We start from the raw sequence: 72089 nt of genomic DNA on the forward strand, positions 1-72089 counted from the left end.
CTACTAAAGCAGTATGATGAGTCGGGCGACCCAGATGTGGCTGACCATCTCATTGCCTCCCTGGATGCAGCACTCCAAGCCCACTGGCAACAACTCACAGAAAGTCTGAACTTCGCCCACTCAAGTAGGAAGGCCTGGAAGCTTCTTCATAGTCTGGGAGCCAGTAGCCAACCCTCTCCCGTCTCCCATCCTCCCGTATCTCCAAACTCAGTGGCCAGTCACCTAACTCAAGTTGGACATGCTAAGATCGACCCAGTCTGGAAAAGAGAAATTTCCCATGAGTGATCATCCCACTTCCGTTTATCTTGTCCATCTCCAAAACTCTCTCCCTTTACACTGTCGATACTGGAAGACGCTTTGAAGAGGGTTAAACTGGGAATGGCTGCTGGCTATGATAACATCACCCCAGAACTCATTCTTAACCTGGGCCCCGCGGCAAAGAAGTGGCTCACTACATTCCTGTCCCACATCTTGGAATTCGAATCTATGCCCAAAATTTGGCGTCCTGCAAAGATAATAGCAGTTTTGAAACCAAAGAAGGACTCAACACTGGCCGCCAGCTATAGACCAATTTCTCTCCTCTCCGTGTGTTACAAACTCCTTGAGAGGCTGCTTCTGTCACTTATTTCTCCTCTTACAGAGAAATTCCAATCACCCGCCCAAGCTGGTTTCCGCCCAGGAAGATCTACCTGCGAACAAGTCCTGGCCCTATCAACTTACATTGAAAATGGATTCCAGAAGAATTTAAAGACGGGTGCTGTCTTTGTTGATATCACAGCAGCCTATGACACGGTCTGGCACCGTGGTCTCCTAGTCAAGATCTCAAGATGCCTGCCTCCATGGGTGGCCAACACTATATTGTTTCTTCTCCAAAACAGAAGATTCTGGGTGCATCTGGGTGACAAGTCTAGCAGATGGAGACTTGTCTCAAGTGGCCTCCCCCAGTGCTCTGTTCTGGCTGCTACGCTATTTAATATTTACATCAATGACCTCCCAGAAACTTCTTCAAGGAAGTTCATCTACACTGATGACATCTGCTGTGCAACTCAGGCATCCAAGTTTGACATCCTCGAGGAAACACTCACGAAAGACATGTCTCTGATATCTGATTACTGTAAAAAATGGTGACTAATCCCTAGCATTGCAAAAACAGTATCATCTGTTTTCCATCTACACCATGCCTTGGCCTCACGTGAGCTTAATATGCAGCTTGACGATACGAGAATCCGGCATGAAGCCCAGCCAGTCTCTCTTGGTGTTACTCTTGATCACACCCTGTCATTTCACGAACATCTCATAAAAACTGCAGCAAAGGTGGGCGCAAGGAATAACATCATTGCAAGACTGGCCAGCTCCTCATGGGGCGCGAGCGCTTCCACACTACGATCATCATCTCTGGCATTATGCTATTCCACTGCAGAATACTGTGCCCCACTATGGTTCTGTAGCCCCCATGTCCACTTGGTCGATTCCAAATTATATTCCTCCATGAGGATAATTTCTGGAACCATCCATTCTACCCCGGTTCCATGGCTGACAGTCCTTAGCAACATCGCCCCGCCAGATATTTGTCGGGATGCGGCATCATCTAAGTTCATTTCCCACGTCTACACTCGACTGGGCCTGCCAATATACGCAGATATCTTTGCCCACCCTGCCCAACGCTTGACATCTCGTCATCCAATAAGGTCCCCTACGCCTACACTGAACTTCTCTGTTCCAGATTCATGGAAACAGAGTTGGCAGTCAACTGAGGTAAAGAACAAACACCTCATCACAGACCCCTGCAAGCATCAACCCGGTTTTGATTGGGCCCTCCTCAATCGCTATCGAACAGGCCATGGCCGGTGCGCCGCTATGTTCCATCTCTGGGGAGCCAGAGACGACCTGAACTGCCCCTGCAGCTACAGACAGACTATGACCCACATAGTCAATGGCTGCCACCTCTCCAGATTCAAAGGAGGTCTCGACACTTTACATCAGGCTCAACCTGACACTGTTGACTGGCTACGGAAGAAGGGCAAACGCTAGAAGAAGAAGAAGAAGTGTTTTCTTTTGGAGTCTCATTTGCTGTTTCCCCATTTCTGATGATCTTACTTTCAAACTCCTTCCTCACTCCTATGGCTAATCGCTCAATTAGTGTTTGGATTTTTTCCTCAAAGCCCATTGGGGGTTTAATCCAGGCCTTTGTCCTGGTTCATTTCTCCAGTGTTTCTCCTTGGTTTGACCACTGTATATGGTGTGTTATGAGGTCCCTCTATCAGTACTATTCAGTCCCCTGATCACAATTGCCTGGACTGACTGTGTCTGACTGGGGAGAGGAGAGAGACCCAGCCACTGCTACTCAGTGCTGGCTATAGATAGCCGGCAGATGGTGCTCTCATGATCTCTAGGCTTCTCCTGCTTGTAAGATCCATGGTGGATGGGATGGGATGGGGGGGTGGTGGTTGCTTGGGACTGTCTTGTCAGAAATGCTCTGTTTTATGTGGTGTCCTTGCCTGAAATTCAGAAGGCTAAATAACCCCTGAGTCTAAGACTGAAAGACTTTAAGCCCCTTTCTCTCTTCTTCCAGCATTTGGAACAACCCTCATTGCTTGCTGCGCTTAAAGTGAAATCACCAGAATGAAAACTCTCAGCTTCTTCCTGCCTGGAACTCTGACCTGACTTCTTTGCTTTTCCTCAACCCGCACCATTTTTTGCCCCAGCTGCACATGAGCACTCACGTGAGACTTCAGGTATTTCAGCTGCAGATTCTGACTTCAGTTGGGTCTCTTGACATAATTGTTGTTTGGGAAGGAGAGATGATTCCTTTCCTATTACTCCATGGCCATGCCTCTCGGAAGCAACATCATTTTTTCTGACTTAATGAGTATTGAGTTTATCTCACCATGTTATGACTCTTTGTGCAGTTAGAACAAGGCAGCATATATTCTTTGGTATTGGTCTCGCTCAGTCTGGCTTCTGTATATTTCATCTAAGTGGTTTCACTCAATGACAGTTTGTTCTTACAGCTCCACAGTTTTTAATTGTGTGAATTTGCTACATTTCACTCAGTCTCTTATGGGTAAAAATGGGAAATGATACAAAAGGAGAAGCAGTTACAGAAGCCAGAATTCCCACCTTCTGCTCCCCATAAAGAATTTGGGTCCATGCTCCCAGAGGGATAAACAACAGGGAAGCTTCCAATGAAAGGGATGGGACATGGAACTCAGGTGGTGGCAATGGTGTGGAATTGCACCAGTCTTATGCTTCTTCTTCTTCTAGCGTTTGCCCTTCTTCCGTAGCCAGTCAAGAGCGTCAGGTTGAGCCTGTTGTAAAGTTTCAAGACCTCCTTTGAATCTGGAGAGGTGGCAGCCATTGACTATGTGGGTCATAGTCTGTCTGTAGCCGCAGGGGCAGTTCGGGTCATCTCTGGTGGTGGCAACAGTGTGGAATTGCACTAGTCTTATGCTGTAATCTTGTTAATAATTATTAAATCACTAATGAACTAAAGAAGCTGAAAAATAAGAAAAAATATACAAAGCTATTGTGTAAGGATTATGAATTCAAATTATCATTGAAATATGGTTATATAGGCAATAATCTAGTACTAATTATTCTATATTCTGTCATAGCATTAAAACATTCCAGTAAAACTGAAGGAACCCTGTGAAAGAATATGTGAGAAAAGTTACCCTTAGGGAAAAACCAATTTTGTTCTCAATGAAACTGCATCTGGTGTGCTTTTATCTCTCTCATTTATTATTTTATAATAATTATTCCAGGGGGCTGGGAGGTGGCACATCTGGTTGAGTGCATGTGTTACAGTGCACCAGGACCCAGGTATGAGCCCCCAGTCCCCATCTGCTGGGGGAAAAGCTTTGTGGGTGGTGAAGCAGGGCTGCAGGTGTCTCCCTATCCCTCTCCCTTGCTATCACACCCACTTCACTATCACCCCCACCCCTCTCAATTTCTGTCTCTCTTCAGTAAAATGGGGTGTTGGGAAGTAGCACACGTGGCATAAAGTGCAAGGACCAGCATAAGGATCCCAGTGGGAGCCCCATGATCCCCACCTGCAGGGGAGTCACTTCACAGGAGGTGAAGCAGGTCTGCAGGTGTCTGTCTTTCTCTCCCCCTCTCTGTCTTCACCTCCTCTCTCCATTTCTCTCTGTCCTATCCTGTTGGGCAGTAGCCAGTTCACCCTGCTTAATTACTGTGGTCTATTTACATAATCACTGTGTTACCTGGGAACCGCCCTGCCTGCAGGGCATTGGCTTAATCCCACTGGTTCAAACTCTTTTTTTGCTCCACCCCCTCTCCTAGTCACACCCTGATTTCCACCACTCTCTTTTCACTCCACGCTCTCTACATCACATCCTGTTTCCACCCTACTTGACAAGTATAAATACAGCTTCTCTTCTGATATACATACATGGGGATTGCCTTCAGCTCCCAGAGTCCCAAGTCTCTCTCCTGTGACGAATTCCTGATCCCTCTCCCATGCAGCAGCCTAGGCTGGCTCCAGTTGAGATCTCTCCAACCCAGAGAGCACTTGCTCAGGAAGAAGCACCCTCAGGCTATCCCAGCACTATCCAACAATGACTACATCAACAACAACAATAATAACCACAACAAGGCTACAACAACAAGGGCAACAAAAGGGGGTAAAATAGCCTCCAGGTGCAGTGGACTCATGGTACAGGCACCAAGCCCCAACAATAAACCTGGAGGCAAAAAAAGAGAAGAATATACCTAAAATAAACCTACTAGCCTTTACTAAAATGGAGACCTCAAATCTTACCTACTATATTCTTACCTTTAGGTTCTTGATTATTAACTAATTTGTTTTGCTTTCTATCTTACTGCTTTTCAGCCACCAATTTGCAGATGCTACCAAGACACCATCCTGATTTACTGGGCAGACACCTTCGCCCATGTGTCCTGGAAAAACCTCCCCTCCCCAGAGCTCTGCCCCACTAGTGAAAAACAGAGACAGGCTGGGGGGTGTGGATCCACCTGCCAACACCCATGTCCAGTGGAGAAGCAATTACAAAAGCCAGAGCTCCCATCTTCTACTCCCCATAAAGATCTTTGGTCCAGACTCCCAGAGGATAAAGAATAGGAACCTTCCAAAGGAGGGGGTGGGACAGGGGACTCTGATGGTTGGGACTGTGTGGAATTATACCTCTCTTATCCTATGGTCTTGTCTATCACTATTAAATCAATAATAATGAGATTTTTGAAAATATATATTTATTCGTTGTTGTAGTTATTATTGTTGTTGATATTGTTGGATAGAACAGAGAAATGGAAAGAGAAGGGTAAGGCAGAGGGGGAGAGAAAGATACACCTTCAGACCTGCCTCACTGCCTGTGAAGTGATTCACCTGCAGGTGGGGAGCCTGGGATTTGAACCGGGATCCTTATGCCAGTCCTTGTGCTTTGCGCCACATGCGCTTAACCTGCTGTGCTACCACCCTGCTCCCAATAATGAGATTTTTAGAAATATATTTATTTGCATGCACTCCAGATCCATTAAACTAAGAATTCTGGGAGTTGGCCCCAGCAATGTGTGTTTGAACAGGCTCCAAGTGATTCTAACACAGGCTGAAGGTGCTATTGGGAGCCTATTGGACTATTCTCCAAACCATTTCTGTACCTCTCAGTTTTGTTTTGTTTTGTTTTCCAGACATTTGAAGACACTTCTGTCTCTCAACAGTAAGAAGCCATGTTTGTACTTGACAGTGGGTCATTATGACATTCAAGTGACTCCTTCGGCTAACTTATCTCTCTTGAGAATGTGTCTACTAGGGGCCACAAGGTGACTCACTGGGTGTCAGGCTCTGGAGGGGGGCCTACCTTGGGTATAGTCTCTGTGGCTTGACTGTTATGTTGGACACCAGAGACAGACACCAGCAAAAATATGTCCTGAGGCAGCAGGGTGTGTGTGCTGAGATACCTTGGTGGCTCGCGGCAAGAGATGAGACCCAAGATCACCCAGGAGGCTGTGGCCGCAAATAGCCTCTTTATTGAGCAGCAGAGCAGAGTGTGTAAAGGGTGGTGGGGAAGCAGTTTGTTTATACCTAGCATGGGTAAGGCACCAGGAGGTTAAGAAAGGGTGAGGGTTTTTCCAGTAACCTCTGGGTGGGTGGTCTAGCCAGTTGGGGGATGACAAGTGGGATTATCAGCAGGCACAAGGAGAGAGAGAGGGAGGGGGTCTTGGCATGGGCAGGGGGAATGGAACCATATATGGTCAGAAGAACAGGAGACAGGGAAGAGGTGAGGGGCTTCTAGTAGCTGAGTAAGCAGACTAACCTGTCTGAGAACAAGGAAGTGAACCTTTGTGCTAGAGAATCTGGGGCCTTGTGGGGCCCTTATGGGGGCACGGGTGACTGATAGGGGGACAGAATCCTGGAGGCAGAACCCCCTTGCTCAACCCCAGGTTTGGGGAGTCTGATGGGAGACCAGGCTCAAGCTCAACCTCACAGCTCCCCACAACTGGGATCGTGTTTTTTCTTGCTTTCACAGGGCCCAGGTCTGAACTCAGATCCCTGTCACATGGGGGGAAGTTTCAGTGCTATCGTTTCTTTTACTTTCCTGTACTTTTATCTCTCTCACTCTCTCTCTGAAAATCTTTCCCTCTAACTATAACACTGATTTCCCAGCCCCTCTTACACTTTGTAATATCATTCTTTTATTTTTTCTCACTTCCATATTCATTTATTAATTCTAAAGTTGCCCGAGCTATCATTTTCTTTACCCTGACACACTAAAAACACGCATTCAGTTTTTTTCAACAGATATCTGCATCTAGCCCAGGATCCCAGCTAGCCAGTGTCACTCTAACAAAGCTTTGTAAACTCTCAGCAGCCCAGCTACTGCACCCTAATAGCTGTAAAAATAGTTGAGTTGATAATATGCCAATTCTATTATGCCAGTCTTCTGCAGCAAAGTGAGAAAAGTACTTGGACCTGCAGATGTGGACTAGAGCCCTAACAGAGCCAATAGCATGACCTTTATAAAATGTTCAGTCTCTACAATGTTGTTTATTCTTGCTTGGGAACTGAGATTAAACTAGGTGCTCACACATATTGCTTTTTAAAAATATATATATTTATTTTAATGAGAGTGCTATAGAGAAAGAGAGTGAAAGAGAGAGAAATAGAGAGGGAAGGAGGGAGAGAGAGAGAGAGAGACCAGAGCCCTGGTCAGCTCTGGCTTAGGGTGGTCATGCGGGGGATTGAATCTGGGACCTCAGAGCCACAGGCATAAGCGTCTTTTGCAGAGCCATCATGCAGTCTTCCTAGTCCGTTATAATGATTTTCACTATCAATTATAATACATAAAACATGAATAGATGTTTTTAATGAGTTTTATTTTTTAAGACTTATTTCTTTTTATGACACACACACACACACACACACACACACACACACACACACACACACACATCATTTTGTCCTGCTCTATATCTTGCCACCTTTCAGCTACCAAGTTGCAGATGCTACCAGGATTCCCACCTTGACATAGCTCTGCCACACTAGGGACAGACAGACACAGGCTGGGGGTGTGGATCCACCTGCCAACACCCATGTCCAGCCGAGATGCAATGACAGAAGCCAGAACTCCCACCTTCTGCTCCCCATAAAGAATTTTGGTCCATCCTCCCAGTGAGGGAGAAATTGTAGGGGACTCTGAATTCCAACTCCATCTGGAACAGGAAAGAGAGAAGGAAAAAAGGGAGGGACATTTGGATGTAGTAATAGGTGTAGGTATGACTTGGAAGAGAAGATGGGGCTTCAGGGACTAAGCAGTGGTGCACCTGATTAAATGCTCACATTATAGTGCGCAAAGATCCAGGTTCAAGCCCCTGGTCCCCAATTGCAGGGGAAAGCTTCACAAGTGGAGACGCAGGGCTGAAGGTGTCTCTCTATCTCTCTCTCTATCTCTCCCTCCTCTCTCAACTTCTCTCTGTCTCTATCCAATAATAAAAGTATTTATTTAAAAGAGAAGATGGGCCTTTAAAAGGGGGAGGATATATGAAAATGTAGACAGGTGGTTGTATAAATATTAGTTAAGCCTGTAACTATAACCTTAGGAGAACTGCTGTAGTGTCCAGTGGAGGGACGGGAGACACAGAACTCTGTTGGTGGAAACTACATGGAATTGTACCCCTCTTATCTTATAATTTTGTAAATAAATATTGAGTCACCAATAAAAATAAACTTAAAAAAAGAAATAAAATAATTTGGTTGATGAAGTAACCCCTCCCCCCCAGAATGTCAGTCTGATCAAAATTATCCCTTAAGCAAACAGTTCTAAGCTTGTGCATTGTGGCTGGAGTGTCATGGAGGACAGCTCTGGACCCCGTGATGCCAGGAGAACACCCTTATTTCTAAAATATTTGCAATGCCACTGTATGTTTCATGGTCCAGTTTCAGGAAGATGAGGAGAGAACAGGAGTGGGATGCAGTATAGACCCCTTTCCCCTAACTATTCCTGGACCACTTCCTTCTGGCTGATCACCCAGCCCTTGCTCTGCTGCACCCATCCATGAAGAGGAACCAACTGCAATTCTATTTATGAAGTGTCTCTCGTGGAGTTAAGTGTGGAAAAGAGCCTGTGGAGGCTTCTCCATATAGATAGGCACAGACGGCAATTCATTCAACCTCCAGTAGTATCCTCACCAACTGGACTTCCCTGGACAGACGACCCCAAAATGTGTCCTGGAGCCCAGCCTCCCCAGAGCTCTGCCCTCCCCAATTGCTATCGAACAGGCCATGGCCGGTGCGCCGCTATGTTCCATCACTGGAGAGCCAGAGATGACCCGAACTGCCCCTGCGGCTCCAGACAGACTATGACCCACATAGTCAACGACTGCCACCTCTCCAGATTCAAAGGAGGTCTCGAAACTTTACATCAGGCTCAACCTGATGCTGTTGACTGGCTATGGAAGAAGGGCAAACACTAGAAGAAGAAGGCAGAGAGAAAGACAGGCTGGAGATCCACCCATGTTCATCAGGAAAACAATTTTAGAAGCCAGAACTCCCACCTTCTGCATCCCAAGATGATCCTGGGTCCATACTCCCAGAGGGATAAAGAATAAGATAGGGAGTTGGGTGGTAGTGCAGGGGATTAAGCCCATGTGCCACAAAGTACAAGGACTGGTGTAAGGATCCCAGTTCGAGCCCCTGGCTCCCCACCTGAAGGGGAATCACTTCACAGACGGTGAAGCCGGTCTGCAAGTGTCTGTCTTTCTCTCCCCCTCTCTGTCTTCCCCTTCTCTCTCTCCATCTCTCTCTGTCTTATCCAACAACAATGACATCAATAACAATAATAAAACAACAAGGGCAACATAAGGGAATAAATAAATAATAAAATATTTTAAAAGAATAAGATAAAGAAAGCTCTCTGGGGAGGGGAGTGAATATGGAGCTCTGGGGGAGGGCACCCTGTGGAAATGTAGCCCTCTTATTTTATAGTCTTGTCAATATCTCCATTTTAAAAATAAAAATTTTAAAAAAGAATCCTTAGTCATAGGACTTTTTTTGACAGAAGTAATAATCCATGGATAATGACCTACAGTGACTTTTGAACATAAGCTGAAAGAAGAGATCAAACTGTAGCCTTAGGGAGTCGGGCGGTAGCATAGTGGTGATGCAAAGCCCCAAGAACTGTCTTAAGGATCCCAGTTGGAGCCCCCCAGCTCACGACCTGCAGGGGAGTTGCTTCAAAGATGGTGAAGAAAGTCTGCAAGTGTCTGTCTTTCCCTCCCCCCTCTCTGTCTTCCCCTTCTCTCTCCATTTCTCTCTGTCCTATCCAACAACAATGACATCAATCATAACTGCAACAATAAAACAACAAGGACAACAAAAGGGAATAAATAATAAATTGCCAGGAGCCATTTCTCTGCTTTATAGATGATAAGCTTTGAAACAATGGAATCCCTCGAGACAAGTGTTAATTCCCCCCTGGGCAGGCCATTTTCCCTCAGGTAAACCATTTATCAGTAATCAAGTGAGTCAACACACACTTGTGGTAACAAACATGGTTTCGGCCATTTGTTGCAAGGAACATTCCGCTTTGAAGTTTGCTCCCCCTCCCCCCCTCCAGCATTCCCTCTCCTTCCCCAAAGCCTTATAATGCCTGTGAACACAATAAAATTTTGCAACTTGATCAGAAACTTGTCTTGCTGTCATTCCTTCGTGTCTCTTGTCCCTATCATTCCAGGTCTTTTTAGGTTCCTAGCCCCTGTTCACCGCCGGGGCTATAAATAAATATTTATTGCTGGTCGGGGCAATAAATAAATATTTAAAAATAAATCTTAAGAAAAAGAAGTGTAGCCTCAGCATAGATGTGCTCTCTTAAGAGTTTCCAGATAGATTTTTCAACAAAAACAACAACATCACATTTTCTTTAAACTTTTAAAGTTGCAGTTTATTGATGTAAGTTTATCCTTCAAGTCAAGATTACAGAAGGAATCTTTAAGTCAGAGCATTGCAGAAAAGCATGTGGACAAGAAAAATATTTTGAAAAACTGATGGGGGATTCTTTAAAACCAGAACTAGCTTTTATGACTAGACATGATAGACAAAATCTCATTATAAATTTCTTGGGGGGAATTTACTGCGAAGATAAAGTCCAAGTGATTGTAAGAAGGAATCTCCTTGTGGTAAATGAGGTTAGGAAACTTTGGAAGTAAGAGGTTAACATCCTTAGGGTCGACCAGCAAGTCATTGCCACCACTCCACACTGCAATTGGCACTTCCATGGCCGTTATATTGTAGACAGGAGGTGTGGGCTAAAAAATAAACCAGAGAGAAGCATCAGAGTGCTCGTCTGTAGGCTGACTGCATCTTATTTAGGTTACTTAGAGAATTGACCTTGTTTTATTTATTCCCTTTTGTTGCCCTTGTTGTTTTATTGTAGTTATTCTTGATGTCCTCATTGTTGGATAGGACAGAGAGAAATGGAGAGAGGAGGGGAAGACAGAAAGTAGGAGAGAAAGACAGACAACTGCAGACGTGCTTCACTGACTGTGATTTTACTCACCTGCAGGTGGGGAGCTGGAGGCTAGAACCGCGATCCTTATGCCTATCCTTTCACTTCGCGCCACATGCTCTTAACCCACTGCCCTACTGCATGACTCCCATGACCTTGTTTTTATAAGTAAATGCTCAATGTATGTTTGAGAAATTCATTACTATCCAAAGCCAAGTGGTTATGTATTCGATCATGGTGTTGCAAGTGGCCCTTTGCAACATGTGGGAACCTAGTGTGGATAAAGTTTTAGCCAGTGCCCCTGAGGGCAGTCATTATCTTCTGCATTCCCCAAGGAAATTGGCTTTGCTGATTCTGAGGTGTCGGCTGCAATGTGGAGGAGAGAGAGGAGATCCGGAGCAGAGAGGGAACACAAATCTTTATTCATGCGGACACCTCAGAGTTGGGTGGGAGCACAGCAGTTCAGGCTACGTGGAGCTAGCAAAATGGCAGCCTCCCACTATGTGCAGCACCCATCTCTGTGTCTGATCACCAAGGTGAAAATCGGGCAAGAGAGAGAGAGGTAGAAGCAGAAGCGCTTTATTGGGCAAAAAACCAGAAGTGATGAGTCAGGACAGGATTGGTTGGGAAAGGCACTCCAGGAATATCATTTCAACTCTCATGGGAATTGACAATACCCTGAGGGGACAACATGGTGGAACAAGGCACTCTGGGATTAGAATTATATCTCTCACGGGAATGGACTATACCCTGAGGGGACAATATGATGAATGTGACCTCATCTGCACAGTTTCCCAGCACTGTGGAATGATTTCTGCGGAGTTAAAAGTCAGGACTCAAGCTGAAGGAAGTGGATTGGGTTCAAACTGTTAACAGATCATTTCCTTCAGAGTCCTCTAAAGAACGACCTGCAAACACCCCAACTCTTTAGCTGGGGTTTCTGTTTGGTGAGTTATCAGGCCAGTCAATTGGCAGAAGGGCTGTGTGTGTTGAATGCTTGATCCTATGAAATACTGGTTCAGATGTCACTAGCTTAGTAAGCGGGAGGGGAGTCTCGATTTCCAAGTCATACTTGACCCTCCAAGAGTATTCTTACCTCTGGCATTTTAAACCTATAGAAAGGCAGATTCACACCTGAAGAGACAACTCAGCCAGTTAGATCATCTGCTTGAAGGTGAGAGGTATAAGAGATGGAAGGTTCAATTTTAGCAACACTTAACTTCACTTAACTTAATGCCCTCTTCTCTCATAGAAAATGCACCTTTTGTTGTTGCTGATGCCAGCATTTCACTATTCTAGTGTGACTTTCTCAGACAGAGAAAGAGAAGGTCAGTCACACAGAGAGGGAAAGATAGCACAGCACCAAAGCTTCTTCCAGTGGGGTGGTGGCAGCTGAGTGAACATGGACAGGAATCTTTCTTTTAAAGAAAGATTCAAAATAGGACTGTATTTGAGGGGCTTGAAGAGGTGATCATTAGGAAAATGTGTTTTGTACTAGCTGATTGCAGTGCTAGGAGGAGTAATACCTGGGCTCTGGGATCTAGCCCCTACCTGTCTGAAGCAGTGAGGAGTGGTGGGGTTCAGGAAGTAGAAGCAGGGCACTAGTAAGGCAGCTTGCGCAAGCCCAGCTGTGGGAGCTTGGTGCACAGCAGGAGAGAGAAGACAGCAAAGATGTCTGCCATGAAGAGCAGATTCCAAGGAAATGCTTCTCTAGCTCCATTTTCTTCACCTGAGAGTTCAGAGCAGTAACTTCTCTTTGGAAACTAAATGTACGGTAACTGCAATTACACCATTCACTTCTTTTTGATTTGTTTGTCTGTTTGTTTTTGACTATGAATACTTTCAACTCTTCGTGGTTTACCTGATTATAGTGTATCATATTCTGAGAAGGGCTTCCCCAGTCATAAGCTTGAAACTTCTTAGCATTCTTGACCTAATATGGAGAAATTCAGAACCATGAAATAACAACAACAACAACAACAAATCTCTAGGTTATGTGACAAAATAAAGTTAAACCATTTCCCAGACGCTTATTTTCAATGTAAACAATTTTTGAGTACATCCTGTATTTTAGATTTCAGCAATGACTCAATGTTTAGTCTCAAGAATCCATTACTGAGCTGCTAGACATGTGAGACCGTGCTTGTTCTTTGTTTTGTGCTTAAAAGCAGTGAAGTATTTAAAGGGGCGTGTTTAAGATCAAAGTATATCTTATACAAATAACACAGCAAAGAATTACTGTAAGAATAAGAGGATTACTGGATATTCTTATTCCACAAGTAAAGACCACTAATTATAATAATCCAAGAAAAGATAGTTATAACTGTTTAAATATAACTTTGGTAAGAACAATTTTTCTTTCATGTTAAGTCACCAAAACTACTCATTTTTGCAACATAAAATGGCTGTTTTGTAGGATTTTCATTGATAAGGAGTGTTTGCTTTTCAACCCATACTCACAAGATTGAGTAATTCCACATTAGAAACATTTAACTGAATATATTAATAGAGTTTTAGTAATGTACTGAACATTCAGACACTCAAAACAAATTTTAGCAACACTTGTTTGTACCTGGCACCAGTGCAGTAAATCTTGAACGGAAGACCCAGCGGGATTATGCGACAGGTATATGTCAAGGCGGCTCTAGGAAGCAAGCACAGGTGCACAGACACACAGGTGGGTGTTCCATGCCCACAGCACAGATGTTGAATGCTCGCACCCAGCTCCAGTGTTTAAGGATGCTCACTGGAAATCTACCAGGGACACAACTGTCTGCCACATTGGAGTTTACAAAGCACATTTGCCTGAGACAACTTCTTTCATTTATGGTCACTCTAAGGAGAAATTATCATCTCCATTTTATCAAAAGAGAATTTGGTGCTCATAGAAGCTTAGAAATTCTACCAGTGTCACACAAATAGCAGAAGGAGCCAGATGTAAGAATCAAGACCTCAGAGTCAGCTTCCACTCTTTCCTGCTGACTGGGGTATACAGACATGTATAAAGAGATAGTATACATATGTGTCTTATGAAGTATACCTAGTCCTAATTATGTCTATACATGATTCTTATTTTCATAAGACATAGTAAAGTTATCAGGAGAAACTGGGAGAACTGACTTGTGAGTTGTCTTGGGCTTGTCTGCTTATCATACAGACAATTCTGATGTTACTCCTTCCTAGTTCTTGTAACATTTATTTTTTAAAATTGTATTTGTTTACTTATGAGAAAGATAGGAGGAGAGAGAGAAAGAACCAGGTGTCACTCTGGTACATGTACTGCTGGGGCTTGAGCTCTGGACCTCATGCTTGAGAGTCCAGTGCTTTATCCACTGTGCCACCTCCCAGACCACTTTTTGTAACATCTCAAAAAGTGGTAAGACAAGTAATCAGAAATGGTGTGGTGCACAGAGCCTGGCAGGTGATGTAGCAGATGAGCTGATGTGGTGGGTGGGGTGCAAGGGACTGCAGAAGTTTGGCCCTTGGTGTTGTATGTGCTAGGGAATGCTCTGGAACACTCACCCCCTCATTCTCTCAGTAATGAGCAAATAAACATGCTCAACTTTGATCAGAATATTCAGAATAGAGATTTTGATATATACAAACCATATTCAAGTTCTTGGCATCGAATCCAAAGAAGAGAAATAAGGTATTGCTGCAGATGCGATTGAGGACTTTCCGGGAACACACTTGGTCAGCGATGAATTTATCGAGAAAGTTGTTTGACAAGAACATTTTATTACCAAATATCAGCTGCAAAATAAAAGCATCACTAGAGGGTTCTGATGGTTAAGATTCATAGAGACTCATTCATTTTTATAATCTTTGTGTAGAGAGAGTTGACTTTCACAGTACTGTCAAATTTCTGTGCGCTTTTTCAGAATTTCAAAGACTTGCACTTAGCTCCTACAATGAAGTTGTTTAAAGAGCATGCCAGATATCAATACTGGGTTTTTGTTGCTGCCCTGAGCAGTGTACTGTTGATTAAGAAGAAACAGAAGACACAGAAAGCTAGTCTTACTCTGGTATGAAGTTATGGAATAAAATCATAAAACAACCTAGAAGTATTACAATAGTCAGAATACATGACTTCTTCAATCAATTTTTTATTATTTTTTTAATATTTTATTTTATTTATTTATTCCCTTTTGTTGCCCTTGTTGTTTTATTGTTGTAGTTATTATTGTTGTTGTCGTCATTGTTGGATAGGACAGAGAGAAACGGAGAGAGGAGGGGAAGACAGAGAGAGGGAGAGAAAGATAGACACCTGCAGACCTACTTCACCGCCTATGAAGCGACTCCCCTGCAGGTGGGGAGCCGGGGTTCGAACCGGGATCCCTATGCTGGTACTTGTGCTTTGCGCCACCTGTGCTTAACCCACTGCGCTACAGCCTGACTCCCTCTTCAATCAATTTTGAATCAAGAGAGAAAATAGTGACTGAAGGTGGATAATTTAATTATAAGAGAAAGTTACGAACCAGTTTTGGAGGAAAATATTTAGCTATCCTCATTCAATAGATAAAGAAACATTAGGGTAATAGAATGTCACTCTTGAACAAACTGGAACTTATAACTAGAATTCTGATCTAAAACTCTAACATGCTATATATTTTTTTAACATTTCTGTATTACCTCTCAAATCTGAGTACAAGTAATAAATAAGCATGTTCTGGGGACCAGGAAGTGGCAGAACTAGGGGAGCATACACATTACAATGCACAAGGATCCAGGTTCAAACCTTTGGCCCCCAACTGCAGAGGAAAAGCCTCCCATGCAGTGAAACAGTGTTATAGGTGTCTTTCTCTTTCTCCCTTTATATCTACCTATTTCTTCTAAATTTCGTGTTTTCTTTATCCTAAATAGATTAATTAAAAACTTTTAAAAAAGAAATAGATGGGAAGCGGGCAGTGGCACAGAGGGTAAGCGCACATGGTGCAAAGCACCAGGACCGGAGTAAGGATCCCAATTAGAGCCCCCAGCTCCCCACCTACACGGGAGTTGCTTCAGAGGTGGTGAAGCAGATATGCAGGTGTCTCTCTTTCTCTTTCCCCTCTCTGTCTTCCCCTCCTTTCTCCATTTATCTCTGTCCTATCTGACAACAATGACATCAATAACAACAATAATAACTACTATAATAAAACAACAAGAGCAACAAAAGGGAATAAATAAATGTTTTTTAAAAGAAAAATAAATAGACATGTTTTGAATCAATTCGGAAGTTACAAACACTCAACATCAATACAAAATTTTCAGTTTGAATAAAAGCTATATAAACATTGTTTCACTAAAGTTCCTTAGACTTTAGGTTTGAAAAGACACATTAGTTCAGAGTGACATGAATAGCTGAAAACACTAGGAGAAAATAGCATCATTGACTTTCATAATCTGAACCAAGAGCACTCTCCTGCACAGAAGTGTGGGATGAGGAAGGGAAAAATGGTGATTAGAAAAGGGAAAGAAACTTCTGAGGCAGATTGGTGGTGACTAGTTTTAGGATGTTGACGGTGCAGCAGAACACAGGTATTATAACAGAATAACTCAACAAATGTCATCAGAGAACAGCTGGGATCTGTGGTGAAGCAGCAGCATCCTTTGAAGGTTGATGAGAGTATGTGGGTGGTGGGAGCAGGAGGGAGGGAACTCAATCAAGTGGACTCACAGCATGCCTTTGGCTGTGGGTGACTTATCTGTGACTGCTTCAAGTAACATGACTGATTTGACAGGTCTTTGCAGAACTGTTCTGGGCCCAAGTGGCTATCGTATGGTTTTGTCAATGTTTCCTTTTTATAAATACATTGAAGAAAGAAAAGAAAAGGAGCTCACAGCCACTGTTAGAGCTGTAGAAGTCACAGACTATTGATTGGACAAAAGACCAGCATCCTGAATAACCAAGGAACTAAACACTGTGCCCTGTGGCAGCAGGGAAGCTCACCAAACTATATGCTGGAAGTCGACTTAACAGCAATGTTCCCACTTGGAGAAACCAGTCTGTCAATAAAAGGAGGTCTGGGATTTCTCCCTTCTACCACCCTCAGGCTCCGTTTAAGGGATATTAGTTTCCATAATACTATGAGAACCTCAAAAATCCCCTCTACCCCCAGCCAAAACTCATATTACAGAACAGAATCTAGCAAAACCTCCTGGCCAAAAACAGAAACCAAAAATAGGAAAATTCTAGGTCTGTAAAACCAAGGTGACAACAAACACTTTATGAGACAGATCAGAAGAGCTATGAGAGAAAGAATTTAGGGAATATGTTGGCAGGACATTTGAAAAAAATACAAACTCCTCAATTAAATCTGGATAAATGGCATGAGATAGAAATCCATTACTTTCAAAATTCACTTGACAGACAACATGGAGACAAGAAAATTTTTTTTCAAACAATTTTTATACATGTAGTATTTTGTGTAAAGTTTCATGCATATTTATATGCATGTAGTCTTCTACATCTTTTTAAGTTATGTCATTTTCTCTCTAGTATTTTTAATCTTTCTTACTTTTTTTTTGGTTTTCTCATTTTCATTATATACCCTGAGGTTCTTTAATACAATGCTTGTGTTCAAGGATTCTTGTTGCTACAGTTTATATATTCTAACAAGTGAGTTTTATTTGCATAAAAGCTACCTGATGATTTTGCTCATAGGTGCAACATAAGGAACTGAGGCGATTATAATTAGTGAAAATAAATGAAGAGATAAGAGACAACTGCTGATGGCTTCACTCGTTTGTGGAAACTGGAGAACTGATGAACTTAAAGTAAAAAAGGAAGTAAGAAAATTGATTCTAAAAGTCATAAGAACTATGGAGGTTTTTTGGGGGGAGTTAGGAGGGTGGAGATACAGATCATTGATAGTGGATGTGGAATGGAACTATATGTTGTAATCTTAAAATATTATAACCCTGTTATTAATCACAAATAAAAATGGAAAAATGAAGAACTGAAACATATGAAAGGCAGGAACACTTAACAAAAGATAAAGATGAGTATGGGATGATCCAACTCATATACAGAAGATGAGAAAGAAGAACAGAAAGAGAAACTCAAAGCAGGGTTTGACTGATTTTGGAATAGGGCACCAAAGTAAAAAACCTGGGTTGCGAGTGAGGGTGGATGTTTGGCTTCATGGGCTGGTGGGGAGGGGGGAGGATGGGATGGGACACAGTCTTTTGGTGGTCGAATGGTGTTTATGTACACTCCTATTAATTTGTAGTTATATTTTAAAAAAAGAATTGTGAATCAGACTATTTGATGAAAGATCACAATGCCTATTTTCAACCATTGTTTTCTTTCCTTTCTTTTCTTTTCTTTTTTTTTTTTTTACAGAAGCACTGTTCAGCTCTGGCTTATGGTGCTGTGGGAAATTGAACCTGGGACTTTAGAGCCTCAGGCATGGGAGTCTGTTGGCATAACCATTATACTGTCTACTTTCCTCTCTTTTCTCTTTTTTCTTTATTTCCTTCCCATTCTGTCCTAGTCTTCTCCATGTTACCCAGACAGTTTATTCTTCTTATCTGACTATTCTGTTTTGTTTTTAGTTCTCTTTCACTTTTCCAGAGTGAGGGTCAAGGGAGTATGAGAATTAAGATCTTGACAGAACTGACTAGAATGCTTGATAACAGAACCAGCTACAAAGAGGCAAAAGCACTTCGGAAGCATTGTTAATACACATAAACAAATCAAGAACAAAGAACAAGTAGAAAAGTGTTCAGGAATAATTTGTGACAGGGGGAAATATCAACCTGTACCTTTTCATTCTTGGGTATAGACATGTTATCATCAAGCATTTTAGTTCCCTCTATCACTTTCAAATTTGTGGACAGTTATATTTCTTAGGGTAAGTGAAAAAAGAATGACATACCCTTAAGATGAACATAGGAACATAAGAAAGTTTGCCGAGAATACTTTTGGTATATGTCAGTGTGACAGCTGGACCCAATGCATAAAATGTCTTTACTTTTTTTGCCAAGTTCAGATTTGTAGAAAAGGCAATCAAACCTGAAACAGAAGGACAAGGGAACAATTAAAAGAGAGAGAGGGAGAGTGTTTGTGTGTGTGTTATGTACATTTGCATGTAAGATTATATTGGAATTACTAACAGAGACTCTGGGACATTCTGACAAGTTCATGATATTCAAATCAATCAGAATTTAGTATATTTGTTTTTCTTATTACATGTTTTTTTTATGGTAACATGAAAATAGAGTATATAGGAGGGTGGTTCGAGTCACTGGCTCCACAACTAAAGGGATGAGGGAGTCACTACACAAGCAGTGAAGCAGGTCTGCAACTGTCTTTCTTTCCCCCTCTCTGTCTTCCCCTCCTCTCTTGATTTCTCTCTTTCCTATCCAACAACAACAACAACAATAATGACAACAACAAGGATAAACAACAAGGGCAACAGGTGGTCTCCAGGAGCAGTGGATTTGTAGTGCAGATACCAAGCCTCAGTGATAACCCTGGAGGCCAAACAAGAAATATTATAGGAGCGCACAGAGTTTGGCGATAGCTGGAGTGGTACTATAAAGCTATCAAACATTTTCTAATCCAGAAAAGCATTATTAAATCACTAATAAAAATGTGGTGAAAAACATTTTAATCAGATTTTAGAAAAAAAAATACAAGCTTTAGGATAACCGTATGGTGACAGGCTTATAACTTATGATGAAGAGAGATTTTAAATAAATTTAAATCTGTTTAACCAAAATGAGATGATTGATATTTACTATAAGAAAGGCACAGAAGTATAATGGTTAAAAGCACAACTTTAATATCTGACCACTCAATGTTATGCTGAACACTCTGAACACTCCGAATTTCATCTAAAATATGACCACAGGAGATCTGAAATCCTAGATTTATAGTTTGCTATTTTTTTGTTACCAGGTCCAAGTCAACTAAAGTCTAAGAGCCTCTACTTTTTCATCTCCAGCTCAGAGATAATGAGTGCTCTATGAGGTTGTTTAGTAAATATTAAAAAAGATACATGTGTATTTACCAGGATACTCGGTATACAGTAAACATTTGGCACATGGCTAATGAAGAGCATTCAAGAATCTATGCTCAACATGTAAGATCACTCAGTGGTATTGACTGATTATCAGCACAGAAGGAAAATGGTGGGCTGCAGTGTGATCAGACAGCCCAATTCTCTATACTGGAAATCTACAGGAAGACTTACTATTAATAATGCCATATTGATGAGCGACAAGAACAGTTTGAACAAAAACACTGTAGACTCTGGCAGCTTATGTATATATTCTAAAAACTGACTCTGTGTGAAAAAGAGCCATCATTCCAAGAGCACGTCATTGTTCTTTTGCTCAGAAGAACCCAAGCTATGCTCCTGTTCCGTGGCAGACTGCCTCTAGTGTTAAGGAACTACGTTCTCTGGTTGTCTAAGTATAGATTACAGGCAGTACATAAGCTGGGTTGTCAGTAAAGAAGAAAAATTGAAAAAGGAAGGGCCAGGTGGTGGCACACCTAGCTGAGAGCACACATTACAGTCTGCAAGGACCCAGTTCGAGTCCCAGGTGGTGCTTCACCCCAGTGATGAAGTCCTGCTGCAGGTCTCTCCTGTTTTATCTCACCTTATCTCTCCCCGCCACTCTCAATTTCTCTCTAGCCTATCAAAAATAAAAAGCAGAAACATAACAATTTGAAATAGGGCATGAGATGTGGTGCATTGGTTATTTATTGTACATAAATTTTCCTATGTGCAAGGATCTGGGTTCAAGTGTCTGATCCCTATCTAGGGAGAGAGCTTCACAAGCAGTAAGCAATGCTGCAGATGTCTCCCTTTCTCTCTCTATCTCTCCATTTCTTCTCTCTGTCATATCCGAAAAAAAAATAAGGCCACCAAGAGCATTTAGTTCATCACATTAGCACCAAACCTCAGCAATAACCCTATGGCAAGATAAATAAATAAACAAACAAATAGTATTGAAGTAATAATTCAAAAGAGTGTTAGGTTTCAGTTATTTTGATTCAAAAATTTTTTTTTCATTGCAAGGAATACTAAAGAAAGTTTACTACAATTCTACAATTCAATAACTGAATATCTCTAGACCTTCGAGAACAGGTAGCAGGTTTGAAAACTGCGGTTTTAAAATCACAGTCACAGACATATAAAAAGTACTTATTAACCAGTGTGTTGTTCCAAGTCATTATCTGAAAGGGCTCCTTTTTTTTTGTTAATAGTTTGGAAATTAAAGAATGAGATTCTAGTAAACTTGGTACTAACGTGGAAAGTTAGTTAATTTCAGTTTGACAAATGGTTCTTCAAGTCTAAGGCATGTACTGAACCTTCACTGAAGAACAAGCTGTGTCCTGTCTTATTTTGCTTTTGCTTAGAAGAGCCCAGCTCAGGCTCCCAGCCTGTGACTCCGGACTGCCTCTAGTGACTTGTAAGCTAGCAGGCCTATATCACCTTAGCAGGGAACTATTGGTCTGCTTCTAAATTCTGCTTCTAAAACCTCTTCAATTGCATTGCTTATGCTGTGGTCTATTTACATAATCACTGTGTTACCTGAGAACAGCCCTGCCTGCAGAGCATTGGTTTAATCCCCACTGGTTCAAGCTTTTTCCATCTCCCCACCCCGTATCCTACGTACTTCCTCTTCCTGAAACTTCCGCCTCAAGAAATATATACATATATATATATATATATATATGTATATATGACTATAATGTGATTAGATCTAGCTAGATTGAGCTGCATCCCTGCTCAACAATAAAGATTGAACTGCATCCCAGCTCAGCCATGAGTCCCTGGTCATCTCTCTAACCTGCCCACAAAGCTAGCTGGCAAATGGAGCCATGAAACAGGGACTGGCACTGTCGTGGGACCTAACCTGCCCATCCCCCAGATAAGTAAACTTGGCTACCCATCCGCCATGGGTTGCCTTTCTACTTGTGAAGAGGTTTCCCAAAGCCTCTACTCTTTTTTCATGAGACAGTTTCTCTGTCTCTGAAACATTTTGCTCTGGGCCACACTTTAGTTCCCTGACCAGGAACTTTGGTTTCTTATGACTGTGATTGTAGAGCTTGGGAGATGCATGGAGATTTCTCCTTGGACTTTCTGGACTTCCTCTCCCATGTTTCCCGTGGAGAAGGACTATTATAACTTGAAGATCATTCTCCATTACCCTGGCAGTCCCCAAGAATGGAGACACATGGTTAGTTCTACCCTCCTGATTCAATTCTTTCTTCAATTGGAAGGCGCTTATAGAAATGGGTGCCTTCAGAAATCCAGCAGGAACCATCAGAAGCACCCTAAATGGAATTTTGAAGAGCTTTTTGGACTAGGACGCCCTCTGGGGCTCACAATGCTACATGGTGAGATCTGGATAATCTGGTTCAAGGTGAAAGAAGCAAAAACTGCCTACTGATTTTCTCTCTATTCCCCCCTCATTGTTCTCTCTGAATATCTTAAGTTTGTTGTATGCTTTCAGTTGAGTTTCATAAGAGAGTGATTTGAATGATTGAATTTTTGTATGACATTAACTTTACAAAAAAAATGCTGGACACAGCCATGATTTCTAGAGACATCCAAAACAGTCCAAAAAATTGTTTTTTTATATTTTGATTGTTTACGTCTTGGAAACATTTAATCCTGAAAACTGAATGAGTATGGGTGGGGTAGAATAAGCAATGGTTATGCTAATGATTCTCATGCCTGAGACTTCTAACCATGGATCTTTTATTGAGTTTAAACTGTTTAAACAACCTTAAAATCATACTAGAAAGGAGTTCCAATTATAGTGGAGTTATCAATTATAGTAAACTTCTAATCTGCTACAAGCTTTGTTTGACAAGTAAGTGAATTACAGGTGTCAGATCTTCACATGAAAAAGCATCTCCTCAAATGAAATCCCCAGAAATCCATTTGGACTCCCCCCCTGAAACTAATGATGTGACCTGGCACAACCTGAAGAAACAGATTCACAGACTCCAAAGCTCACTGTCTACATTAAAGCGGAATTACAGTGGTTGACCTTCCCCATCGAGACATTGTGCAGCGTTTCATCCCCTAGCATTTCATCTGCTTTGGACTGACACTTCTATCAGACTTACTGGTACACCTTTTGGACACTTTACACAACTTTACAGCAGCTTCCCTTTATGCTGCTGGGTTTCTCAAAGACTGACCGCAGCAGTCTATGAAGTTAGTAGCCAGCTGCCATGGGACTCTATAGACCATGCCCCCTTACCTGCAGGCTTTGCTTCCAGAGGTAGGAAACCCCCCTCCTTACTAGGTCCTGCCCACAGAGTCAGGAAACGTCCCTTGAGGCAATAGATGCCCCCAGAGGCAAGAAACACCCTTTCACCTGCTAGGCCTTGCCCTTTGAGTCAGGAAACCCCCCCTCAGGCCTCTCCTTGGCATCACACTGGTTCTTGCTGCTTTTCTACTTGTTGCTCCCTGTCTTGTGCCAGGTCTTCTGAAAATGCCTGTATGACATAGGTTTCTTTTCAACCCGCACACCTGATACTATGGCTATTAGTTAAAAAGAAAGGGGGAAATGTTGGTCTTCTTCTAAATTCTGCTTCTAAGACCTTTTCTGTTGCACTGCTTATGCTGTGTTCTATTTACATAATCACTGTGTTACCTGGGAACCGCTCTGCCTGCAGGACATTGCTTTAATCCCCACTGGTTTGCGCTATTTCCTTCTCCCCACCCCCTATCTTACATACTTCCTCTTCCTGACACTTCTGCCTCAAGATATATATATGACAATATTGTGATTAGAGCTAGCTAGATCGAACTGCATCCCCACTCATCAATAAAGATTGAACTGCGTCCCAGCTCAACCATGAGTCCCTGGTTATCTGTCTCCAGCCTGCGAAGCTAGCCCGGCCAGGCAGGGAACAAATGCTGGAATCTTCCACACAGTGCAGGGAGCTCAGTTTCTCCCTTGCTGCTCCTGCCTCTACTTGTCTCTGAATACCATCCTGAATACCAATCTTTATGTTGGGGGAAACACATATCACTCAACACAACGAGACCTGAAAGGTTTTCCTCCCTGATTTATTGTGTCTAAAATCTACAGGACAAATCATCGCTTGTATGCAAATGAACAGGAATATTCACCACCTCTGACTACCTCATTTGGTCCCTCCCTGGGTGTGTCTCCTTGTCCTGGCTACTCTGGATGCCTGGAAGTGCAGTGGGAAAGCAAAGCATTCGAGTAGGAAGAAAGACCACCATCTGAGTGCACATCAACAACAACAAAAAAACCTAGAATATCTCTCATGTAACACGTCATTTTTTCCTTCAGTTCCCTATTTCTTCCCTGGGTTCAGGGCTAGAACTCAGTAGTTATTTGGTTTCATTCACCCTGTCTTATAAGAATAAATAAATAGGGAGTGGGTGGTAGTGCAGCGGGTTAAGTGCAGGTGGCGCAAAGCTCAAGGGCCAGCATAAGAATCCCATTCGAGCCCCCAGCTTCCCAACAGCAGGGGAGTCACTTCACAGGCGGTGAAGCAGGTCTGCAGGTGTTTGTCTTTCTCTTCCCCTCTGTCTTCCCCTCCTCTCTCCATTTCTCTCTGTCTTATCCAACAACAATAATGACAACAATAATAACTACAACAATAAAACAACAAGGGCAACAAAAGGAAATAAATAAATAAATATTTTAAAAGAATAAATAAATAAGTAGATAAATGAATCTTTAAAAAATATTTTCTCCAGTAGCAAGCATGCCTTGCCATACACTCAGTCCAGATTTGAGCCTTTCCTGACCCACAGACTCTGCTCTGGGAAGAATGAAATGTTGAGGTATCTGTGTGTGTGTGTGTGTGTGTGTGTGTGTGTGTGTGTGTGTGTGTGTGTGTGTGTGTTTGTGTGTGTGTATCTGTCTGTCTTTATCTGAGAAGTTTGGCTTAGAGTGGGAAAGTTCCATACACTCTCGTTCACTTTCCCCTCACTGCTGCTCTCACTGCTACACCTCCCTTCCCCTACTAGATGCAGTCTAATACAAAGACAGGGATTTTAAGGAAATGTAGTTACTGCTATGCTTTAGGACACACTGTAATTGTTCCATACATGGGTGACAGGGCTAGATTAAAGTCAGCTTCCACCTGGAACCATGATTCAGAGGCTGGTCTAGAGAATCAGTTCTCCTGGGCTGTCCCACTTGTAATAACGGTGTTACCTTGCACAAATAATTTGCCATCCACCCTCCTTTAGTTTCCCAATATTCCAACAAAACAATTGACTTCCTGTCAATGTCTTTGAGCTCGGTGGCCAGCAAGTGTGGGCAGCCACCAGGGAAGGCTCTATAGGAGTGAGGCTACTTGCTTCAGATACTTTTCCTTACCGATGGAGACACCCTGGGAATGGCCAACATAGCTGATCTGTTCCTGTCCAGTTTTCTGTAAAATGAAATTGATGGTAGCTGGAATGTCATACTCAGCCATTTCATCAAAGCTGAAAGAAAAAATATATATGTATCAAGACTATTTGAATACATTTCCTTGCTGTAACTTCTAAAAGAGATTCTGTTTCAGATAGGCACAGTATATGTGGATTCTTTCTCTTCCTGTACCTCCATGTAAGCTGAATAGTTATGTACACCAAGGTGGCCCATTATACACTTCACAAATCAGCTAAAATAATATCATATAAATGAAAATAGCTTTGCCACTCCCTAATTTCAAATTTCTCATCAGCTTCTTTTACAATGGTATGAGCTCCAACACATTTCCTGGACCAATCAGCCCTGCCTGGTCGAGCCTGTGGGCTTCCTTGGCCTTCTCTTCCTTTCTACTCCTGCTGCCTTCACACTCTTGACACATGGCCTCACCTTTCCACACCCGGAATAATCAGGGCACTTCTGCACAGCACCATGACCAACTTCCTCCTCCTTTTCCCTCTGTCAGTAAGTCCCCATAATAAGGCAGGCAGAAGAGGGCCAGTAACAGGAAGCTTTGATATCTCTCAAGGTACCTGAATTTTAGTCACCCCACTCACCCTGATTTGGTTGGCACATACTCTTAAATCTCTAAGAATGTTGCCCTCCAGATCTGCTAAGAGCACTGAATTTCCTTGCTTCTATCATTTTACTCATTTCATTTGGAAAATTATATTCCGAGAATTCCCTAATAATAAGAATTGATACCATGGTATAATTGGGGGTGGGACGGGGAAGCTGTTTCTGGAATAAGTTGTATGGAAGAAGACAGGATTGGTGGAGGTAAGGGGAGAGTCATGCTGTGAGGTAGGTAAATGGGTAGTGTGAGTGTCTTGCTTTACTCACAGTCCATGTTCAAACCCCAGAACCACAGGAGAGGCATTACAGCACCAGGGGAAATCCAGTGCCATGGTCTCTCTCCTCTCTATCTTTCTCTCTACATCTCTCTCACCCTCTCCCTTCCTTTCTCCCTCCCTCTCCCCTTCTTCAGCCCCCTCTGTCTTCCCATCCCCCTCTCCCTCTTCCCCTCCCACTCTCCCTCTTCCCCTCTTTCCTCCACCCTCTCCCCCCCTCTCACTCTCCTCCTCCCCCTTTCCCCTCTCTCCATCTCTCCCTCTCTCTCTCCCTCTCCACCCACCCTCTGGCCCATATACAGATACAGCATAGGAGTAATGAATTGGTACATGTATGAAGCTTCTGATACATGAAAATTAAAAAATAAAAACACAGGAAAGAGATCTGAATAAAAATTACTTCCTTCTTGCTGTAGAATATGTTTTTTAAAAAAGACTAGATTCGGGAGTCGGGTGGTAGCACAGCTGGTTAAGCATACATGGCATGAAGCACAAGGATGCAAGGGTCAGTGTAAGGATCCCAGTTCGAGCCCCGGCTCACCACCTGCAGGGGAGTTGCTTCACAGGAGGTGAATCAGGTCTGCAGGTGTCTATCTTTCTCTCCCCCTCTCTGTCTTCCCCTCCTCTCTCCATTTCTTTCTGTCCTATCCAACAATGACAACATCAATAGCAACAACAAGGGCAACAAAAGGGAATAAATTTTTTAAAAAAGACTAGATTGGAATATTCCTAGTGAAGTACACATTTTAAATATTTATTTATTTATGCCTCTAGGATTATTGCTGAGGCTTGGTGTATCACTACCAATCCCCTGCTCTTGGCCACCTCCCACCCATTTTTACTGGATAGAGACAAGGAGAAATAGAGAGAGGAGGGAAGAGAGAGAGAGAGAGAGAGGAGAGAACTAGACACCTACAGAGTGCTTCACCAACTTTGAAGCATCCCTCCTAAAATTGGGGGCCCAGGGGCTTGAACCAGGACCCTTGTGCATGTCCTTGTTCTTCACACTGTGTGCACTTAACCAGGTGAGCCACTTCCTGGCTCCCAGATTCATTTGTTCTTCTAAGAGATAGCATAGCGGTGCTCAGCTCTAGTTTATGGAGGTGCCAGGTGTAGAACTTGGAATCTCAACATGCTCAGGTCTGCAAATCCTGTGCTCTGACATTTTGCCCTATTTCCTCAGCCTACACGTGTTTTTTAATCTATCACTTATTTTTAAATGTTGGTATTTGACTGTCTCTTTCCTTTACCTGAAAGCCCAGAATTCAGTTGTGTCTGGTGAATAGAATAAGTTTCTCCGGGACCAGGTGTTTCCGCGGCTGTTGCCCATCCACACATCATAGCCGGCGTCGGCCAGGATGAAGCCCAGGCTGTTGTTGGGCAGGTTGGAAATCCAGTTTGTGGCTGATGTGAGAAATCCATGCTGCAAATATACAACTGGCCTCTGACCTAGAAAAACAAGAAATCTTTATCCAGCCTTTTCTTTCTTTTTTTTTCAATATTTATTTATTTATTACCTTTTGTTGCCCTTGCTGATTTATTGTTGTAGTTATTATTTTTGTTCTCATTGTTGGATAGGACAGAGAGAAATGGAAAGAGAAGGGGAAGACAGAGATGGGGAGAGAAAGACAGACACCTGCAGACCAGATTCACTGCCCGTGAAGTGACTTCCCTGAAGGTGGAGAGCCGGGGGCTTGAACCGGGATCCTTAAGGTGGTCCTTGCGCTTTGCACCGTGTGTGCTGAACCCGCTGTGGTACCGCCTGACTCTCCCAGGCTTTTCGTATTCTCTGATAACATGAAACAGCAATGCATGGCCACAACTAAATATGTTTGCCTCCTGGAGCGAGTGGTTTTGAACAGATTTTGCTTGTTTGTTTTATGACCAGAGCCCTGCTCAGCTCTGGCTTATGTTGGTTAATGCAGGGAACTGAACCTAGAACTTCAGAGTCTCTCATAACCATTACGCTATCTACCCCTGCCATGAACAGATGATCTTTATTAAGGTGCTGGTTCCTAAGGTGACCACACTCCATCAGATTTTACATCTTAACCAAGCACTTAATTGTACCTCCATTGGCTCTCAGAAAGCTTTTGGAAATGTCATACACTAAACAGCATTCGACAAGATGTTACATTAAATGGACTCTGAAAGGTAAAATCAGGGATGATTTTGCTTTTATTTTTTTGTACTTAACAATTTTCTGAAGCAAGAGAAACTTGAATATTCCTAACGAAAAAATAAAGAAAGCAACAAAACCACCACTATAATAACAACAATAACTTTTATGTATTTAGGACTTGAGCATTCTCTTACACTTAGCCAATGCTCTGCTCAGCTCTTATTCCTGAACACTGAGCTGCTTTGATGTTCCCTAGCTGAGTCAGCTGCTTCTGCTAGGACTCGCACACTTAATGCTCAATTGCACTTATCACGTAACACTTCAGTATTTTGCCATCAGTTTCATGGATTTCATGGTGACTTCCTTGAAGACTGCTGAGAGTGGCTTCATGTTAGCTGAATTTCCAGGTAAAAGACCCACTTGTTCAGTCTTAGAAAGGAATGAAAGGAGGAAGAAAGGGAGAGAAAGGCCAGATAAAGGATGAAGGAAAGATCAAAGAGAGGAAAGAAGGAAGAGATGGGGGGAGGGAGAGGGAGAGGGGGAGAGGGAGAGGGAGAGGGAGAGGGAGGGGGAGGGGGAGGGGGAGGGGGAGAGGGAGGGGGAGAGGGAGAGGGGGAGGGGAAGGGAGAGAGGGAGGGGGAGGGGGAGGGAGAGGGAGAGGGAGAGGAGAGGGAGAGGGAGAGGGAGAGGGAGAGGGAGAGGGAGAGGGAGAGGGAGAGGGAGAGGGAGAGGGAGAGGGAGAGGGAGAGGGAGAGGGAGAGGGAGAGGGGGAGGGGGAGGGGGAGGGGGAGTAGGAGGGGGAGGGGGAGAGGGAGAGAGGGAGGGAGAGGCAGAGGGAGGGAGAGGGGGAGAGAGAGGGAGAGGGAGAGGGAGGGGAAGGGGGAGGGGGAGGGGGAGGGGGAGAGGGAGAGAAATCAAGCTTGTACCTCTGTTCTCTGAGTCTTTCTTCCCATGAGGAATTCTGTTGACTGTAAGGACATAGCCATCGGCAGTCAGGACTTCGTGCTCCTCACTGGGGTACCCCCAGTAAGAAATCATCTGACTCTGACGAGGGAACAACAGAATTTTAAGTTTTCAAAGTTTTTTTTTTTTAGTGCATCAAATAACTTGATATTAATATGTTTAATTTGTCGTAAAAGCTTAGCCCTACATGATTCTAAAGCATGGCAATATCTCTCACCTTTCATAGATTTTTTTCCCTCAATAACTTACAATATTCATGTTTGCTTCAGGGTTTTCAATTTTTAACTGTCCAAAGTAACCGTGTGCTGTTCCAAGTGCAGATATCAAGCTTGCCAGTGCTAACAGCAACCACATTTTGGCGTTGGCTGAAACAGAATAATTCTCATTGTGGTTAAGCTACTCCAGAACACTCGTCTCTTCAGCTAAGCTTACGTTCCGGCAAAGCAGAGAAACTCTTAGACTTGGTTACATTCTTCTTAATGGTTAACTGGGACTTGGGAATGTCAGCAAAGACATTTCAGTTCTTAAGAATTTTTCACTTAATTAATTCTGTCTGTTTAAAATTAAGGGGTTATAACTCGAAGAATTATAATGATGGCCTAAAAAGTTTAACAATGGTATCAACAACAGCTAATTCAACAAATGTATACATTAATAAGATTTAATTGTTCACTATAATTTATCAGTAGCACTGATGCTTTGCTTCTTAAAGAGATAATAAAAGAGATGGACTATCATGCACTCATTACAAAAATAGGTAATAACTCCAAGTTCAACTTTGTCTGTCCAAAATTAAGAATTTCATAGATAGATTTTTAAAAAACTGGGGGACCTAGGGCTGGGGAGACAGCATAATGGTTATGCAAAAAGACACTCAGGCCTGAGGCTCCAAAGTCCCAGGTTCAGTCCCCAGCTCCACCATAAGCAATAGCTGAGCAATACTCTTGTAGCTCTCCCTGTGTATCTTTCTCTCTGTATCCCTCTTTCACTAAAAATAAATAAAATATTTTAAATTAAGAAAAAAACTTAGGTGAGTCGGTGAGTCCTGGGATTCCCACACAGACATGATGGGCCTAGACATCTAACAGATCCCTTTCTCCATCGTCACTGGTCATCTCCATCAGAAACAACATAATGGACCCCTTTGGGTGTTCCCAGTGCATCTTGCCCTCAATGTGGATCAACAATGATAGAGAATGTTCCATTCTGTGAAGGGAAGTTGGATAACATACTCTACCTACCACATGAGGAAGACGGGTCCTGAAAGTGGTGTAACCAGGAATGTTCCTACTCATGACCACAGAATGTGAGCTCAGATCCACAGGGATGGAGAGGTCACACAGGCTCCTATGCTGACTATGGGCCCCAGATCACATCAAAAGGGTTTACAATCAACAGCATGTTTACACTTTTCCCATATCTTGAGGCTACTCTCTGCCCTGATGCAGCTTTCTGGACTGACGACCCCATCAATGTGTCCTGGACCCCCACTTCCCCAGAGCCCTGCCACACTAGGGAAAGAGAGAGAGGCAGGCTGAGAGTATGGATCCACCTGTCAACACCCATGTTCAGAGGGGAAGCAATTAGCCTCTTTTCCAGCCATGGCATCATCTCCCAGAAAATTCCTTGGGACCATCTGCACATTAGATGTCAGGTTCAGGCAAATACTAAAATAGACCTACTAGCTATTTCCAAAATGGAGACCCCAGCTCTTCATCTGCAATATTCCAGCCTTTAGGTTCATGATTAGCCAACAATTTGTTTGGCTTTGTATGTTAACTCTTTTTTCAGCCACCAGGTTCCAGATGCTAACATGATGCCAACCAGACTTCCCTGGACAGACAACCCTACCAATGTGTCCTGGAGCTCTGCTTCCCCAGAGCCCTGCCCCACTAAGGAAAGAGAGAGACAGGCTGGGAGTGTGGATCCACCTGTCAACGCCCATGTTCAGCGGGGAAGCAATGACAGAAGCCAGACCTTCCACCTCCTGCATCCCACAATGACACTGGGTCTATACTCCCAGAGGGATAAAGAATAGGAAAGCTATTAGGGGAGGGGATGGGATATAGAATTCTGGGAGTGGGAACTGTGTTGGAATTGTACCCCTCTTATCCTATGGTCTTCTTAGTGTTTCCATTTTATAAATAAAATTTTTTTTTAAAAACTTGAGGGCCTGGAAAAAAACATAAAAATTTTGTAAAAAATACTTTAATGGGGGTCGGGTGGTAGTGCAGTGGATTAAGTGCAGGTGGCATGAAGCACAAGGATCCTGGCTCCAGCCTCTGGCTCCCCACCTGCAGGTGGGTGGTCATTTCACAATTGGTGAAGCAGGTCTGCATGTGTCTGTCTTTCTCTCACCCTCGCTGTCTTTCCCCTCCTCTCTCCATTTCTCTCTGTCCTATCCAACAATGATGACAACAATAGCAACAACAATAATGACTACTACAACAATAAAGAAAAACAAGGGCAACAAAAGGGAAAGTAAATTAAATATAAAAAAATTATTTCATGACTGAAGGTCACAGGTTCTATCCGCAGCATTACTATACACTAGAGCTGGGAAGTGCTTTGGTAAAATAATAATAATAATTATAATATAATGATAGTAATAATATCCTGAAAGAATAAGTTCTAATTCAAACAGACCCTGTCAGGATGAAGATGATGGAGCCCAGGATATACCAAAGTAACATGCTGATTATTTTTATTTACTTATTATTATTATTGTTTTAACCACAACACTGCTCAGCTCTGGCTTATGGTGGTGCAGTTGATTGAACCTGGGACTTTGGAGCCTCAGGCATGAGAGCCTGTTTGCATAACCATTATGCTCTCTACATCTGCCCAAGACAATGATTGCTTTTAATTGTAGGTAACTGAGAAAAAAGTACATTCCAGAATGATGTTTTTGCTGGGTTATCTATCTCCCTAAGAAAGGAAAAAAACAAACAACAAGAAGAACAAACACCTTTCTTTCTGCACCTGAACAATGAGAGGTATACCAGGAAGCCCAAATTGCTTTTTTTTTTTAATTTCTTTGTCCCTGAATTAATATTTTATATTTGCCAGTTTGTACACATAACATTTCCCAGCTTTCCTTATAATACAACCCCCACCAAGTCCTCTGTCATCCTTTTTGGGTCTTTATTCCCCCCCAACTCAGTCTTTTACTTTGGTGCAATACGCCAACTCCAGTTCAGGGTCTACTTGTGTTTTCTCTTCTGATCTTGTTTTCAACTTCTGCCTGAGAGTGAGATCATCCCATATTCACTCTTCTGTTTCTGACTTATTTCACGTAACATCAATTTTTCAAGGTCCATCCAACATTGGCATTTTTTATAGCTGAGTAGTATTCATTGTGTATATAGACTACAACTTGCTCAGCCACTCCTCTGCTGTTGGACACCTGGGTTGCTTCCAGGTTTTGGCTTCCAGGTTTTTTTTATGAATATTTTTAAAAGAATTTTCATTTTATTTATTTATTGACTCTAGGTTTATCGCTGAGGTCGGTGTCTGCACTATGAATCCACTGCTCCTGGAGGACATTTTTCCCCTTTTGTTGCCCTTGTTGTTATTCTTATTTTCCTTATTATTCTTGTTGTCATTGCTGTTGTCGTTGTTGGATAGGACAGAAAGAAATCAAGAGAATAAGGGAAAACAGATAAGGGAGAGAAAGACAGACACCTACAGACCTGTTTCACCACCTGTGAAGCGATTCCCCTGCAGGTGGGGAGTTTGGGGCTCCAACTGAACCGGGATCCTTGTGCCTGTTCTTGTGCTTTTCACCATGTGTGCTTAACATGCTGTGCTACCATCTGGCCCCCAGATAAGGGTTTGATGGCTAATTTGCACATGCAAGGAAACCTTGTAAACATTCTTTTTAAACTGCAAAGTTTCCATGTTCTGTCTTTTTTTCTCCCCCAAATTTTAATCTCTTCCCAAAAGCAATATAACCTCACTGAACAGCTCAGATCACATTTTGCACATCCAGTGGACTTCTTCACTGGCTTGTTAGTATATTTTCACATTTGTCTTTTCTTTGGCTAACCTCTCTGATGTCAGTTTTCTAGACTAGAATCACAGAAGGAAACAAGAATTCTCTGACTGTCCCTTCATTTCTGGAGGTCAAGGCAGGGGATTTTTCACTGGAAAGCTATGTTCCTGGGATAGCTGCAGAAAAAAGACCCCTTAGATATCTAACAAACAGCAAGCAGAGATAACATTCTTACCTCCTGTATCTCCTGGTTCTTTGCAGAGTCTGGTGAAGCAAGGTCAAAATTCTTTTCTCTTAGTGCAGATAGGCAGCAAAGAAATTGTGGAAGTTGTTCTTCATAGAATGACTCCTGAGCATCTGTGTTTTAAATCTTTCCCCTCCCAGAGAATGTCTTTGTTTCTATTGTCTTCTGTCATTTCTATTTCTTGATAAAGAAAGAAAATTTCACAGAGTTGAAGTCAAGCATAGGCAATAAGCCCGATGCTCAGCTGACACTGGTGAGTTTGCAGCTCTTATCAGATTGGCATAGACATCCTTCCTGAGGATGATCTTTACCTCCAGTAGAGGTGAGGGGAAACCAAGCTTCCAATTTGGCGAGAGCATGTCAAGAACATAGGAGTCATTAGAAGGCCTGTCACCTCAAGAAGTCTACCATGAAAAGATAAGTTGGTCTTAGATTGGCTTAGTTTGACACAAGGCCACCAGATGACATCAAAAATCATGCATGAATAAAGATCTCTGTAAAACAAAACAAACCCACCCCAAGATACCTCCCTTAGAGGTTATGCTCTGTTCCTATAGATGAATTGCTTTTTTGTTGTTGTTGGTTTAATGTTTTATTATCTTTGTTTATTTGCTAGAGACAGCCAGAATTTGAGAGTGAAGGGGAGACACAGAGGCAGAGAGAAAGAGAGACACTGCAATCCTGTTTCACTAATTGTGAAGCTTTCCCCCTACAGGTGAGGACTGGGGACTTGAACCCAGGTCCTTGCACACTGTAATATGTGCACTCAAGCGCACATATTAATCTATGTGGGCCCTGCCCCATAGATTAATTTTTAGCTAAAACTACTAATGTGCATATTAACAGAAACAAATTCAGATGAGGACTTTCCATTTGTCTTATTTTGTGTCCTAAAAAGTCTAGATCATTGGCTTCAAATCTCCTGCAGAAATACTTACCTAGGCTTCTTTTTGAAACCTAGTCACAGAAATAAAATTTAAAAAGGACCTAGGGGAAGTTTCACTAGGGGAAAGATGGTGGTGCCCATAGGAAAGTGCTCAGGGAAGAGTGTGCAAGGACCCTGGTTCAAGATGCTGCCCCCGCTTACAGGGAGGAAGCTTTACAGATGGTGAGACAATGATGCAGTGCTCTCTCTCTCTCTCTTTCTCTCTCTCTCTCTCTTTCTCTCTCCATTCCCTTTCAAGTTTTTGTCTCTATTAAAAATAATATTGTTATGTGGAAAACTGAGAAGTGTCATGCATGTACAAACTAGTGTATTTACTGTCAACTGTAAAACATTAATCCCCTAATAAAGAATTTTTTAAAAAATGAAAAAGAATAATAAAAGGCCTCCGGGAGCAGTGGATTCATCGTGCAGGCACCCAAAATCAATAAACAAACAAATAAATACATGAATAACATTTTAGAAGACTGATCTTCAGCAAAAAGAAAAGAACCCCAAATCACGGTTGCATTCATGTGCAGAATTCTTTCTGTTCGCATTGTATTTTCAGGGTGTTTATGAGAAGAAGTCCAACATTCACTAAGGCTCTCTGTCAACTCCAGTCTGCACTTCCTGCTGCGGCTGGACAGTCTCCTTCCTCTGTTGCCTACACAAAGCAAACGATCTGTAAAAAAGGATATTCAAGCTCCTGGGAAACGCTAGGAGATGAAAGTGTTTGGGTATCCAGTGTATCCTCCATTCCTGGACTTAGCTGTGTGGAAACTTAAGCTGCACGCTTCCACTCTCTACATGAAGGAAAAAAAAAAATAGTATAGCCACAGGCCCTTTGGAATATAACTAAAATATGCCTACTAGCTATCTACAAAATGGAGGACACCCCCCAACTCTTCATCTGCACTATTCCAGCCTTTAGGTCCATGATTGGTCAACAATTTGTTTGACTTTTATGTTAACTCTTCTTTCAGCCACCAGGTTCCAGATGTCAGCATGATGCCGACCAGACTTCCCTGGACAGACAACCGCACCAATGTGTCCTAGAGCTCCACTTCCCCAGAGCCCTGCCCCACTAGGGAAAGAGAGAGGCAGGCTGGGAGTATGCATCGACTAGTCAATGTCCATGTTCAGTAAGGAAGCAATTACAGAAGCCAGACCTTCCACCTTCTGCATCCCACAATGATCCTGGGTCCATACTCCCAGAGGGATAAAGAATAGGAAAGCTATCAGGGGAGGGGATGGGATACGGAATTCTGGTGGTGGGAATTGTGTGGAGTTGTACCCTTCTTATCCTGTGGTTTTGTCAGTGTTTCCTTTTTATAAATAATTTTTTTTAAAAATAGAAAGAAGGAAGTCACTAACTGGAGATGTATCACAGGCCAATATACAAAGTGTCTGGGCTCCCCCAGTTGGCACAGCTCAGCTTCCCCCTGACCAGCAGACTAGATGTCCATCCAGAACTTTAGAAGGAGGCAAGGCTGTCAGCGACCTGGGAAGGCCCATATAAGGCGCTACTGACCACAGTTCTGCCATCAGAATTTGGAAATGCCGCTGGAGTCCCAGAAGCCGTCCCAAAATAGAGACAGATCACTATTCCCAGGACAGTTGGAAAGCAGCTGTGACTTTAAGATTTCCTGGCTAGAGCTCAGGTGAAGTAGTCAACTTTTTTTCAAAACCATTAGGAGAAAGAGTTCTTTTCCCACTAATATTTCCCTTTAAAAGAAAATTCTTACCTATAAGCTTTAAAAAATGCTCTCTTCCTTGATTAACAAACCCCTTTGTACTCAGTTCTTTATCATTCATGAAAAAACTGATGGGTGAGTTTTGTATGGTTCAGATAAAGAGATCTAAAATACACCTACTAGATTTTTGCAAAACAGGACCCCCCAAATCTTCATCTGCAATATTCTTGACTTTAGTTTCATGGTTAGTCAACAATTTATTCTGCTTTATATCTTAACTCTTTTTCAGCCACCAAGTTGCAGATGTTACCATGATTTCACCCTGTGAATTCTATAATTAAAAATATAGATTTCCTATATTTGGGAGCTACTCTCTTTGCTAGATTTCTGTTCCTTTTTTTAGCCATGATATCATCTCCCCAAACAATAATTTGAGTCCACCTGCATATCAGATGTCAGGCTCAGGAAAAAAACAAATCAAAAACTAGTACAGTCACGGGCCCATTGGAATATACCTAAAATAGCCCACTATCTATATAAGAAACGGAGAACCACAACTCTTCATCTGCATTATTCCAACCTTCAGGTTCATGACTAGTCAACAATTTGTTTGGCTTTGGATGTTAACTCTTTTTTCAGCCACCAGATTCCAGATGCTACCATGATGCAAACCAGACTTCCCTGGACAGACAACCCCACCGATGTGTCCTGGATCCCCACTTCCCCAGTGTCCAGCTCCACCAAGGAAAGAGAGAGAGAGGCTAGGAGTATGGATCCATCTGCCAAAACCCATGTTTAGGGGGAAGCAATTACAGAAGCCAGACCTTCCACCTTCTGCATCCCACAATGACCCTGGGTCCATACTCCCAGAGGGATAGAAAATAGGAAAGCTATCAGGGGAGGGATAGGATATGGAATTTTGCTGGTGGGAATTGTGTGGCGTTGTATCCCTCTTATCCTATGTATTTTTGTCAGTGTTTTCTTTTTATAAGTAAATACTATAAAAAAATCTTTAAAATGCTGATCCTTTATAATGACCATGAACATCTCTACCACACAGTAAAACAGAATCTTTTTTTTTTTCATTGAAGGGGTTTAGTGATAGCAGATCCAAGAATGATATTTTTCCCAATTTTCTATATTTCTAAAAACAGAAAATAGATCTCTCCCTGTTAAAATAGTTTGTAATTGAGTTGGAGGAGGAAGATGGCGGACTGAGAAGCCGCTAACAGCGAGGGCTCTGATCCATCGTCAGCAACGGTAGGATTTTCTGCCTTTAGCAGGCCAGTCAATAAGGGGTGACACCAAAGAGGTGATTATAATTTAATTTGGGTTAAGAATTAGAGTAAAGGTAACACGGACTAGCGGGGCTCCAGACTTCCCAGGTGGCGGCAGGCAAGGCGAGTGCGCCAGGCATTGTCCTCCGCCCGGGAAGGTGGCTTCTCCACTGGTGGGCAGAGGACCCGGAGAGAGTACATTAGCTTGGGGGCTTTCTCTTGGGAGTCTCCAGGGTCCACCGCGAGCCTGAGGGCAGATCCAAAGACTTCTTGATTATAGCTCTCATTGGATCAAAGGACTTGGAGCTAGTTTTCATTTTCGAGAAATCCTTTAAAAAAGTCTGGAGGGGGGGGTTTCCCGGAAGATGGCAGACGGAGAAGCTGCTAGCCTCTGAGCTCCGAACGCACTCCCCTGGAGACAATAGGATTTTCTGCCTTTAGCAGGCCAGACAATAAGGTGTCCTTAGACACCAAGGAGGTGACTATAACTTAATTTTGGTTAAGAATTAGAGTAGGGAAAAAAATTATTTTTTCTTCCTTTTAATTTTCAAGCATACATCCTTCCCGCCGCCCCTCCCCATAAGCAGTCCTTGGGACCAGCTCCTAGCAGGATACCCCATACCACCAAACAGGGTGTTTTTGTTTTTTTTTTAATTCACTGATACACATTTGGGAAGTTCCTTGCACTGCTCTTTAATTACAACTCTTCTTCATCTTCTCCCTTTTCTCACTCTTGTCTCTCTCTCTCTCTTTTTTTTAATCTTGTCATACACTTCTTCCTTCTTTGCCTTTATGAATTTGTGAATTACTTTGGGGAAGAAATCTGACTCAGAGTGGACTCTCTATGTGTGTATCTCTGCTTTAGTTCCCTTTCCCTTCTTGTTACCCCTAGAATATACACTGGATAGTAGATTTGCATAACTGTCTATTCTTGCTATCCTCTCTTTCTTTTCTCTTTCTTCACTGGGATTTGGTTAGTATTCTTTCGCGGACTGGAGAAATTGTTTGGCTAACTGGTAATGATTAAACTACTTCAATACTTACTTCAGTTGCTACTGTAATTCCGGAGGTTGGTGAGTGCAATTGTCATAAAGGTATTTAGTACAGTGTTACTTGTACTCAAGACACAACAACTGAGGAACAACAGAGCATAAAAAAAGAGAGAAACACATAAATAAAAAAGTGGGTAGATTAAAAACAAATAAAACTGCTACCCCAATGAATGAAGACAAGAGCCCAGAAGAAACCACAAATCAGTCAGAAGTAACCATAGATAAGAAAAGTATGCAAGCAATAATAAAATTATTAATCAAAGAAATGAAAACAACATTGGAGGAAAGGAATGGCAGTATTAGGGAAACAACAGTTGAGACCCCCAAGGAAAATACTGATTATCTTGAGGCAATGAGAGAACTGAAAGCTGAAATAGCTGTAATGAAGAAAGAAGCTGAGGCAAGGGAAAGCAGACTAACAGAAGCAGGAAACAGAATTAGTCAGACAGAGGATGAGTTAGAGAAAACTAAGAAAGAGGTGAAAGAGCTTAAAAAGAGATTGAGAGACACTGAAAACAACAACAGAGACATATGGGATGATATCAAAAGAAGTAACATTCGTATAATTGGCCTGCCAGAGGAAGAAAGAGAGGAAGGGGAAGCAAACATTCTAGAGGAAATAATACAAGAAAACTTCCCAGACCTGAATGACAGAAAGGATATCAAGGTTCAAGAGGCCCAGAGAGTACCAAACAGAGTCAACCCAGACCTGAAGACACCAAGACACATCATAGTCACAATGAGAAGAAGTAAGGATAAAGAAAGGATCCTAAAGGCTGCAAGAGAAAAACAAAAAGTCACATACAAGGGAAAACCCATAAGATTATCTGCAGACTTCTCCACTCAAACTCTAAAAGCCAGAAGGGAGTGGCAAGATATCTATCGAGCCCTGAATGAAAAAGGGTTTCAACCAAGGATAATATATCCTGCTAGACTTTCATTCAAGCTAGATGGAGGGATCAAAACCTTCTTAGACAAACAACAGTTAAAGGAGGCAACCATCACCAAGCCGGCCCTGAAAGAGGTACTAAAAGACCTCTTATAAACAAGAACATCACTATAATACTTGCAATATATCAGAGTAAACAAATTATTTTTTAGAACAATGGCACTACAATACATTAAATCCATAATATCAATAAATGTCAATGGCTTAAACTCACCCATCAAAAGGCACAGGGTGGGGGGATGGATCAGAAAACATAACCCAACCATATGCTGCTTGCAAGAATCCCATCTGTCACAACAAGATAAACACAGACTTAAAGTGAAAGGATGGAAAACTATCATACAGGCTAACGGACCACAAAAAAGGGCAGGAACAGTCATTCTCATCTCAGACACGATAGATTTTAAATTAAATAAAGTAATAAAAGATAGGCAAGGACATTACATAATGATTAGAGGATCAATCAGCCAAGAAGACTTAACAATTATTAACATCTATGCACCCAACGAGGGACCATCTAAATACATTAAGCATCTACTGAAAGAATTTCAAAAATACATCAATAGTAATACAATAATAGTGGGAGACTTCAATACCCCACTCTCACACTTAGACAGATCAACAAAGCAGAGAACCAATAAAGATACAAGAGAATTGAATGAAGAGATTGACAGACTAGACCTCTTGGACATTTTCAGACTCCTCCACCCCAAAAAACTGGAATACACCTTCTTTTCAAATCCACACAACACATACTCAAGGATAGACCACATGTTAGGCCACAAAGACAGCATCAATAAATTCAAGAGCATTGAAATCATCCCAAATATCTTCTCAGACCACAGTGGAGTAAAACTAACATTTAACAACAAACGAAAAATTATTAAAAGACATAGAATTTGGAAACTAAACAACATGCTCCTTAAGAACCACTGGGTCAGAGACTCACTCAAACAGGAAATTCAAATGTTCCTGGAAACTAATGAAAATGAAGACACAACCTATCAAAATATTTGGGACACAGCGAAAGCAGTACTGAGAGGGAAACTTATAGCCATACAATCACATATTAAACACCAAGAAGAAGCCCAAATGAACGACCTTACTGCACACCTCAAGGACTTAGAGGAAGAGGAACAAAGGAACCCTAAAGCAACCAGAAGGACAGAAATCACTCATGTTCGAGCAGAAATAAACAACATAGAAAATAAAAGAACCATACAAAAGATCAATGAAGCCAAATGTTGGTTCTTTGAAAGATTAAACAAAATTGACAAACCCCTAGCCAGACTCACCAAACAAAAAAGAGAGAAGACTCAAATTAATAGAATTGTAAACGATGCAGGAGATATCACAACTGACACCACAGAAATCCAGAGAATCCTGCGAAACTTCTATAAAGAACTATATGCCACCAAGCTAGAGAATCTGGAAGAAATGGAACAATTCCTAGAAGCATATGCCCTTCCAAAACTGAACCAAGAAGAACTACAAAATCTAAATGCACCAATCACAGACAAAGAAATTGAAACCGTTAAGAATCTCCCCAACAACAAAAGTCCTGGACCAGATGGCTTCACAATCGAATTCTACAAAACTTTCAGGAAACAGTTAATACCCATACTTCTTAAGCTATTCCATAAGATTGAAGAAACAGGAATACTCCCTTCCACCTTTTATGAAGCCAACATCACCCTGATCCAAAAGCTGATAGGGACAGAACAAAAAAGGAAAACTACAGACCAATATCTCTGATGAACATAGATGCCAAAATATTAAACAAGATCTTGGCCAACCGGATACAGCAACACATCAAAAAGATTGTTCATCATGACCAAGTGGGATTCATCCCAGGAATGCAAGGCTGGTTCAACATCCGTAAGTCAATCAATGTCATTCACCACATCAATAAAAGCAAAGCCAAAAACCACATGATTATCTCAATAGATGCAGAGAAAGCCTTTGACAAAATCCAACACCCATTCATGCTCAAAACTCTACAAAAAATGGGAATAGATGGGAAATTCCTCAAGATAGTGGAGTCTATATACAGCAAACCTACAGCCAACATTATACTCAATGGACAGGAGCTGAAAGCATTCCCCCTCAGATCGGGGACTAGACAGGGCTGTCCACTGTCACCGTTACTCTTCAACATAGTATTGGAAGTTCTTGCCATAGCAATCAGGCAAGAGAAAGAAATCAAAGGGATACAGATTGGAAGGGAAGAAGTCAAGCTCTCACTATTTGCAGATGATATGATAGTATACATAGAAAGACCTAAAGAATCCAGTAGAAAATTACTGGAATTTATTAGGCAATATAGTAAGGTATCAGGCTACAAAATCAATGTACAAAAATCAGTGGCATTTCTTTATGCAAACACTAAATCTGAAGAAGACATCCAGAAATCACTCCCATTTACTGTTTCAGCAAAATCAATCAAATACCTAGGAATAAAGTTGACCAAAGAAGTGAAAGACTTGTATACTGAAAACTATGAGTCGCTACTCAAGGAGATAGAAACTGATACCAAGAAATGGAAAGATATCCCATGCTTATGGATTGGAAGAATAAATATCATCAAAATGAATATTCTCCCCAGAGCCATATACAAATTTAATGCAATACCCATCAAAGTTCCACCAAGCTTCTTTAAGAGAATAGAACAAACACTACAATCATTTATCTGGAACCTGAAAACACCTAGAATTGCCAAAACCATCTTAAGGAAAAGAAACAGAAATGGAGGCATCACACTCCCAGTCCGTAAACAGTATTATAAAGCCATCATCATCAAAACAGCATGGTACTGGAACAAAAATAGGCACACATACCAGTGGAACAGAATTGAAAGCCCAGAAGTAAATCCCAACACCTATGGGCATCTAATCTTTGATAAGGGGGCCCAAAGGATTAAATGGAAAAAGGAGGCTCTCTTCAATAAATGGTGCTGGGAAAACTGGGTTGAATCATGCAGAAGAATGAAATTGAACCACTTTATCTCACCAGAAACAAAAATCAACTCCAAATGGATCAAAGACCTAGATGTCAGACCAGAAACAAACAAATACTTAGAGGAAAACATTGGTAAAACACTTTCCCACCTACACCTCAAGGACATCTTTGATGAATCAAACCCAATTGCAAGGAAGACTAAAGCAGAAACAAACCAATGGGACTACATCAAATTGAAAAGCTTCTGCACATCCAAAGAAACTATTAAACAAACAGAGAGACCCCTCACAGAATGGGAGAAGATCTTCACATGCCAGACATCAGACAAGAGACTAATCACCAAAATATATAAAGAGCTCAGCAAACTTAGCCGCAAAAAAGCAAATGACCCCATCCAAAAATGGGCAGAGGAAATGAGCAAAACATTCACCACAGAGGAGATCCAAAAGGCTAACAAACATATGAAAAACTGCTCTAGGTCACTGATTGTCAGAGAAATGCAAATTAAGACAACACTAAGATACCATCTCACTCCTGTAAGAATGGCATATATCAAAAAGGACAGCAGCAACAAATGCTGGAGAGGATGTGGGGACAGAGGAACCCTTTTACATTGCTGGTGGGAATGTAAATTGGTACAGCCTCTGTGGAGAGCAGTCTGGAAAACTCTCAGAAGGCTAGACATGGACCTTCCATATGACCCAGTAATTCCTCTCCTGGGGTTATACCCCAAGGACTCCATAACACCCAACCAAAATGAGGTGTGTACTCCTATGTTCATAGCAGCACAATTCATAATAGCTAAAACCTGGAAGCAACCCAGGTTCTCAACAACAGATGAGTGGCTGAGAAAGCTGTGGTATATATACACAATGGAATACTATGCAGCTATCAAGAACAATGAACCCACCTTCTCTGACCCATCTTGGACAGAGCTAGAAGGAATTATGTTAAGTGAACTAAGTCAGAAAGATAAAGATGAGTATGGGATGATCCCACTCATCAACAGAAGCTGACTAAGAAGATCTGAAAGGGAAACTAAAAGCAGGACCTGATCAAATTGTAAGTAGGGCACCAAAGTAAAAACCCAGTGGTGAGGGGTAGACATGCAGCTTCCTGGGCCAGTGGGGGGTGGGAGTGGGCAGGAGGGATGGGTCACAGTCCTTTGGTGGTGGGAATGGTGTTTATGTACACTCCTAGCAAAATGTAGACATATAAATCAGTAGTTAATTAATATGAGGGGGGAAATCAATTGTATGTCTCAAAGTTTCTCAAAAGACAAACTGAATCTTTTTTAATATATAGGCTACGTATTTGATATGCGGACTCTCTCAAAAGCCTAGACCAAGTAGATTAGAAGCATCCAATAGCACAGCTATATACAAGATACTGGGTACTGTACAGCAAACCATAACAAAGGGACTTTTCAAAGTTAACCCAATTAACAAACAATGTGATGATAATATCAACTATCGATTGTCTTTTTGAACCCTAAGACAGCAGGAACCTCACATCTTCACTATAGAGCCCCTACTTCCCCCAGTCCTGGAACCCTTGGATAGGGCCCACTTTCCCGTATGCATCTCCCAATCCAAACCAAATAATATTGCATCCGCCGATCACAACCTAACCAAAGCAACGATTGCCACCTCAACATGCTTCACCTCAGACTGTATCCAGAGACTTTACGTGTGTAATGACAACCCTTCAACTTCATTACTCGGGTGAGACCTTTCCTTTTATAGTACACTCTAATTTCATCTCAGGTAGTTCACTTTTAACAAAGTCCCATAATCTAGATATACACCAGTTTCTGTGAGAGAGAGCCTATGTGCACACGTATCCATAAACTACTGCAAAATATATACCTGAAAGCAGAAGTACACTAGAGTTTGCAGTGAGTACCTCCCTAACACTTCCTCTCCACTATTCCAAGCTTGGGATCCATGATTGCTCAACAAATTGTTTGGCTTCATATGTTAACTCTCTTTTCAATCACCAGGTTCCAGATGCCACCAGGATGCTGGCTAGGCTTCCCTGGATTGAAGACCCCACCAATGTGTCCTGGAGCTCAGCTTCCCCAGAGACACACCTTACTAGGGAAAGAGAGAGGCAGACTGGGAGTATGGACCGACCAGTCAACGCCCATGTTCAGCGGGGAAGCAATTACAGAAGCCAGACCTTCTACCTTCTGCAACCCTCAACGACCCTGGGTCCATGCTCCCAGAGGGCTAGAGAATGGGAAAGCTACCATGGGAGGGGTGTGTTATGGGGATTGGGTGGTTGGAATTGTGTGGAGTTGTACCCCTCCTACCTTATGTTTTTGTTCACTAATCCTTTCTTAAATAAAAAATTAAAAAAAAATAGTTTGTAATTATTAGTAAGAAAGTAACTATACGCCTTGTCTTGATGCTGAATGCAAGCAACTACTAAGGCTGTATGATGAGTCGGGCGACCCAGATGTGGCTGACCATCTCATTGCCTCCCTGGATGCAGCACTCCAAGCCTGCTGGCAAAAACTCACGGAAAGTCTGAACTTCACCCACTCAAGTAGGAAGGCCTGGAAGCTTCTTCATAGTCTGGGTACCATAGCCAACCCTCTCCCGTCTCCCAACCTCCCGTTTTTCCAAACTCAGTGGCCAGTCACCTAACTCAAGTTGGACGTACTAAGATTGACCCAGTCTGGAAAAGAGAAATTTCCCATGAGTGATCATCCCACTTCCGTTTATCTTGTCCATCTCCAAAACTCTCTCCCTTTACACTGTTTGAACTGGAAGACGCTTTGAAGAGGGTTAAACCAGGAACAGCTGCTGGCTATGATAACATCACCCCAGAACTCATTCTTAACTTGGGCCCCGCGGCAAAGAAGTGGCTCACTACATTCCTGTCCCACATCCTGGAATCCGAATCTATGCCCAAAATTGGTGTCGTGCAAAGATAATAGCAGTTTTGAAACCAAAGAAAGACCCAACACTGGCCACCAGCTATAGACCAATTTCTCTCCTCTCCGTGTGTTACAAACTCCTTGAGAGGCTGCTTCTGTCACTTATTTCTCCTCTTACAGAGAAATTCCTATCACCCGCCCAAGCTGGTTTCTGCCCAGGATGATCTACCTGCAAACAAGTCCTGGCCCTCTCAACTTACATTGAAAATGGATTCCAGAAGAATTTAAAGATGGGTGCTGTCTTTGTTGATCTCACAGCAGCCTATGACACTGTCTGGCATCATGGTCTCCTAGTCAAGATCTCAAGATGCCTGCCTCCATGGGTGGCCAACACTATATTGTTTCTTCTCCAAAACAGAAGATTAGGGTGCATCTGGGTGACAAGTCTAGCAGATGGAGACTTGTCTCAAGTGGCCTCCCCCAGGGCTCTGTTCTGGCTGCTACGCTATTTAATATTTACATCAATGACCTCCCAGAAACTTCTTCAAGGAAGTTCATCTACACTGATGACATCTGCTGTGCAACTCAGGCATCCAAGTTTGACATCATCGAGGAAACACTCACAAAAGACATGTCTCTGATATCTGATTACTGTAAAAAATGGCAACTAATCCCTAGCACTGCAAAAACGGTATCATCTGTTTTCCATCTACACCATGCCTCGGCCTCGCGTGAGCTTAATGTGCAGCTTGGAGATACAAGAGTCCAGCATGAAGCCCAGCCAGTCTATCTTGGCGTTATTCTCAATCGCACTCTGTCATTTCACAAACATCTCATAAAAACTGCAGCAAAGGTGAGCGCGAGGAATCACATCATTGCAAGACTGGCCAGCTCCTCATGGGGCGCGAGCGCTTCCACACTACGATCATCATCTCTGGCATTATGCTACTCCACTGCAGAATACTGTGCCCCAGTATGGTTCCGTAGCCCTCATCTCCACTTGGTCGATTCCAAATTATATTCCTCCATGAGGATAATTTCTGGAACCATCCGTTCCACCCCGGTTCCATGGCTGCTAATTCTTAGCAACATCACCCCGCCAGATATTCGTTGGGATGCGGCATCATCTAAGTTCATTTCCCACGTCTACGCTCGACCGGACCTGCCAATATACGTGGATATCTTCACCCACCCTGTCCATCGATTGACGTCTCGTCACCCAATCTGGTCCCCTATGCCTACACTGAACTTCTCTGTTCCAGACTCTTGGAAACAGAGTTGGCAGTCAGCTGAGATCAAGAACAAACACCTCATCACAGACCCCTGCAAGCGTCAACCCGGCTTTGACCTAGCACGTTATGATCGGGCCCTCCTGAATCGCTATCGAACAGGCCATGGCCGGTGCGCCGCTATGTTCCATCGCTGGAGAGCCAGAGACGACCCAAACTGCCCCTGCGGCTCCAGACAGACTATGACCCACATAGTCAACGACTGCCACCTCTCCAGATTCAAAGGAGGTCTCGAAACTTTACATCAGGCTCAACCTGACGCTGTTGACTGGCTACGGAAGAAGGGCAAATGCTAGAAGAAGAAGTAAGAAAGTACCTAGTGGACCTTGCCCTCACTGCTGAGCAGCCATGGTGGGGACTCCCCACTCTCTGAAGGGAGGCTGGTCAGCCTGCTCTGCCCCTTGAGGAAGACAGGTCTTGATATGAGAGCAGCCTAGAATGTTCCAGCTGTGACCATGGACTGTGAGCTCAGACTGACAGGGAGTCAAAGACATTCACCTGTGCTGAACAGGAGTAGACAGGGGCACTGAGTCAGATTGATGGAGTTAAGTTAATGGTATTTCTGTATTTTTCCCATATTTGGAAGCTACTCTCTGACCCAATCCAACTTTCTAGTCCCGTTCCCAACTCTGATATCATCATCCCAGACAATATCTTTAGCCCATCTGCATGTTAGCTGTTAGGTTCAGGCAAAAATTAGTAAAGTCAGGGGACCCTTGCAATATACCTAAAGTATTCTTCCTAGCTTATTCCAACATGAAGACCCCAAATCTCATCTGCTCTATTCCTACCTTAGGATTCCTGATGATTAACAATTTGTTCTGTTTTATATCTTAATGCTTTTCAGCCACCAAGTTCCAGATGCTACTTTGACACCAACTTGGGTAGACAACCTCACCAATGTGTCTTAGAACCTCCCCTCCCCAAAGCCCTGCCCCGCGAGGGAAAGACAGAAACAGGTTGGGGGTGTGGATCCACCTGCCAACACCCGTGTCAAGTGGAGAAGCAATGACAGAAGCCAGAATTCCCACCTTCTGCTCCCCATAAAAATCCTGGGTCCAGACGAGTACAGAATAGGGAAGCTTCCATTGGAGGGGATGGGACAGGAAACTCTGGTGGTGGGAACTGCATCGTGTAATAAAGAGGAAATCAATCAAATGTTGATAAGAAAACATTCAAAATTACTATCTATATTGTATTGGTGATAGGACATTTGGGTGATGGCACCGGGCAGGGGCAGAGTGCACACACTACCTGGTATAAGGACCCAGGTTCAAGTTCCTGGCCACCACCTGTGGGGAAAAAAATCTCAGAAGTGGTGTCTTTGTCCTCACTCTGTCTCTCTAATTCTCAATTTCTGTCTTAGACAATAGGAACAGCATAATGGCTCTGCAAAGATCTTCATGCCTGAGGTTCTGAAGTTCCAGTCTCAGTTTCCAGCACCAGCATAAAGCAGAGCTGAGCAGATACCTAGTCTATCTCCTCTCCCTCTCTCTCTTTCTCTGTCTCTCTTTCTCTCCTTTCTCATCAAAATAAAATACTTCTAAAAATTCATGTCTTCCCCTGTTTAGAATGAAACAAAGGGAAAGAAACAGCCAGTAGGAGCAATGGATTTCTTGTGTGAGTACCAAGTCCCAACAATAATCTTCGTGGCAATATATATATGTTATATTTTTTTGTGACAATAGCCTAATAATTTGTAAAGATGAGTCTGGAAGAAAATGTTGATTTAAATGTTGTACAAATTGCTCTGGGAAAATAACCTTGATTCCACAATGTGAGGAAGGACATTAGTCAGCGTCACCGATATGATCAGTGTTGGTGGCTTTCAACAGAAGAAAGCAAGGAGTGAGCTGGGAACGGTCACTGTTGTTGAATCAGACCATGGTGCTGATGGAGCCACTCGAGGGCAAGAGCATGGTAGCTTCTGCAGAGTCTCTGATTTGACGCAAACCACTGACAGATGGGCCACGCGTGTCTGTGATAAGTCCTGCCTGCAGGCACAACCACGTCTGACTCGGACCCCTTAGGATTGTTCCCTGAGTGGTCTTCCTTTCTCTTGCTGCTTTATAAGTTTTCCTCAAGAGTCAACATTCATTGTACATGCCATCTCTATGTGAAGATTTCTCTGGGGCCAGGGTCAGGCACTTGGTTGAGTGCACAAGGACTGGGGTTCAAGCCCCTGGTCTCCACCTGCAGGGGGAAAGCTCTGTGAGTGGTGAGCCAGGGCTGTAGGTGTCTCTGTCTCTCTCCCTCTCTATCTTTCCTTCCCCCTCTCAATCGCTGTCTTTATCCAATAATAAATATTTTTTTAAAAAAATATAGAAACTTTATTAAGAAAACAATTAAAAAAAGATTTATTTGAATCTCCCAGGTGAGAAACCAGATTTCTCTCTAGTTTTTGTAGGAGTGTATCTTTATTGTTGCTCTAAATGTTTTAAACATAAGCTATTTTTATGTTTATAAAAAAATTCATGAATAATGAGGGATGAATGAACAACAGTCAATGGAGACAACACAAAATCAAATGACTGGGAATTTTGAGGAATGAGAGGTGTTGCTATATGATGAAACAATCATAGATATGAATATACTTTTGTATTGATTACACTAATCCAACATAACAAGATCCACAAAGTTGCACAGTCTGGTCTGCCAACAGGAAATTCTTGATCCCAAAACAATGTAGAAATCATTTAATTTTTATTTCTGAAAAAAAAAAAAAGACCATGCTGTATTTACAAGCATGAGTTTTAGGATCAAATTAGCTAAATTCATATTCTTGAACTCTCATTTATTCTCTGGATGAATTTATCTGAGCTTCAGACATACTTTCCTCATTTCTAAAGTAAGGATAAGAGGGCATATCTGTCAAATAACTTAGATAACTTACTCAGTGTACTTTACTCTAAGCATAACATAGATAATTATTAAAGGGCTCTTTCAAGTTTCCTCATAAAATTGATTGCTTAGTATTACTCATCTATTGATCATTTGTTTATTTGGTTGTACTTAACAAGCCTGAAACTTTCAGAAACTCAAAATGGCCTTTTAAAAAGAGCAGACCTGTTTACCATCCTCCATTAGCTTCATTTTTTTTCCCTCCAGGTTTATTGCTGGCACTCAGTGCCCGTACCATGAATCCTGGAGGCCATTTTTCCCCTTTTTTGACCTTGTTTTTGTAGACTTGTGGTTATTATTATTGTTGATGTCGTTCATTGTTGGATAGGACAGAGAGAAATGGAGAGAGGAGGGGAAGACAAAGAGGGGGAGAGAAAGACAGACACCTGCAGACCTGCTTCACCACTTGCAAAGTGACTCTCCTGCAGGTGGGGAGCCGTGGACTCGAACTGGGTTCCTTACGCCAGTCCTTGAGCTTTGTACTACTCGCACTTAACCTGCTGCACTACTGCCCGACCCCCCACCCCACCATGAGCTTCTATTTTAAGGCACAGATGGATATAAAATTCTTTTTTTTTCTTTTTGCCACCAGTGTTATTACTGGGACTCTGTGGTTACATGACAAATACACCATTCCTCGTGCGGTGAGAATTTTTTTTCCTTTTTGTTTTTCAATAGAAATAGAGAAACATTAAGTCATCCCATATGTCTGTTGTCACCTTCAGTGTTTCTTAATCTTTTTTGAGATCAACTTCTTTCTGAGCTTTCTCTAATTTGTCCTTGACCTTGCTAATTCTGTTTTTTGCCTCATTGATTCTATTCTCACTCCCCTATGTTGTTTTCTGTAGTTCAGCTATTTTATTACCCTGTTCTGATACTGTTTTAGTTTATTCAGCAAGTGAGTTTTTAGCTCAACTAGTTCAGGTTTCCGGTCCTAGTTACCTCAAGATAATTAGTGTTTCTTGTCTTTTGTTTGTTTGTTTGTTTAGCCTCCAGGGTTATTGTTGGGGCTCAGTGCCTGCACTGTGAATCCACTGTTCCTGAAGGTTATTTTTTCCCTTTTGTTGCCCTTGTTGCTTATCGTTGTTGTTATTATTGTTGTTATAATTAGTGTTTACTTTTGGAGTCTCATTTGCTGTTTCCTCATTTCTGATTATCTTACTTTCAAAGTCTTTCCTCACTCCTATGGCTAATCACTCACTAGTGTTTGGATCTTGTCCTCAAAGCCCTTTCGGGGGGCTAATCCAGGCCTTTGTCCTGGTTCATTTCTCCAGTGTTTCTTCTTGGTTTGACCACTGTATATGGTGTGTTATGAGGTCCCTCTCTCAGTACCTTTCAGTCCCCTGATCACACTTGCTTGGACTGACTGTGTCTGACTGGGGAGAGGAGAGAGACCCAGCCACTGCTACTCTGTGCTGGCTATAGATGGCTGGCAGGTGGTGCTCTCATGATCTCTAGGCTTCTCTTGTTTGTAAGATCCATGGTGGGTGGGATGGGTTAGGGGGAGGTGGCTGCTTGGGACTGTCTTGTCACAAATGTTCTATTTTATGTAGTGTCCTTGCCTGAAATTCAGAAGGCTAAATACCCCCTGAGTCTAAAATTGAAAGGTTTTAAGCCCCTTTCTCTCTTCTTCCGGCATTTGGAATAACCCTCATTGCTTGCAGCACTTAAAGTGAAATCACCAGAATGAAAATTCTCAGCTTCTTGTTGCCCAGAGCTCTGACCTGACTTTGCTTTTCTCAACCCACACCCTTTTTTGCCCCAGCTGCACATGAGCACCCAAGTGAGGCTTCAGGTATTTCAGCTGCAGATTCTGACTTCAGTTGGGTCTCTTGACATAATTGTTGTTTGAGGAGGAGAGTTGATTCCTTTCCTATTACTCCATGGCCATGCCTCTCAAAGCACCGTCATTTTTTCTGACTTAATAAGTATTGAGTTAATTTCCCCATGTTTATGACTCTTTGTGCAGTTAGAACAAGGCAGCATATAATCTTTGCTATTGGTCTCGCTCAGTCTGGCTTCTGTATATTTCTTCTAAGTGGTTTCAGTCAATGAAAGTTTGTTCTTACAACTCCACAGTTTTTAATTGTGTGAATTTGCTGCATTTCACTCAGTCTCCTATGGGTAAAAATGGAAAATGATACAAAAGGAGAAGCAGTTACAGAAGCCAGAACTCCCACTCTCTGCTCCCCATAAAGAATTTGGGTCCATGCTCCCAGAGGGATAAAAAATATGGAAGCTTCCAATGGAAGGGATGGGACATGGAACTCAGGTGGTGGCAACAGTGTGGAATTGCACTAGTCTTATGCTGTAATCTTGTTAATCATTATTAAATCACTAATGAACTAAAGAAGCTGGAAAATAAGAAAAAATATACAAAATATATTGTGTAAGGATTATAAATTCAAATTATCATTGAAATAGGGTTGTATAGGCAATAATCTAGTACTAATTATTTCTATAATTCTGTCATAGAATTGAAACATTGCAATAAAACTGAAGGAACCCCGTGAAAGAATATGGGAGAAAAGTTACCCTTAATTAAAAACCAATTTTGTTCTCAATGAAACTGCATCTGGTGTGCTTTTATTTCTCTTGTTTATTATTTTATAATAATTATTCCAGGGGGCTGGAAGGTGGTACTTCTGCTTGAGTGCATGTGTTACAGTGCACCAGGACCCAGGTATGAGCCCCCAGTCCCCATCTGCCAGGGGGAAAGCTTTGTGGGAAAGCTTCAGGTGTTTCCCTGTCCCTCTCCCTTGCTATCACACCGACCTCACTATCACCCCCACCCCTCCCAATTTCTGTCTCTATTCAGTAAAATGGGGGGTTGGGCGGTAGGGCATAGGGTTAAGCACATGTGGCACAAAGCACAAGGACCAGCATAAGGATCCCAGTGGGAGTCCCATTATCCCCCCAGTGGGAGTCACTTCACAGGAGGTGAAGTAGGTCTGCAGGTGTCTGTCTTTCTCTCCCCCTCTCTGTCTTCACCTCCTCTCTCCATTTCTCTCTGTCCTATCCTGTTGGCCAGTAGCCAGTTCACCCTGCTTAATTACTGTGGTCTATTTACAAAATCACTGTGTTACCTGGGAACCGCCCTGCCTGCAGGGCATTGGCTTAATCCCACTGGTACAAACTCTCTTTTTGCTCCACCCCCTCTACTAGTCACACCCTGATTTCCACCACTCTCTTTTCACTCCACCCTCTCTACATCACATCCTGTTTCCACCCTACTTGGCAAGCATAAATACAGCTGCTCTTCTGATATACATACATGGGGATTGCCTTCAGCTCCCAGAGTCCCAAGTCTCTCTCCTGTGACGAGTTCCTGAGCCCTCTCCCATGCAGCAGCCTAGGCTGGCTCCAGTTGAGATCTCTCCAACCCAGAGAGCACTTGCTCAGGAAGAAGCACCCTCAGGCTATCCCAGAACTATCCAACAATGACTACATCATCAACAACAATAATAACCCCAACAAGGTTACAACAACAAGTGCAACAAAAGGGGGTAAAATAACCTCCAGGTGCAGTGGATTCATGGTGCAGGCAACAAGCCCCAGCAGTAACCCTGGAGGTAAAAAAAAAAAAAGAGAGAGAGAGAGAGAGAAGAATATACCTAAAATAAACCTACTAGCCTTTACTAAAATGGAGACCTCAAATCTTACCTACTGTAGTCTTACCTTTAGGTTCTTGATTATTAACTAATTTGTTTTGCTTTCTGTCTTACTGCCTTTCAGCCACCAATTTGCAGATGCTACCAAGATGCCTTCCTGATTTCCTGGGCAGACACCCTCACCCATGTGTCCTAGAAAAACCTCCCCTCCCCAGATCCCTGCCTCACTATGGAAAGACAGAGACAGGCTGGGGGGTGTGGATCCACCTGCCAACACCCATGTCCAGTAGAGAAGCAACTACAGAAGCCAGAGCTCCCACCTTCTGCTCCCCATAAATATCTTTGGTCCAGACTCCCAGAGGGATAAAGAATAGGAAGCTTCCAAAGGAGAGAATGGGACATGAGAATCTGGTGGTTGGGACTGTGTGGAATTATACCTCTCTTATCCTATAGTCTTGTCTATCACTATTAAATCAATAATAATGAGATTTTTTAAACTATATTTATTGTTGTAGTTATTATTTTTGTTGATGTTGTTGGGTAGAACAGAGAAATGGAGAGAGAAGGGGTAGGCAGAAGGGGAGAGAAAGATACATCTTCAGACCTGACTCACTGCCTGTGAAGTGATTCCCCTGCAGGTGGGGAGCCTGGGATTTGAACCGGGATCCTTATGCTAGTCCTTGTGCTTTGTGCCACGTGCGCTTAACCTGCTGTGCTACCACTCTACTCCCAAAAATGAGATTTTTAGAAATATATTTATTTGCATGCACTCCAGATCCATTAAACTAGGAATGCTGGGAGTTGGCCCCAGCAATGTGTGTTTGAACAGGCTCCAAGTGATTCTAACACAGACTGAAGGTGCTATTGGGAACCTATTGGACTATTCTCCAAACCATTTCTGTACCTCTCAGTTTTGTTTTGTTTTTCCAGACATTTGAAGACACTTCTGTCTCTCAACAGTAAGAAGGCATGTTTGTGCTTGACCGTGGGTCATTATGACCTTCCAGTGATTCCTCAGCTAACTGTATCTCTCTTGAGAATGTGTCTACTGGGGGCCACAAAGTGACTCACTGGGTGTCAGGCTCTGGAGGGGGGCCTACCTTGGATATAGACTCTCTGGCTTGACTGTTATGTTGGCCACCAGAGACAGGCACCAGCAAGAACATGTTCTGAGGCAGCAGGGTGTGTGCAATGAGATACCTTGGCAGTTCGTGGCAAGAGACGAGACCCAAGATCACCCAGGAGGCTGTGGCTGTGAATAGCCTGTTTATTGAGCAGCAGAACTACTGGGAGTGTCATGGAGGACAGCTCTGGACCCCATGATTTCCACAAGGACGCCCTTATTTCTAAAATCTTTGTGACGCCACTGTATGTTTCATGGTCCAGCTTCAGGAAGATGAGGACAGAACAGGATCGGATGCAGTATAGACCCCCTTTTCCCTAACTATTCCTGGACCACTTCCTTCTGGCTGATCACCCTGCCTTTGCTCTGCTGCACCCATCTGTGAAGAGGAACCAACTACAGTTCTTTTTATGAAGTGTCTCTTGTGGAGTCAAGAATGGAAAAGAGTCTGTGGAGGCTTCTCCATATAGATAGGCAGCAGATGGCAATTCATTCAACCTCCAGTAGTATCCTCACCAACTGGACTTCCAGAAAAAGACGACCCCAAAATGTGTCCTGGAGTCCAGCCTCCCCAGAGCCCTGCCCTACTAGGGAGAGAGAAAGACATGCTGGGGATATCAATCCACCTGCCAACACCCATGTTCATCAGGAAAGCAACTACAGAAGCCAGAATTCCCACTTTCTGCATCCCAAGATGATCCTGGGTCCATACTTCCAGAGGGATAAAGAATAAGATAGGGAGTTGGGTGGTAGTGCAGGGGATTAAGCCCATGTGCCACAAAGCACAAGGGCTGGCATAAGGATCCCTATTTGAGCCCCTGGCTCCCCACCTAAAGGGTAGTCACTTCACAGGTGGTGAGGCAGGTATGCCGGTGTCTGTCTTACTCTCCCCCTCTCTGTCTTCCCCTTCGCTCGCCATTTCTCTCCGTCCTATCCAACAACAATGGCATCAATAACAATAATAAAACAACAAGGGCAACAAAAGGGAATAAATAAATAATAAAATATTTATAAAAGAACAAGATAAATAAAGCTATCAGGGGAGGGGATTGAATATGGAGCTCTGGGGGAGGGCACTGTGTGGAAATGTAGCCCTCTTATCCTATAGTCTTGTCAATATCTCCATTTTAAAAATAAAAATAATAAAAAAAAGAATCCTTAGTCACAGGACTTTCTTTTTTCAGAAGTAATAATCCATGGATAATGACCTACAGTGACTTTTGAACATAAACTGAAAGAAGAGATCAAACTGTAGCCTTCGGGAGTCAGGCGGTAGCGTGGTGGTGACACAAAGCCCCAAGAACTGTCTTAAGGATCCAAGTTCGAGCCCCCAGCTCATGACCTGCAAGGGAGTTGATTCACAGGTGGTGAAGCATGTCTGCAGGTGTCTGTCTTTCTCTCCCCATCTCTGTCTTCCCCTCCTCTCTCCATTTCTCTCTGTCCTATCCAACAACAATGACATCAATCATAACTACAATAATAAATCAAGAATGGCAACAAAAGGGAATAAATAATAAATAAATATTTTAAAATAAATCTTAAATAAAAGAAGTGTAGCCTCAGCACGGATGTGCTATATTAAGAGTTTGCAGATAGATTTTTCAACAAATACAACAACAACACAATTTCTTTAAACTTTTAAAGTTGCAGTTTATTGATGCTTGTTTATCTGTCAAGTCAAGATTACAGAAGGAAGGATTACATTCAGCGTTTCAGAAAAGCATGTGGACAAGAAAAATATTTTGAAAAACTGATGGGGGATTCTTTAAAACCAGAACTAGTTTTTACGACTATCCATGATAGACAAAATCTCATTATAAATTTCTTGGGGGGAATTTACTGCCCAGATAAAGTCCAAGTGATTGTAAGAAGGAATCTCCTTGTGGTAAATGAGGTTAGGAAACTTTGGAAGTAAGAGGTTAACGTCCTTAGGGTCAGCCAGCCAATCATTGCCACCACTCCACACTGCAATTGGCACTTCCATGGCCGTTATATTGTAGACACGAGGTGTGGGCTAAAAAATAAACCAGAGAGAAGCATCAGAGTGCTCGTCTGTAGGCTGACTGCATCTTATTTAGGTTACTTAGAGAATTGACCTTGTTTTATTTATTCCCTTTTGTTGCCCTTGTTGTTTTATTGTACTTATTCTTGTTGTCCTCATTGTTGGATAGGACAGAGAGAAATGGAGAGAGGAGGGGAAGACAGAAGTGGAGAGAAACACAGACACCTGCAGACCTGCTTCACTGCCTGTGAAGCAACTCCCTGCTGGTGGGGAGCTGGTGGCTAGAACTGGGATCCTTATGCCTGTCCTTTCGCTTCATGGCATGTGTGCTTAACCCATGCCATGTGTGCCCTACCGCATGACTCCCATGTTGAATGCATGTTTGAGAAATTCATTACTATCCAAAGCCAAGTGGATATGTATTTGATCATGGTGTTGCAAGTGGCCCTTTGCAACATGTGGGAACCTAGTGTGGATAAAGTTTTAGCCAGTGCCCCTGAGGGCAGTAATTATGTTCTGTATTTCCCAAGGAAATTGGTTTTGCTGATTCTGAGGTGTTGGGCTGTGATGTGGAGGAGAGAAAGGAGATCCAGAGCAGAGAGGGAACACAAATCTTTATTCATGTGGACACCTGAGAGTTGGGTGAGAGCACAGCAGTTCAGGCCATGTGGAGCTAGCAAAATGGCAGCCTCCAGCTATGTGCAGCACCCTTCCCTGCGTCCAGTCACTGAGGTGAAAAGCAGGTGAGAGAGAGAGAGAGAAAGGCAGAAGCAGGAGGGCTTTATAGGGCAAAAACCGGAAGTGACGAGTTGGGACGGGATTGATTGGGAAAGGCACTCCGGGAATATCATTTCAACTCTCATGGGAATTGACAATACCCTGAGGGGACAACATGGTGGAACAAAGTACTCTGGGATTGGAATTACAGCTCTCATGGGAATGGACTATACCCTGAGGGGACAACATGGTGGATGTGACCTCATCTGCACAGTTTCCCAGTACTGTGGAATGATTTCTGCATAGTAAAAAGTCAGACCTCAAGCTGAAGGAAGTGGATAGGGTTCAAACTGTTAACAGATCATTTCCTTCAGAGTCCTCTAAACAATGACCTACAAATACCCCAACTCTTTAGGTGGGGTTTCTGTTTGGTTAGTTATCAGGCCAGTCAATTGGCAGAAGGGCTGTGTGTGTTGAATGCTTGATCCTATTAAATATTGGCTCAGATTTGGGGGGAAAAAGCTATCATGATTTTGATTTCCTACATGTAGAAAATCAGTCCTTACATAGATTTTAAAAAAGAAATCTAGATCAGGATAAGGAAGAAAGAGCCCACCAATTTCCCCACTGCTCACAGAGAATCTGCAGTGGCAGTTTCAACAGTAACACAACATGCTAACATTTTGCTCTTATCTTCTCTTCTGTAATAGCCAACTTAGCAAAATAGTGTGAGCCAGGAATTGGGCAGTAGCACAGTGGGTTAAGTGCATGTGGTGCAAAGCATAAGCACCTGCATAAGGATCCAGGTTCTAGCCCTTGGCTCCTGACTTTCAGGAGAGTCGCTTCACAGGTGGTGAAGCAGGTCGGCAGGTGTCTGTCTTTGTCTCCCCTTCTCTGTCTTCCCTTCATCTCTCTATTTCTCTCTGTCCTATCCAACAAAAACATTAACATCAAACAACAATAATAACTACAACAAGGGCAACAAAAGGGAGTAAATAAATAAATAAATATTTAAAATATTATAAAATTAGTGTGAGCCATTCTGTGAAGTATTTTAGTAATTATTATAGTTTCTTGTACCTTGTTCACTTAACATGCTGTACTAGTGCCCAACTCCCTATTACAGTTTCTTGTATTTTGACAAAAGCAAAAAGCATATAAAGTGTCCATAAAAAAAAGTGTGCTTTAACTATTCCACTGTTCAACAAATTTGTTAGATATTAACTTCAGGCTTGTGTTTACCACTGTTTTAGATTGCTGAAGACCCTCCAGAGATGTCACTAGCTTAGTAAGCGGGAGGGGAGTCTGGATTTCCAAGTCATACTAGACCCTCCAAGAGTATTCTTACTTCTGGCATTATTAACCTATAGAAAAGCAGATTCACACCTGAAGAGACAACTCAGTCAGTTAGAGCATCCGCTTGAAGGTGAGAGGTGTCAGAGATGGCAGGTTAAATTTCTGGCAGCACTTAACCCCACTTAACTTAATGCCCTCTTCTCTCATAGCAAATGCATCTTTTGTTGTTGCTGATGCCAGCATTTCACTAGTCTAGTATGACTTTCTCAGAGAGAGAAAGAGAAGGTCAGTCACACAGAGAAGGAAAGATAGCACAGCATCAAAGCTTCTTCCAGTGGGGTGGTGGCAGCTGAGTGAACATGGACAGAAATATTCCTTTTAAAGAAAGATTCAAAACAGGACTATATTTGAGGGGCTTGAAGAGGTGATCATTAGGAAAATGTGTTTTGTATTAGTTGATTGCAGTGCTAGGAGGAGGGATACCTGGGCTCTGGGATCTAGCCCCTACCTGTCTGAAGCAGTGAGGAGTGGTGGGGTTCAGGAAGTAGAGGCAGGGCACTAGGAAGGCAGCTTGCGCAAGCCCAGCTGTGGGAGCTTGTTGCACATCAGGAGAGAGAAGACAGCAAAGATGTCTGCCATGAAGAGCAGATTCAGGAAATGCTTCTCTAGCTCCATTCTCTTCACCTGAGAGTTCAGAGCAGTAACTTCTCTTGGGAAATTAAATGTACGCTAGCTGCAATTACACCATTCACTTCTTTTTGAATTTTTTGTCTGTTTGTTTTTGACTATGAATACTTTCAACTCTTCATGGTTTACCTGATTATAGTGTATCATATTCTGAGAAGGGCTTCCCCAGTCATAAGCTTGAAACTTCTTAGCATTCTTGACCTAATATGGAGAAATTCAGAACCATGAAATAAGAACAGCAACAACAAATCTCTAGGTTAAGTGACAAAATAAAGTTAACCCATTTCCCAGACGCTTATTTTCAATGTAAACATTTTTGAGTACATCCTGTATTTTAGATTTCAGCAATGACTCAATGTTTAGTCTCAAGAATCCATTACTGAGCTGCTAGACATGTGAGACCGTGCTTGTTCTTTCCTTTGTTTTGTGCTTAAAAGCAGTGAAGTATTTAAAGGGGCGTGTTTAAGATCAAAGTATATCTTATACAAATAACACGGCAAAGAATTACTGTAAGAATAAGAGGATTACTGGATATTCTTATTCCACAAGTAAAGACCACTAATTATAATAATCCAGGAAAAGATAGTTATAAATGTTTAAATGTAATTTTTCTAAACACAATTTTTCTTTCATGTTCAGTCACAAAAACTACTCATTTTTGCAACATAAAATGGCTGTTTTGTAGGATTTTCATTGATAAGGAGAGTTTGCTTTTCAACCCATACTCACAAGATTGAGTAATTCCACGTTAGAAACATTTAACTGAATATATTAATAGAGTTTTAGTAATGTACTGAACATTCAGACACTCAAAACAAATTTTAGCAACACTTGTTTGTACCTGGTACCAGTGCAGGATATCTTGAACGGAAGTCCCAGCAGGATTATGCGACAGGTATATGTCAAAGCGGCTCTAGGAAGTAAGCACAGGTGCACAGACACACAGGTAGGTGTTCCATGCCGACAGCACAGATGTTGAATGCTCGCACCCAGCTCCAGTGTTTAAGGATGCTCACTGGAAACCTACCAGGGACACAACTATCTGCCACATTGGAGTTTACAAAGCACATTTGCCTGAGACAACTTCTTTCATTTATGGTCACTCTAAGGAGAAATTATCATCTCCATTTTATCAAAAGAGAATTTGGTGCTCACAGAAGCTTAGAAATTCTACCAGTGCCACACAAATAGCAGAAGAAGGAGCCAGAGGTAAGAATCTAGACCTCAGAGTCAGCTTCCACTCTTTCCTGCCTAGTATCAGAGGCAGAGTACAGTGAGTCAAATGTTTGCCCATAGACCTCTTGTTTCATGTGGCTGGTTGGGGTATACGGACATGTATAAACAGATAGTATACATATGTGTTTTATGAAATATATATATATATATAATTATGTCTATACTTATTTTCATAAGACATAGTAAAGTTATCAGGAGAAACTGGGAGAAGTGACTTGTGAGTTGTCTTGGGCTTGTCTGCTTATCATACCGACAATTCTGATGCTACTCCTTCCTAGTTCTTGTAACATTTCTTTTTTCAAATTGTATTTGTTTACTTATGAGAAAGATAGGAGGAGAGAGAGAAAGAACCAGACATCACACTGGTACTTGTACTGCTGGGCTTGAGCTCGGGACCTCATGCTTGAGAGTCCAGTGCTTTATCCACTGCATCACCTCCCAGAACACTTTTTGTAACATCTCAAGAAGTGGTGAGAGAAGTAATCAGAAATGGTGAGGTGCACAGAGCCTAGTGGGTGGTGCAGCAGATGAGCTGGTGTAGTGGGTGGGATGCAGAAGTTTGGCCCTTGGTGTTGTATGTGCTAGGGAGTGCTCTGGAACTCTCACCCTCTCATTCTCTAAGTAATGAACAAATAAAAATGCTCAACTTTGATCAGAATATTCAGAATAGAGATTTTGATATATACAAACCATATTCAAGTTCTTGGCATCAAATCCACAGAAGAGAAATAAGGTATTGCTGCAGATGCTATTGATGACTTTCCGGGAACACACTTGGTCAGCAACGAATTTATCGAGAAAGTTGTATGAGAAGAACATTTTATTACCAAACATCAGCTGCAAAATAAAAGCATCGCTAGAGTGTTCTGATGTTTAAGGTTCAGAGAGACTCACTTATTTTTATAATCTTTGTGTAGAGAGTGAGTTGACTTTCACAGTAATGTCAAATTTCTGTGCACTTTTTCAGAATTTTAAATACTTGAACTTAGCCTCTACAATGAAGTTGTTTACAGAACATGGCAGATATCAATACTGGGTTTTTGTTGCTGCCCTGAGCAGTGTACTGTTGGCTAAGAAGAAACAGAAGACACAGGAGGTAGTCTTACTCTGGTATGAAGTTATGAAATAAAATCATAAAACAACCTAGAAGTATTACAATTGTCAGAATACATGACTTCTGCAATCAATTTTGAATCAAGAGAGGAGATAGTGACTGAAGGTGGGTAATTTAATTATAAGAGAAAGTTACCCACCAATTTTGAGGTTCTTTAATCCAATGCTTGTGTTCAAGGATTCTTGTTGTTACAGTTTTTATATTCTAACAAGTGAGTTTTATTTGCATAAAAGCTACCTGATGATTTTGCTCATAGGTGCAACATAAGGAACTGAGGCGATTATACTTAGTGAAAATAAATTAAGAGATTAAAGACAACTGCTGGATGGCTTCACTCCTTTGTGGAAACTGGAGAACTGATGAAATTAAAGTAAAAAAGGAAGTAAGCAAATTGATTCTAAAAGTCGTAAGAACTATGGAGGTTTTTTGGGGGGAATTAGGAGGGTGGAGATACAGATCATTGATAGTATATGTTGTAATCTTAAAATATTATAATCCTGTTATTAGTCACAAATAAAAATGGAAAAAATGAAGAACTGAAACCTGGAAAGCAAGAACATTTAACAAAAGATAAAGACGAGTATGGGATGATCCCACTCATATACAGAAGATGAGAAAGAAGAACAGAAAGGGAAACTCAAAGCAGGGTTTGACTGATTTTGGAATAGGGCACCAAAGTAAAAACTCTGGGTTGTGGGTGAGGGTGGATGTTTGGCTTCATGGGCTGGTGGGGGGTGGAGGATGGGATTGGACACAGTCTTTTGGTGGTGGAATGGTGTTCATGTACACTCCTATTAATTTGTAGTCATATTAAAAAAAAGACTTGTGAATCAGACGATTTCATTTAAGATCACAATGCCTATATGCAACCATTATTTTCTTTCCTTTTTGTTTTTTGTTCAGCTCTGGCTGATGGTAGTGTTGGAGATTGAACCTGGGACTTTAGAGCCTCAGGCATGAGAGTCTGTTTGCATAACCATTATACTGTCTACTTTCCTCTCTTTCCTCTTTTTTCTTTATTTCCTTCCCATTCTGTCCTAGTCTTCTCCATGTTACCCAGACAGTTTATTCTTCTTATCTGACTATTCTGTTTTGTTTTTAGTTCTCTTTCACTTTTCCAGAGTGAGGATCAAGGGAGTATGAGAATTAAGATCTTGACAGAACTGACTAGAATGCTTGATAACAGAAACAGCTACAAAGAGGTAAAAGCACTTCTGAAGCATTGTTAATACACATAAACAAATCAAGAACAAAGAACAAGTAGAAAAGTGTTCAGGAATAATTTATGACGGGGGAAAATATCAACCTGTACCTTTCCACTCTTGGCTATAGACATTTTATCATCAAGCATTTTAGTTCCCTCTATCATTTCTAAATTTTTGGACAGTTATATTTCTTAGGGTAAGTGAAAAAAGAATGACATACCCTTAAGATGAACATAGGAACATAAGAAAGTTTGCCGAGAATACTTTTGGTATATGTCAAAGTGGCAACTGGAGCCAATGCATAAAATGTCTTTACTTTTTTTGCCAAGTTCGGATTTGTAGAAAAGGCAATCAAACCTGAAACAGAAGGACAAGGGAACAATTAGAAGACAGTGTGTGTGTTTCTATATGTGTGTGTGTGTGTGTGTGTGTGTGTGTGTGTGTGTGTGTGTGTGTGTGTGTTATGTACGTATGCATGTAAGATTGTTTTGGAATTACTAAGAGACTTCTGGGACATTCTGAGAAGTTCATGATATTCAACTCAATAGAATTTAGTATATTTGTTTTTCTTCTTCCATGGATTTTTTTTTATGGTAACATAAGAATAGAATATATAGAAGGGTGGTTAGAGTCTCGGGCTCCACACCTAAAGGAGAAAAGGGAGTCACTTCACAAGCAGTGAAGCAGTTCTGCAACTGTCTTTCTTTCCCCCTTTCTGTCTTCCCCTCCTCTCTTGATTTCTCTCTTTCCTATACAACAACAACAACAATAATAACAACAACAAGGATAAACAAGGGCAACAAGTGGTCTCCAGGAGCAGAGGATTTATAGTGCAGATACCATGCCCCAGTGATAACCCTGGAGGCCAAACAAGAAATATTATAGGAGGCCACAGACTTTGGCGATAGCTGGAGTGGGACTACACTGCTATTAAACATTTTCTAATCCAGCAAATCATTATTAAATCACTAATAAAATGTGTTGAAAGATATTATAATCAGATTTTAGAAAAAAAAATGCAAGCTTTAGGATAACCATATGGTGACAGAGTTATAACTTATGATACAGAGAGATTTTTAATACATTTAAATCTGTTTCACCAAAATGAGATGACTGATATTTACTATAAGAAAGGCACAGAAGTATAATGGTTAAAAGCACAAATTTAATATCTAACCACTCAATGCTATGCTGAATGCTCCCAATTTCATCTAATATATGACCACAGGAGGTTTGAAATACTAGATCTATAGTTTGCTTTTTTTTTTCTTTACCAGGACCAAGTCAACTAAAATCTAAGAGCCTCAACTTTCTCATCTCCAGCTTGGAGACAATGAGTGCTCTATGAGGTTGTTTAGTAAATATTAAAAAAAAAGATACATGTGTATTTACCAGGATACTCGGTATAACGTTTGGCACATGGCTAATGAAGGGCATTCAAGAATCTATGCTCAACATGTAAGATCACTCAGTGGTATTGACTGATTATCAGCACAGAAGGAAAATGGTGGGCTGCAGTGTGATCAGACAGCCCAATTCTCTATACTGGAACTCTACAAGAAGACTTACTATTAATAATGCCATATTTATGAGAGTCAAGAACAGCTTGGACAAAAGCAAACAAAAACACTTTAGACTCAGGCAGCTTACTCATGTGTATACTCTAAAACCTGATTGTCATATATATATATGACAATATATATATATGACAATATATATATGACTGTCATATATATATATGACAATATTGTTATTTGAGCTAGCTAGATCAAGCTGTATCCTCTGCTCATCAATAAAGATTGAACTGCATCCCAGCTCAGCCATGAATCCCTGGTCATCTGTCTCACCCACTCACGAAGATCACCAGCAATGGCGCCATGAAACAGGGACCAGCACTGACGTGGGACCTAACGTAAGTTTGCTGTGTGCTTTCAGTTGCGTTTCAGAAGAGAGTGATTTGAATGATTGAATTTTTGTATGACATTGACTTTACAAAAAAAAAAAAAATGCTGGACGCAGCCATGATTTCTAGAGACATCCAGAAACAGTCCAAAAATTGTTTTTTTCTCTTTTATTCTTTTACGTCTTGGAAACATTTAATCCTGAAAACTGTATGAGTATGGGTGGGGAAGAAAAAGCAATGGTTCTAACCATGGTTCTTTTTATTGAGTTTAAACTTTTTAAACAACCTTAAAAATCATAATAGAAATCACTTCCAATTATAATGGATTTATCAATTATAGTAAACTTCTAATGTGCTACAAGTTTTGTTTGACAAGTAAGTGAATTACAGCTGTCAAATCTTCACATGAAAAAGCATCTACTCAAATGGAATCCCTGGAAATCCATTTGGACCCCCCCTCCCGAAACCAGTGATGTGACCTGGCCAACCTGAAGAAACTGATTCACAGACTCCAAAGCTCACTCTCTACAGAAAAGCAGAATTCCAGTGGCTGACCTTCCCCATCGAGAAAGATGTGCAGCGTTTCATTCCCTGGCATTTCTTCTGTGGTCATATGCTTTGGACTGACACATCTATCAGACTTACTGTTATACCTCTTGGACACTATATACAACTTTACAGCAGCTTCCCTTTATGTTTCTGGGTTTCTCAAAGACTGACAGCAGCAGTCCATGGACTTTGCAGCCATCTGCCTTGGGACTTTATATGCCATGTCCTCTCACCTGCAGACTCTGCTCACAGAGGTAGGAAATCCCCTCTCCTTACTAGGTCCTGCCCACAGAGGCAGGAAAAGCCCTTTGAGGCATTAAACTCCTCCAGAGGCAAGAGATACCCACAGAGGCAGGAAATGCCCTTTGAGGTGCAAAGTGCCCCCAGAGGCAAGAGATGCCCCCAGAGGCAGGAAACGCCCTTTTGCCTGCTAGGCTCTGCCCTTTGAGGCAGGAAACAGCCTTTCAGGCCTCACCTTGGCATCACACTGTTTCTTGCTGCTCTATTTGTTCCTCCATGTCTTATGCCAGTTCTTTTGAAAATGCCTGCACGATATAGGTTTCTGTTCACCTGATACTCCTGATACTATGGCCATTAGTTAAAAAGAAAGGGAGAAATGTTGGTCTGCTTCTAAGACCCCTTCTATTGCATTTCTTGACTGATGCTGTGGTCTATTTACATAATCACTGTTTTCCTTGATTTCATCCCCACTGGTTTGCATGTGGTCATATGCTTTGGACTGACACTTCTATTGGACTTACTGGTACACCTCTTGGACACTTTACACAACTTTACAGCAGCTTCCCTTTATGCTGCTGGGTTTTTCGAAGACTGACTGCAGCAGTCTATGGACTTGGTAGCCAGTTGCCTTGGGACTCTATAGGCCATTCCCCCTCACCTTCAGGATTTTCCCACAGAGGTAGGAAACACCCTTTGAGGCATGAAATGCCCCCCAGAGACAAGAGATGCCCACAGAGGCAGGAAAAGTCCTTTGAGGCAAAAGATGCCCCCAGAGGCAAGAAACACCCTTTCACCTGCTAGGCCTTGCCCTTTGAGGCAGGAAACGCCCCCTCAGGCCTCCCCTTGGCATCACACTGGTTCTTGCTGCTTTCCTACTTGTTACTCCCCATCTTGTGCCAGTTCTTTTGAAAATTCCCATATGATATAGGTTTCTGTTCAACCCACACTCTTGATACTATGGTTATTAGTTAAAAAGAAAGGGGGAAATGTTGGTCTTCTTCTAAATTCTGCTTCTAAGACCTTTTCTGTTGCACAATTTATGCTGTGGTCTATTTACATAATCACTGTGTTACATGGGAACTGCCCTGCCTGCACGGCATTGGTTTAATCCTTACTGGTTTGCACTTTTTCCTTCTCCCCACCCCCTATCTTACATACTTCCTCTTCCTGACACTTCCGCCTCAAGATATATGTATGACAATATTGTGATTAGAGCTAGTGAGATCGAACTGCATCCCCACTCATCAATAAAGATTGAACTGCGTCCCAGCTCAACCATGAGTCCCTGGTTATCTGTCTCCAGCCTGTGAAGCTAGCCTGGCCAGGCAGGGAACAAATGCTGGAATCTTCTACACAGTGCAGGCAGCTCAGTTTCTCCCCTGCTGCTCCTGCCTCTACTTGTCTCTAAAAGTCATCCTGAATAGCAGTCTTTATGTTGGGAGCAACATAAATCACTCAACACAACAAGACCTGAAAGCTTTTCTTCCCTGATTTATTCTGTCTAAAATCTATAGGACAAATCATCGCTTGTATGCAAAGGAGCAGGAATATTCACCAGCTCAGACTACCTCATTTGGTCCCTCCCTGGGTGTGTCTCCTTGTCCTGGCTACTCTGGATGCCTGGAAATGCAGTGTGAAAGCAGAGCATTCGAGTGGGAAGTAAGATCATCATCTGAGTGAACATCAACAAAAAAAAAAAAACTAGAGTATCTCTCATGTAACCCGTCATTTTTTTCCTTCAGTTTCCTATTTCTTCCCTGGGTTCAGGGCTAGAACTGAGTAGTTATTTGGTTTTGTTCCCTCTGTCTTATAAGAATAAATAAATAAATAGGGAGTCGAGTGGTAGTGCAGCGGGTTAAGTGCAGGTGGCGCAAAGTGCAAGGATCAGCATAAGGATCTTGGTTCGAGCCCCCGGTTCCCCACCTGCAAGGGAGTCACTTCACAGGTGGTGAGCAGGTCTGCAGGTGTCTGTATTTCTCTCCCCCTGTCTTCCCCTCCTCTCGCCATTTATCTCTTTCCTATCCAACAATGATGACAACAATAGTAACTACAACAATAAAACAACAAGGGCAACAAAAGGGAATAAGTAAATATTTTAAGAAGAATAAATAAGTAGATAAATGAATCTTTAAAAAATATTTTCTCCAGTAGCAAGCATGCCTTGCCATACACGCAGTCCAGATTTGAGCCTTCCCTGACCCACAGATACTGCTCTGGGAAGAATTTAAATGTTGTGATGTGTGTGTGTGTGTGTGTGTGTGTGTGTGTGTGTCTTTCTGTCTGTCTTTATCTGAGAAGTTTGGCTTAGAGTGGGCAAGTTCCATACACTCTCGTTCACTTTCCCCTCACTGCTGCTCTCACTGCTACACCTCCCTTCCCCTACTAGATGCAGTCTAATACAAAGACAGGGATTTTAAGGAAATGTAGTTATTGCCATGCTTTAGGACACACTCTAATTGTTCAATATGTGGGTGACTGACTGGGCTAGATTAAACCCAGCTTCCACCTGGAGCCATGATTCAGAGGCTGGTCTAGAGAGTCATTTCTCCTGGGCTGTCCCACTTGTAATAACTTTGTTACCTTGCACAAATAATTTGATCTCCACCCACATTTAGTTTCCCAATATTCCAACAAAACAATTGTCTTCCTGTCATTGTCTTTGAGCTCGGTGGCCAGCAAGTGTGGGCAGCCACTGGGGAAGGCTCCCTAGGAGTGATGCTACTTGCTTCAGATGCTTTTCCTTACCGATGGAGACACCCTGGGAATGGCCAACATAGCTGATCTGTTCCTGTCCAGTTTTCTGTAAAATGAAATTGATGGTAGCTGGAATGTCATACTCAGCCATTTCATCAAAGCTGAAAGAAAAAAAAAATATATGTATCAAAACTATTTGAATACATTTCCTTGCTGTAACTTCTAAAAGAGATTCTGTTTCAGATAGGCACAGTATATGTGGATTCTTTCTCTTTTATACCTCCATGTAAGCTGAATAGTTATGTACGCCAAGGTGGCCCATTATACGCTTTACAAATTGGCTAAAATAACACCTTATAAATGAAAATAGCTTTGCCACTCCCTAATTTCAAATTTCTCATCAGCTTCTTTTACAATGGTATGAGCTCCAACATACTTCCTGGACCAATCAGCCCTGCCTGGTCGAGCCTGTGGGCTTCCTTGGCCTTCTCTTCCTTTCTACTCCTGCTGCCTTCACACTCTTGACACATGGCCTCACCTTTCCACGCCCGGAATAATCAGGGCACTTCTGCACAGCACCATGACCAGCCAACTTCCTCCTCCTTTTCCCTCTGTCAGTAAGTCCCCATAATAAGGCAGGCAGAAGAGGGCCAGTAACAGGAAGCTTTGATATCTCTCAAGGTACCTGAATTTTAGTCACCCCACTCACCCTGATTTGGTTGGCACATACTCTTAAATCTCTAAGAATGTTGCCCTCCAGATCTGCTAAGAGCACTGAATTTCCTTGCTTCTATCATTTTACTCATTTCATTTGGAAAATAATATTCAGGGAACCCCCTAATAATAAGAATTGAAACCATAGAAAAATTGGGGGTGGGGTGGGGAAGCTGTCTCTGGAATAAGTTGTATGGAAGAAGACAGGACTGGTGGAGGTAAGGGGAGAGTCATGCTCAGAGGTAGGTAAATGGGTAGGGTGAGTGTCTTGCTTTACTCACAGTCCATGTTCAAACCCCAGCACCACAGGAGAGGCATTACAACACCAGAGTAAATCAAATGCCATGGTCTCCCTCATCTCTCTCTCTCTCTCTACATCTCTCTACCTCTCCGTTCCCCTCCCCCTCTCCCTCCTCTCCCTCTCCCTCTTCCTCCTCTCCCTCCTTCTCTTCTCCCTCCTCCCCCTCTCCCTCCTCCTCCTCTCCCTCCTCCCCCTCTCACTCTCCCTCTTTCCCCTTTCTCCCTATCCCCCTCCCCACTTTCCCCCTCTCCCCCTCCCCCCATTCCCCTCCCCCTCTCCCTCCTCTCCCTCCTCCCCCTCTCCCTCCTCCCCCTCTCCCTCCTCCTCCTCTCCCTCCTCCTCCCTCTCACTCTCCCTCTTTCCTCTTTCCCCCTATCCCCCTCCCCCGCTCCCCTCCCCCTCTCCCTCTCTCCCTCCTTCTATCCCTCTCTCTCTCCCTCTCCCCCCGCCCTCTGGCCCATATACAGATACAGCATAGGAGTAATGAATTGGTACATGTATGAAGCTTCTGATCCATGAAAATTAAAAAAAAAAAGAAAGAAAGAGATCGGAATAAAAATTACTTCCTTCTTGCAGTAGAATATGTTTTTTAAAAAAAGACTAGATTCGGGAGTCGGGTGGTAGCTCACCTGGTTAAGCTTACATGGCGTGAAGCACAAGGATATAAAGATCAGTGAAAGGATACCAGTTCGAGCCCCCGGCTCCCCACCTACAGGGGAGTCGCTTCACAGGCGGTGAAGCAGGTCTGCAGGTTTCTGTCTTTCTCTCCCCCTCTCTGTCTTCCCCTCCTCTCTCCATTTCTCTCTGTCCTATCCAACAATGACGACATCAATAACAACAACAAGGGCAACAAAAGGGAATAATTTTTTTAAAAAGACTAGATTGGAATATTCCTAGTGAAATACATATTTAAAATATTATTTATTTATTTATGCCTCCAGGATTATTGCTGAGGCTTTGTGCATCATTACCAATCTCTGGTCTTGTCCACCCCACCCATATTTACTGGATAGAGACAGGGAGAAATTGAGAGAGGAGAGAAGAGAGAGAGAGAGAGAGAGAGAGAGACCTATAGACGTGCTTCACGGCCTTTGAAGCATCCCTCCTGCAATTGAGGACCTGGGGGCTTGAACCAGTGCCCTTGTGCATCTCCTTGTGCTTCACACTGTGTGCACTTAACCAGGTGCGCCACTGCCCGGCTCCCAGATTCATTTGTTCTTCTAAGAGATAGCATAGCGGTGCTCAGCTCTAGTTTATGGAGGTGCCAGAACTTGGAATCTCAACGTGCTCAGGTCTGCAAATCCTGTGCTCTGACATTTTGCCCTATTACCTCAACCTACACGTGTTTTTTAATCTATCACTTATTTTTAAATGTCGGTATTTGACTGTCTTTTTCCTTTACCTGAAAGCCCAGAATTCAGTTGTGTCTGGTGAATAGAATAAGTTTCTCCGGGACCAGGTGTTTCCGCGGCTGTTGCCCATCCACACGTCATAGCCGGCATCAGCCAGGATGAAGCCCAGGCTGTTGTTGGGCAGGTTGGTGACCCAGTTTGTGGCTGATGCGAGAAATCCATGCTGCAAATATACAACTGGCCTCCGATCTAAAAAAATAAGAAATCTTTATCCAGCCTTTTCTTTCTTTTTTTAAATATTTATTTATTTATTAATTAACTTTTGTTGCCCTTGTTGATTTATTGTTGTATTTATTATTGTTCTCATTGTTGGATAGGACAGAGAGAAATGGGGAGATGAGGGGAAGACAGAGAGGGAGAGAGAAATACAGACACCTGCAGACCTGGTTCACCATTCGTGAAACAACTCCCCTGCAGATGGGGATCCTGGGGCTTGAACCGGGATCCTTAAGGTGGTCCTTGCGCTTTGCACCATGTGTGCTGAACCCGCTGTGGTACCGCCAGACTCTCCCAGGCTTTTCGTATTCTCTGATAACATGAAACAGCAATGCATGGCCACAACTAAATATGTTTGCTTCCTGGAGCGAGTGGTTTTAAACAGATTTTGCTTGTTTGTTTTATGACCAGAGCCCTGCTCAGCTCTGGCTTATGTTGGTAAATGCAGGGAACTGAACCTAGAACTTCAGAGTCTCTCATAACCATTATGCTATCTACCCCTGCCATGAACAGATGATCTTTATTAAGGTGCTGGTTCCTAAGGTGACCACACTCCATCAGATTTTACATCTTAACCAAGCACTTAATTGTACCTCCATTGGCTCTCAGAAAGCTTTTGAAAATTTCATACCCTAAAGAGCATTCCACAAGATGTTACATTAAATGGACTCTGAAAGGTAAAATCGGGGGGGGGGGGGTGCTTTTATTTCTTTTTCTACTTAACAATGTTCTGAAGCAAGAGAAACTTGAATAGTCCTAACCAAAAAATAAACAAAACAAAAAAACCAACACAATAATAACAACAATAACTTTTATGTATTTAGGACTTGAGCATTCTCTTACACTTAGCCAATGCTCTGCTCAGCTCTTATTCCTGAACACTGAGCTGCTTTGATGTTCCCTAGCTGAGTCAGCTGCTTCTGCTAGGACTCGCACACTTAATGCTCAGTTGCACTTATCACATAACACTTCAGTTTTTTGCCATCAGTTTCATGGATTTCATGGTGACTTCCTTGAAGACTGCTGAGAGTGGCTTCATGTTAGCTGAATTTCCAGGTAAAAGACCCACTTGTTCAGTCTTAGAAAGGAATGAAAGGAGGAAGAAAGGGAGAGAAAGGCCAGATAAAGGATGAAGGAAAGATCAAAGAGAAGAAAGAAGGAAGAGATGGGGGGAGGGAGAGGGAGAGAGAGAAGGAGAGGGAGAGGGAGAGGGAGAGGGAGAGGGAGGGGGAGGGGGAGGGGAGGGGGAGGGGGAGGGGGAGAGGGAGAGGGAGGGGGAGAGGGAGGGGGAGGGGGAGGGGAGGGGGAGGGGGAGAGGGAGAGGGAGGGGGAGAGGGAGGGGGAGGGGAGGGGGAGGGGAGGGGGAGAGGGAGGGGGAGAGAGAGAAATCAAGCTTGTACCTCTGTTCTCTGAGTCTTTCTTCCCATGAGGAATTCTGTTGACTGTAAGGACATAGCCATCGGCAGTCAGGACTTCGTGTTCCTCACTGGGGTACCCCCAGTAAGAAATCATCTGACTCTGACGAGGAAACAACAGAATTTTAAGTTTTCAAAGTTTTTTTTTAGTGCATCA

The 72089-nt window shown here is 42.4% G+C and overlaps 2 protein-coding genes across 2 annotated transcripts in view; both read right to left on the bottom strand.

The window, feature by feature from the left end:
• Positions 1-10394: 10394 nt before the first annotated feature.
• On the bottom strand, positions 10395-29745 carry LOC103126873 (gastric triacylglycerol lipase-like). Its single transcript, XM_060186571.1, has 9 exons — positions 29580-29745; positions 29294-29411; positions 27496-27694; positions 25299-25408; positions 18842-18978; positions 14586-14732; positions 13552-13623; positions 12841-12912; positions 10395-10779 (listed from the first exon to the last, which is right to left on the bottom strand). The coding sequence occupies exons 1-9, from the start codon at positions 29682-29684 to the stop codon at positions 10543-10545; spliced, it is 1197 nt and encodes a 398-aa protein (XP_060042554.1). The 5' UTR covers positions 29685-29745; the 3' UTR covers positions 10395-10542.
• Positions 29746-55943: 26198 nt separating this feature from the next.
• The window catches only part of LOC103111476 (gastric triacylglycerol lipase-like), a 16431-nt gene continuing 285 nt past the window's right edge, over positions 55944-72089 (bottom strand). The window contains exons 2-9 of the mRNA XM_007520760.3: positions 71918-72035; positions 70292-70490; positions 67926-68035; positions 62709-62845; positions 60860-61006; positions 59775-59846; positions 59063-59134; positions 55944-56245 (exon numbers count right to left, since the gene is read on the bottom strand). Of these exons, the coding sequence (XP_007520822.1) occupies positions 56009-56245; positions 59063-59134; positions 59775-59846; positions 60860-61006; positions 62709-62845; positions 67926-68035; positions 70292-70490; positions 71918-72035 (1092 nt within the window). The 3' untranslated portion in view covers positions 55944-56008. The remainder of the gene's footprint in view (positions 56246-59062; positions 59135-59774; positions 59847-60859; positions 61007-62708; positions 62846-67925; positions 68036-70291; positions 70491-71917; positions 72036-72089) is intronic.

Source organism: Erinaceus europaeus, chromosome 1 (genome assembly GCF_950295315.1).
Source record: "Erinaceus europaeus chromosome 1, mEriEur2.1, whole genome shotgun sequence".
Lineage (NCBI taxonomy): Eukaryota > Metazoa > Chordata > Mammalia > Eulipotyphla > Erinaceidae > Erinaceus > Erinaceus europaeus.

Excerpts from the sequence above, each read along its gene's own strand:
- LOC103126873 (XM_060186571.1), bottom strand. The coding sequence starts at position 29,684 with ATGTGGTTGCTGTTAGCACTGGCAAGCTTGATATCTGCACTTGGAACA. Across the intron at positions 27,695-29,293 it reads GAAAGACTCAGAGAACAGAG|GTCAGAGGCCAGTTGTATAT; the intron begins GTACAAGCTTGA and ends TTGTTTTTCTAG. Across the intron at positions 25,409-27,495 it reads ACTGAATTCTGGGCTTTCAG|CTTTGATGAAATGGCTGAGT; the intron begins GTAAAGGAAAGA and ends TTTTTCTTTCAG.